The following is a 72089-nucleotide window of genomic DNA, read 5'->3' on the forward strand; positions in this document are numbered from 1 at the left end:
GTTTCGGAGCGAAAAAGGCTACCACGAATACAAATAAAATTTCTGAGTGTAGTCGCTTCCAAGAAATTCGATTCCAAGAGGGGTTGGATTAGATCGAAACAATGATGTTTACGGTCGATCGTTTTATCTCAACAAACTCTAAGTTTGGAGAACTCTACAAGCTCTAAGCTTGGAGTGAGCATGAACCCCCACAGTTCGGCTTAATTTGGTCTCCTCTATGATAAAGAAAGGGGGGGGTAGAAGAATGGAGGTTGTAAGTCTCCGAAAAAGAAGAGAAATTAAATGTAAAAACTCTAAAAAACGAGAACTTTTAGAAAAAAAATACCTCGAAATAGGTCGCCGGAAAGCTGGCCGGAAAAGTGGTCTGAAAAAATCGCCGGAAAATGGTCTGAAAAGACGCTAGAAATTGGCTGGAAAAATGGTTGACCGGCGTTGATCAGAGGGCTGACCGGCGTTGACCGGAGGCTGACGTGGCACTGGTGCTGACGTGGCAGGCTGATGCTGTGCTGACGTGGCAGTGGGATCCGGTTGCTGACGTGGTGATGGGGTCCTGCTGATGACGTGGCTGTGGGTCCAGATGCTGACGTGGCAGCTGCTGACTTGGCAAGCTGATGTCAGTGGCCTGGGCTTTGAGTTCTTCCTTTTGGGCTGGGCTGCTTCTTTCTTCTTCTTTTCTTTTTCTTTTCTTTTCTGCCGGTTTTTCTGCCGGACGATCAGGCGGTCGGTTCAGCAAGTTTTAGGTCCATTTTTTGACTTTTTATTCCGGTTCCTGAAACTTCAGATCAAGAGGCTTCTGTTACCAAAATTTGGTGGAAATTAGAGGTCAGGAAGATGGTGAACCGGGGGAATATTTGCTGCGAGTTGTATGGAGCTTCCGGTGGCCGGTTCGGTAGGTTTCCGGCTGGTTCTTGGGATGGGGCCGCCGGTTCTGGACTCTTGGGATCGAGTTCTTCAAGGTGTGAGGTGGAGGTAGAAAAGGCTTCAAGGTTTTGTATTCGGATTCAAGGTTTTTAGCTTCTTGAATCAGGGTTTGGCTATTTGTTTCAGGGTTAGGGCTTCGTGCTGATAACGTGTTTAAGGAAAACTGAATTTGGGAGAGGACTGAGTCGTACTTTCATTGATAATAGGGGTCTCTTTATATAGAGGATTACAAGCATAGAGATAGAGTTGTACATGGAAACATAATCGTACATTGATTGGATATCTCCTAAGATTCTCCGATAATATCTCTAATATAAACCCTATTTCAACTAGAGCAAGTAACCTCGAGTTTGGGCCAGACACATATTCTGGATTTACTTGAACAATTTTTTGTTAATTTTTGTGTATTTTTGGGACAATTTTGCCCTATCTCCCTTTGTCATTTAGAGAGAGAGACTTCACCGAACTCCGATCACTGGTAACTTGATTCCGATCACCGGTGGCCAGAATCCGGTCACCGGCAACCGGTGTCTGGTTTTATTGTCCCCTAATAAACTTTTTATTATCCCCCAATAATACCCAATAAACTTTTTATTGCCTCATAATAAACTTTTTGTTGCCCCTCAATAAACTTTATTGCCCCCTAATAAACTTTTTATTGCTCCCCCCAATAAAACTTTATTGGAAAGTCTCCGACGACCTCTTTGCGAACTTCGCGCAACCTCCGGACCGGTGACCGGAGTCCGGCGTCCTATTTATTGCCCCACAATAATACCCAATAAATATTTTATTGCCTCCCAATAAACTTTGTTGCCCCAAATAATACCCAATAAACATTTTATTACCTCCCAATAAACTTTGTTGCCCCAAATAATACCCAATAAACATTTTATTACCCCTCAATAAACTTTCATTTTATTGCCCCCCCCCCCCCCCCCTCCCCCCAAAAAAAAAATAACACCCAACTAGCATTTCTTCACACATGCTAGTTTTTTTTTTTTTTTTTTTTTCAGAAAATAAAAAAGAAAAGAGCTGGTTATTGCAGAGAAAAGAAAATGTGAGAGAGAGAAAAGTGGGTTGTGGCCTGTGGGTACTTTTTTTAATTTTTTTTTTAATAAAAGTACATTTTGTAAATGTCTTAATTATCCATGTGATTTAATTAATTCTTGAAGTTTATTAATCTTCTAGGGTCAATTCTGTCAAAATTTTAGATTTTGGCTAACAAAGCCTATTCTCTTAATAATAGTATAGATAAATATTTTATTGCCCCAAATTTATTGGGGGGGGGGGGGGGTAATAATAGTCTCCGGCGACCGGTGATCGGATTCCGGTGACCGGATTCCGACTGCCGTCACCAAATTCCAGCGGCCGGTGACCAGATTCCGGCAAAGTCTCCAATGACTTTTTAATTATTTAAAGGGCAAACTTGTCTTTTTACATTTAAATTGGGTAAGTGGGTACACAAGTCTTTTAGTGGAATAAGTGGGCATTTGTTGGGTCTAAATTAGGTAAATGGTCAAGAGCCCATAATAATAATCACAGTGCTAATTAAAGTTATAGTTGTACCAAGTACCGACAGACAGACTAAGGAACATCAAGCACTTCAATCACTACTTTATCACTATCTTCTTAAAGCATATCTACACGGATCAAGAAAGAACTCAAAAATGAGAGCTCTCTCACCTCTGCGGTGGCTAACCCTAGGGTTTGGCCGTCTGATTTCCTTGGTCTATGACAATGGCGTCTGCGGTCCATTGCTGGCGAGTCCTTTGGCTTCGCGAACCTGTCTTCTTCAACCATCCGGTTGCTGTACCCTAATCTCAGCGTCTTGGCGTTGGGATTCACCCCCGACGGGTTTTGGCCGTGTCGTTGCTACTCTCTATTTGAGTAATGGTGGGGGACACCGGCGTCATGGTTTGGTGGATCCAAATCAGACATGGGACCCCGGTCCTTTCATGGGAAGAGGTCCTGAGCTTGGGTTTGCTCCGAGGGCGGTGATTCGGTATCCTGGTGCTTGTGGGTTATTTCGGCGGTGGATGGTGACCCTATGGGTGGATCCTCTCCGACAGCGGATCCGGTTGCTGCGATCGGGTTTGGAGCCAGAGGGTTGGAGCGCTTGGGTCAACAGATTGCTATGGGATCCCATCCCAATGTCGGCCTAGCCTTGTCGGAGATGCAGCTGTGCGATTCGATGGGGCAGTGTGGCTGATCTAGAAGGTTGGCCGGACGTTGGGATGAGGCCAGGGTGCCCATATTAAGCTGGGCTTGGGCCTTTGTCAAGTTTGACCCGTCAGATTTGAGTTTGGATTCGGGCCGGATTTGGATCCGAATTTGGGACCCGGGTCGTATTTAAATATATCCGGATCATGGATTTGAGACAGCTGCTCATATTGATCTGGTATTTGTTCTGGTTCTTAGGAGTTCGTTTGCTAATTTTCGAGTTTCTGACACCCTCGGTTACTTTCGAACTCCCAGTGAGCGAATCACCTCTCCTAGGTGATCATATCACCGGTTACGGCTACGGCTACTGTTACGGTTACGGTTACGGTTATGGTTACTATTATATTTACACTGCTATCGTGACATATGCAGTGCAGTGATGTCGTCCGACATCAAGTCACATGGTTACCTTTCATTTTAGATGCTTCTGTGCATCTTGCTATCCTTTATTGTTTTCCTCCTTTATAGATGCGTTTGTGCATCTTGTTATGCTTTATTGTTTTTTCTTTCGATGCTTTTGCATCGCTCCCTGTACTTCTCAGTTTAATCTAATATAGTTTGTCGTCTTTCCCTTCAAAAAAAAAAAAAGTACTCACAGGCAGATAGTCCCTAGCTCGACCATTCATGCGCGACCGCATTATTTGAACTCCTTAACTATTGAAACTATCGAATTCATTGTACAGCAAGAAAGTGTACATTTGTTCCAATAATTGGTTTTCAGGAAAATGTATTGTCTAATTTATATGAAACTATTCTTTTTTAGTTATTTTTTGTAGCTTCGTTGATTTTGATTGTTTCAATTTTCAGCTTGGACCACGTACTGTGCTGTTTAAGAAGGAAAAGAACACTAAACTGTTTTGTGCATATGTTGGAGCCGAAAATAATGTTTTAGAACCAGTAGTGATTGCTCAACATTGGCTTTTAGGGCCTGATTGTACAAGGTCTGCATAGTGGGAGCGGTAGGGCTACTTTTTTTTTATACTTTGTACCATATTTGGCAACAAACTAGTAGTCCTATACATCTCAATGTAACTTCGAGAAAGGGAAAGGCACTTGACATTTAGTAACTCTGGACAATACAAGAAAAAGATGAGCAAAAGATCCTATTTCTTAATATAAACCACCGTACGTGGGTGGTAAGTTACCGTAAAAAATTGTCTTAAAAAAAAAATTTACCATAAAATTAAACTTCATCACTCAGTAGCTCCACAGACCACACCAAAGCTTTACAAGAACTCCAGTTAACACCCGAGCTAGATGAGGATGAGTCTTTCTTCTGCCACTGCTCATCACTTAATATCTTCTCAAGCTCGCTTGGCAGGCAAGGAATCGCTAGGGCACCCTCGTGATCAAAACCGTACTCCTCGGCCGCCTGCTCCAGCAGCTTCAAGAAAGTTGGGTGAGCCAGATAACTTAACGGCACCACGAATCTCTTCGGTTTGTCCCCGTCCACGGCAATCACCGCAAAGTGACCTTCCTTAACGTCTTCGGGCACTGAGGTAGAGTCGTCTTCAAAACTTGAATTGGATTTCCGGCTCAACAATAGACTCCGCTGCAGCTTTTCTACTACAACCTTGAGCTTCACTATGCTGTTCTTCTTCTTGCCACTGATACTTCTAGACTTGGCCATACTTTATAAATTCTTTTTCGCTCTGATGTTTGATGGTCTTGATCTTTCTGCATGTTAGTTCGTCTTTATATAGTGTTAGGTAGATGATCAGTGTTTTCGAGCCTGTCAGTGATGATAAGACTGAACATAAAGTTTCTGTTTACATGAGGACAATAAGGAAAGCGAGGCGAGGACAACGTATGGCCGACCCTGATCGAAGTTAAATTTGAGAGACCAGCCCATGTGATCAGCTTCCAAACTTACCATGAGAAGTCGCCTTTAATAAGTCATGTCAACCTCCATACACCAAAATCACTATAGAACCACACTGGTACAGTGGTACTGTACACGCATGCCGCGCTAAAGCGCCCACGTCATTGAAAAGGGTTCAGAGTTCTGAGTTTTGGGTTTGTGAAGAGCGAAATTATATGCAAATTATAATTAGCTAGCGGTTCATCCCACATGTCAATTTTTTCCCTTTCTGTAATGAATACTGATGCCATTCTCTGGTACATATCTGCAGGTGCCATTCTCTGCAAGTGCCTAGCTAGCTATGTCGACTAATACATTGTTTAAAACGTTGGCACCGATTTCAGCCTCTTATTCACTTAAAGGTCTTAGAACACAAGGTTTGATGATTGTGTAAATAGTATAATAACTGTTTCTGTTGTTCATGTTGAGACTTTTCAGAACATTATTCATGTACTCTTGCATACAATAAACAAGTTCATCATGCACATATATAGCTACTGATTTCATCGAATTTTAATAATGAAAAAGTATATTTCTATGGACAACATGCTTAAAAGTATATATTGTGGATGCAGTTTTTTCTTTTATCTTTTTGTCCTGGTGATTTTGTGTTCCTAGACTTTTGAGACATGGCGATAAACTTCGTAATAGATAAAACATCCAAGGGATGAGTCGAAAAGCCAACCTCCAACTGCATTTCTCCTCCTATAAATTTCAAAAGCTCCATAATTTCTTCGCTCTCACAACATCAAGTGACCCAGACCTGGATGCAGAACCCGTTCCCTTTCGTCCTCTCCCTCTCCCACTCTTTCTCAAAGAAGCAGCTGTCCTTCTCCAAAGCAAACACGCAGAGGTTAATCAACACCACTCGGCACCACAGGTTGCCAACAGTACTAACCTTCATTTTACTTTAACTAGATAGTACTCGCGCGAGATGCTGCGGGTTTTTCTTTTCTCAAATTTGTAGTAATGATCACAATCGTAAGCTAAAATCAATAACTGAAAAATTTGTCATTTGACACATTACAAAAGAATGTAACTCTTTGCAAGTAAGTATCGACTTATATTAAAAAAGAATGCTTGCATGTTTACTAACAGAAGAAGTCATGTAAAGTTATAGAGCACAAAGGAGGTACATTAATTCTCTGCCACCCCTGAAAGTTTAAGCTTGAAAACACAATAACATGCTTCTTTCCGCTGGGCGCTGGCAGTAACATAATCAATTGAATTCTTAGCAAATTCAATCACCATCCCCTGCTTAGAATTATCATTTTAATGATAGAACTAATGTGATCCCCTCAAAACATTCAAAAGTAGAGCACTACTACAGGAAAGCAAAACAGTTTTAATGTACAGTAAAACGCTCTAATGTACCTTAACAACAGGAGATCTTTGTTGGATTATAGTCATTGCATCAGAAGATGAGCCATAAGCTACAAACACCAAAGTTCACTTAATAAAAGAATAAATAATATCTAGGTTTGATTTGACTCTAACCTAATCCTATTGGACAATTGCTTTATTAGAAAACATATATATGTAGTACTAATTCCATGTTGCTGCTTTTCTAGAGGAGATCTATTTATGCAGAAGCAATGAGAATATGGAAATGATTAATATTCCTATGGTGTTGTCAAATCAGATTTACATTGGAGAAAAAGTTTATTTCTATTTATTTATTTTTCTAGTTAAAACTGAAAGTGAGTATCTATTGTTACTTTGATTCATAAACTGTCCGAAGTTCAAAAGGGTTGAGAACATAAAGGTTATACCAGTTCCAAGACAATATTTACATCTCTGATGCTCCTGCAGTGTTTTGCTTATTATTTCAACCATCATCAGTGCTGAGATCAGTCCAACTGCTCCTGCGGAGAAGGATGCTACTATGGGATCAACTTCACTACAACTTGACAGGAAAGCAAGTCAGTCAATTAAACTGGAAAAGACATTATTATTGACATCATTAGCTTAATATTTGTTATATTGCTTCACTTTTTACTTAATACTTTTGAAATTGTTCTTTTCATAATCAGTCCCGAACTTCAAAAAGCAATATAAGAACCATTGGTACAAAAGATCATCAGTTGCCAAATGAAGCATTATAGAAAAATCGTCGTTCTCTAATTACATATCATTGTATATAATCTTAAAGTTTTAAGCATCGAGTTAAATACTAATAACAGAGTGCGGGCATCATCAAAATAGAAACAGAATAGTTCAGAGAGGAAACTCACCAAGGGAGACATCAATGGAATGAATGGTGTAAAATTCGGAAGTTCATTTTCTTGCTCCTTGGTTAACATCCTGAGCTCTGCGCTTTTAATCCTCTGTTGTATCCTCAGCCTGCAAACATACAGATATTGAAGTTTAAGTGAAAAACCAAAAACAGGCCCTCTATAGTTTAGAATCTACACATTCATATTAGAAGCACCAAACTATAAGCCACAATTTTATCTCTCAAAATCATTGCTAAGGTGAATTTACACCAAGAAAATCAATTCATAAACTAAGCATTAAAAGAACAAAGATAATGAGAGAGCTCTCTATGCATTGAATTATGCTGGTGTAAGAAACAAACAGAACCATCACAATCACTGGAATCCACACCATTCTGATCTTGAGGGAGGCTTTACTACTCTATCAAACCAAATTGAAACAAAATGTAATAGATTTTCTATCTTAATGTTTTGTATATTAACTTCATATAAATATTAGAACACCAGTAGGATCTTATCAATTCATGATGAGATTGCAGCAAGATATAAGCTTTTGGCACATATTCAAACTGCAGCACTGCTTTCGGTGTAATTTTGGTTAAGCAAAGGATCTAAAACCCATGTGAACCTCAAGTTATAACAAAGGAAGGCTTGCGAGGGCAGTAATATGTTTCGGGGATGGCTCAATATATCTTGGTATTGCCTTTTCTCTATGCTTTGTCCTCAATAAGGTAATTGGTATGCAAAGCATTGTAAACTAAGAATTCAGTTTTCTCTCCATTCCTCCTCTACACTCTTCTCTCTCTGCGTCGAGCAAAAAAACCCAAAAAAGAGAGGATTCAAGAACGACTGAATCGCAGAGCCATAGTTAAGAAAAAAAAGTGAGGGCAAAACCCGGAGAAGAGAAGAGAGAGCAAAAAAGTCGGTCTAGGAAGCTTCTGGAGGAAGAGAGCAGAAGAAAAAAAAAGTCAGTGGCAGAGGCGTAAAAAAATATCCAAATGAGGGCAGAGTCGTCTTTTTGCCTATGAATGAACAGTAACGCTTAATGAACAGTGAACTCATCTTTTATATATGTATAATTTAGTATATATGTAATTAGTACTTACTACAATATGCGCCACCTGAATATGAATGGTTGAGCTTGGACTTGCTAGGTACCACGTACAAGCCTCTCATCTGGTAACTTCTCTTTAAGGTCAATTTCAAGTTTTGTTTTGGTTTTTCCTTTTTTGCATAAGGTTTGTCTCTATTTCATTTTCAACCCAGCTATCATTAAATTACTTGAGCAGTTGAAGGTATATATGATGAGCTAGTCTCTTGGCCTTCTGGTATCAGTCTTTAGGTTAGATTTTACTCGAGCAAATATGCCCTATCTAATACATATTATAAAGGTATATAACAACATTTTCAACTCTGAAATGAAGGTTGATATTTATCCTTCTCGTGATTTAAATGTTACTCTTTTTTTTTTCAGACATTTTAAATGTTACTTTTGAACTTTGGAATTTTGAAGTTTAACATTCAGAGGATCAGAGTGCTGTTTAAATTGTTTCAAGTTTGGTGATAACTGCTATAGATGACCTTTTTACGTACGTGCATGAGTGAAATCCACACTTGATTGGCTTAATTAAGAAGTTCGCTCGGAAGCCAAAAACAACGCCACTACCAAACTCAAAATCCTCGTTCACAGGTTGTACCAAACTCAGAAGCACCCTCCCTTTCCATTAGTTTCAACTCCAGTACGTCAATACTACTTAGACATTCAGTTCATTACTAAAAAACTATTAAATGATACAAAAGAAGGTTAGACAACTTGTACTATAGTTTCGCCGATTATATTGATGCGCCTTTTGTTATTAATTAAGCTGAAGGAAGCTGCTCATTTCGATTAAGTAAAGCCTAAACTCTAAAATTGTACAGAATCCAAAACTAATATAGTTTGGTTTTCACTAACTAATCCAAAATATTATTCATCACTGCACAAAAATGATTAAGATCATTTCAAGGAAAGGAAACTACAGAAAACAAAGTAGGCAAAAAGAGAAAGCAACTCCTCCCATAAATATAATATGCATGTATTTGAAAAAGACTGGTAGTATGGCCAAACTCCAATTCGCAATGTGATTCTCTCTCGCTCCCTGACCAGTCTTAATACCCCGTCCTCCCAAGGAAAGGTAAAAACAAAAGTTACAGAGGGAATTTCTCGTAGGCCAAATGAGTGAATTGCCCAATAATAATACCAACATAACAATTTGCAATAATTACAAATTAATTGCAGCTAGTTCTCCCAAAAAACACTTATTTAAATGTATGGTTTTTCATTTCAACTGACTAGAAACTTAAAGAGGGTCAATAACATATAGAACAGGTTAGTTATTATATTTTCCTAGCTGCACTTTATTTCACCCACTACCTATGTACGAAGTCATGGGTTCGAGTCACCATGGGGGCAGGAGTGAAACCCTTTGATCCTCTTTTTTAAAATTAAAAAAAAAAAAAAAATAGCTGCACTTTATTTCAAACTCAACTCATAACTAAAAATCCATAAGAGCATCTTTAACCATTTTTGAGTCAAATTTTAGCTAAAGTAGCTAAAAAGTTATTTTAGCTAAAGTAGCTAAAAAGTTATTTTAGCTAGCCACTTTAGAATTACGTCTGCATTAATGCTCTCTATTTTAGCTAGTTTTGAATTTATATTATTTTTTAAATGAAGATTAAATAGTTTAAATGTATTTATAAATTACATAAAATAACTTAAAAGGAATGTTTTAAATTATAGAGAGCCTCATCTCGCTCTCTATATTTAGGAGCGAGATAGCTAAAAGTTATAATAGAGAGTCACTTAAGAGTCTGGTGCAGCTGCTAAAATAGATAAAAAGCTAAACATGCTCTCCAAAATAGCTAAGGAGCCAAAATAGAGAGTTTGCTAAAGAGGTTCTAATAGACTCAAATTTGACAAATAATTACAGTTGACACTCAGTAACAAATAAGATTTTTTTTTTTTTTAAAGGGGTTTGGAACCCAGCCAAGCTGGGAGGCTCATCCCCATGCCTGACTTATTATATTAATATTAGGGTTGGGCATAGAGGGGGACATAATACCTTGACCTCTAGCACCAGTACATAAATCCTCATAGAGTACATCCTGGATAATCACAGGAGACTCATCTATCCAAATATCATCTATATAATTAAGACTAGCAAGATGCGCCAACGTATTGGCTACACCATTTGCTTCACGGAAGATATGCCTAATCTAAACAGAGTGTAAAGATGTCAAATAAGACTTACAGTCATCGATAATGCGCCCTAACTCAGATCGATCTTCCATAGTTTGTTGTAACGCAGCTACCACAAGTGAGCAATCACTCTCTAGGTCAATGGCACCCCAATATTGGTGAATAGCCAGAAGAAGTCCAGCCCTTCAAGCCTCTGCTTCCATGTGCGTAGCAGAAAGGACATGAGGGAAATAACGAGTCATCTAATGTTGCTACTAATGTTCAGTAGCAAATAAGATTTATATTGCTACTAATGTTCACTAGCATATAAGAGATTGCCACTAATAGTCAGTATTAAATTGGATGTTTCTTCAGCAAGACCAAAAGATAAATACTCTCAAAAGTATAACAAATAAGATATTTTTATTGACTGTCAGTAACAATAATAAACTTTACCTACTACCAAATATAAGCCTCCATTAATTAATATTTAACAAAGTAACCACAAAAATCAACAAGATAAACTGTAGAGCAAGCCTTAGAAGCTTATAAGAAATATTAATATTATTATTCACACTCGGCAACAATTACGCATTTGCTACTGAGTATCATTATATTTACCACATTACTACTAAGAGTCATTGTATTTATTGACATTTCTACTCAGAGTCAGTATACTTGCTGACATTGTTACTGACAGTTAATTAGGATCTATAAATTTTCTTGAGTAAATAATGTACTTACTAACATTGCTACTGACCATCAGTATACTTACAACATTTGCTACTAAACGTCAATACTTATTGAAAAGCAATCAGAAAGACTAAAAAGAATTCAAATTAGTATAATCAAAGCTCTAACTGTAAATAAAATTAAGCTTCTGCATAACTTACAATATTAAAGTTTCATTTATTAGAGGTAAGTAAACTACTAGAAGTTCGTTACAAATGAACTTTTTTTTTTTTAATAGATAAGAGATTAGGCGATATTAGCTCATCGGAGATGGACAATGTAGGGAACAAGTCCCGTCCTCAAACCCGAAGGTGAAGGGTCCACCACACTCTGGAAGCCCACCGCCCGTCCTCCTATTTAATTTTATTAAATAACAAGAAAAAATTACAAAGTCCGATGAGTAAAGTACAAGAAAAAAAAAAGAATCGGAGAACCAATGAAGCATCCCCCATCTCTTGTACAAAACCAAAAGGAAAACAATACAAAAGCAAGAAGAGAGTAACTCTTCATGACCTAAATGCAAGTAGACCAATTGGGAGCAGCAGCTATGTCTTCGTGAAAGCATCTGATGGACGGCAAATAGATACAAAACCAACTCCAACAACTACGTGACCTTCTCAAATCCACATAGTACTCCAACATGCAATTAAAAGTAGGTGCTAATAATGGACAAAACCCATAAGAAAGACTGCCAAATTAAGCTGCCCTAAGATATGGGAAACCCATGGCATCCATATATAACAATGGGAGGAGCTCAGATGGAGGAGTAGCATACCAAACAAGAGATGTAGATGTTAAACCCAAGCTCGTAATCTTATTAGCCACTGTGTTGCCCTCACGAAGAATATGAGAGCAAAAGAAATGCATGGCACTAATCCGATCTAGGCAATTTAACCACAGGATTCCCAGCGGCTATGGTGGGATAAAAGAAGAGGAAGAGAGACATGCCAGAATGCTTGTTGAATCACTTTCAAGCCAAATATGATGCCACCCCATTTGGTAAGTCAATTCAACCCCAATAATGACCCCCATTAATTCAAAGAAGAAAGCACTTTGTTGATCTAAGCCTTTACAAAAACCTCCAATGAATTGCCCAGAACAATCCCGAAAAACACCACCACAAGCAACCGTCTCCAATACTCCACCGTGAATGTTGATCAATCATAGGAAAAGAGACACGTAACCCGGGCCATATTGATGAACCAAAATATTTATTCTTCCTGTGTCGAGAAATTGAGAATCTACAACGAGCAAACACACCCCATGAAGTAGATGCTGTGAGTGCATTCCAACTCAAAGTAAGAAGAGTTGCTTTATTAAGAGCAGGAAGATGACAAAGACCTAGCCCAGATTCATTCCTTGGGCAACACACTTGTTGCCAAGAGACCATGACCAACTTCTTAACTGCCAAGTCCCTAGACCAAATAAAATTTCGAGCACACACAGCAAGGTGCTTCAATAAGGAGCTAGGCCATGAATAAATTGAAAAGCTATGAAGAAGCATGCTTTGAAAAATATCTTTAACAAGCTGAACCCATCCTACCATAGAAAGAAGTTTTCCTCTCCAACTTGTTAATCTAGTTTTGGCCTTATCAGCAATAGGTTGAAGATGATGGCACCGAGGCTTACCTTTAAAAATGGGAACCCCCAAGTATATAAAAGGAGCTACACCAGACTTATAACCCAACAAGCGCTTCACATGTTTACGACTATATAAATAAGACTCCCCCATATAAAAGTTACTCTTATCTTTGTTCACCATTTGACCTGAAGCCGCACTATAATTCTCAAGAAATAATCGCAGATTTTTTCAGGGAGAAATCATCACCTCTACAAAAAATAAACAAATCATCGGCATAGAGAACATGTGATAATAAGCAACCACGCGGCATAGAAATAGGTTTCACACACCAAGCTGAAAAAAGTTCTGTCAAACCCCGACTTAGAGCCTCCTCAGCAAGACAGAATAATAAAGGAGAAAGAGGATCTCCTTGCCTAAACCCACGAGAGCAAGAAAAAAAACCACAAGGTGACCCATTAAGTAGCACAGAGAGCCTAGTAGAGCCAAGAATGGTGTGAATAAAATCCAAGAGTTTTGATGAAAAACCAAAATGAGCAAGGACCTGATAGAGAATGACAGGACCCGCCCCGGATTTCACCCTGAAATCCGAGGTGGCCCTGCGGGGCCCACCTTAGAGATAACTCTACCGAGAATTAGCCGAATCACCCCTAAAGTGGACTACCCAAAACAATAACTCACAATAGATCAGAGCCAACAAAGAAGTGCGGAAGCCATTTAACAACTATGCCTCAAACCAAGTACGCCCGACCTCAACTAATAACGCCTGCAAACTGGGCATTAGAAACCGAAAGGCCCAGGGGAAAGTAGACGAAAAACGTTAGCGTGAGTGGACAAAAATAAACAATTTAAAAGAAAAAGGATTTCATACTTTCCCACATTTATTCTCTTTAAAAACCGATGCATGCAACAATTAGAAAACACATTTAGCTTTAAATCCAAGAATTTCGAAACGATAAACTGACTAGCCTCGCTAGTCACAACATTCGAAAAGATAGATCGTAAAACCCAAATCTCGTTTCTCAAAAAGATAAGACCAGCCCCGCTGGCTACAGTGAAAATCAGACTAGCCCCGCTAGTCAAGCAACGATAAGATATGGGGAAGAAGTTTCACCATACGAAAGAAGGGAGCCTCCCAGGCTCGGGTCGGAGTGTCCCACACTCTGGAGCATCCCATGTTCTGCTCTTACTCACCCACAAACACATAGTAAGCAGGGAGGAGTACTAATAGGCTAGCTAGCAATAAATATGACGACTGAGGTATGGTGGGTTAAAATCATACGAAAAATCGAAAATCAGTAAGGCTTCCCCAATATCTCAAGAGAAAGTACATAATCCAACGATGTGGCCCCGCACGCCAACATATTCTCGAAATCATAAACCATTAGGCGAGAAATAATCGATAAATATAATTCCATCGAAAATCCCATTTTTGAAAAATATTCCAAAATTCTCAATATCGACGAATAGAAATGTATTATAAATTTCCGGAAATCATCTCGGAAAATAATTCGTCGAAAATCATTAATAAATCACAAATCATACTTTATTTCAAAATTCGCAATATCCTTTTAAAACTTAGAGCCAAAATCATTATGAAATTATAACTGAGATAAATCAATTTATATTCTCAATAAATAAACGTAATAATTAATTATGAAACAATATTGCATGCATCACTTAAAAAGTGAAAATCAAAAGTCTACTCACAGTACTATTGGGCGACCACGCAAACGAGTTCCTTCATCTAGCCGTAGCTCGCAACATTGCCCTGTACACAATTATATTTCCATAAACGGCAATCCGATAAAATAAATACAAACCTAAACGAAACCCGAAAATCTCTATCTCCAATACTTCTCAAATTCCACCCAAATCTCTTCCACAACACCAATTCCTCAATTTACATAATCCACAATGATAACGAGGGAAATCCGACGGCCGGATTTCCCACAATTCAATCACAAAACTTCAAACTTCGGAAATTCACAATTAATTCCAAACTCCTCCATAATTCACCAAGCTTCACATACAAGCTCTACAACAAATATACAATTTAATGGGCTAAAAATTGAAATTAAAACACTGCCCCACACGCCCCCACGCGCCACCAACAGTGGCAGCGCGTGGGCCCCACGCGCCGGCGGCCACAACCTCCGATGGCCACCAAATTTGGACAGCACCACCTACTCATCAGACCTAACATTTTTCTCAACTACAACAAGTTCCAATTTTACCTGGAAGAGCTCCAATTCGGCCGGTGAAAAATTCCCAGAAAACTCCAAGAACCCTAGAAATTGCAAATCGTTAATTCGACCTCTACACTGCAAATTGAAATGAAAGACCTTAGGGGAAATGATCTATGTCAAAAATCGAACCTTCGATGCCAATTTCGTGGCCGGAAACGGTCGGAACCGCCGGAAATCGACGAAACTCTCGAAGTGCTACAGTGGACTTCACGGCTCAATTCCGAGCTCCACCGGTCGAGCCACCGCAAAACACCACCCCAGGCGTGACAAGGGAGAGAAGGCGAGCCTACCGGTGCCCGGGTTCAGTCGGGGGTCGGCCGGAAACGGAAGAAATCGAAGGAAGAAGAAACCGGACCGAAGAGGAAGAAAGGGTCGGGGGAGAGGAGAGAAAAAAGCCGGGTAAGTTTCCAAAAATGGAAACTTACCACAGTAACTCGGCTATTTATAGATAAATTACCATGAACAGTAACCGTAAACAGTAACTTTACTATTTCGCCTATAACTTTCGCGTACAGACTCCGATTTTTACGTACCACATATGCACGCGCTCGGTTTAACGTCCTCTACAACTTTCATGAAGAACTTTCTCAAATTTTGACTCGAACAAAAAGTCAACTTTTAGGGCCCCCTAAAAGTACCGAAACGACAATAAAAGTGAAAGTATTTGTCGTTTACCGTTCAAATGACTAGTAAACGGGTGAATTTGGGTTCGGGACGTAACAGAGAAAGCTCTAGTTCAAAGTATCAAAGGCTTTAGCAATATCCACCTTGATCCCAACATTACCACCCCTTATCTTCCTATTCAACAAATTAAAACCTCAGAAACAAGTCCAATGCAATCTGAAATGCGACGACCCTTTAAAAAAAGTTGTCTGTTGCAGAGAGATAATTCAAGAAGCTATAGGACCCAACCTGTTAGCTAGGATCTTTGGAATAATTTTAAATAAAAAATTAGCTAGAGCTATAGGACGAAGCTGGGAGATCGTATTAGCACCTCCAACCTTTGGAAGCAAGACAATAAAATTAGAATTGGCATTGGGATAAAGACAATTATGTTGGAAGAAATAATGCACAAAAGAGATAACATCAGAGCCCACAATATCCCAACATTTTTGATAGAAAGACCCTGGAAATCCATCAAGGCCAGGAGCACTCGAAGGATCCATAGAGAAGACAGTACTTTTGATCTCTTTCGGAGATGGAACTGCAGTAGTCAACATAAGATTTTCTTCACTTGAAACCAAACTAGGAATGACATTGCAAAAATCAACAAGATCTGCTGGAGGGGTACTTGGACCATATAAAGTTTGACAGAAATGTACAACATGATCTGCAATAGCTTGCCGATCATAGAGAAGAACACTCCCATCATAAAGACAACTAATCTGAGCCCGAGCATATTTCTGACGTGCATATGCATGAAAAAAGGAAGAACATTTATCACCCTCTGTAAGCCACTTAACCCGCGCTCTATCCCGCCAAAAAGCTTTATTACACCGCAATGCATCTAGCACCTCAGCTTTTGCAACCACTTCTGCCTCAAAAAGTTGATCAGATACCCCATCTGAAGCAAGTTGCCGCTGAATGTCTGCATGCCTCTTACGGGCAGCCTCTAAATTCCGATGCACATCTCCAAACACTATTACATTCCACTTCTTCAGACACATCTTTAAAGCCTTTAATTTTTGGAGAGTAAGATATATGGGACACCCAACTAGTAGAGTTGAATTCCAACAATTAGCCACTACATTCTTAAAAGTAGAGTGGAGAGACCACATAGATTGAAACCGAAAAGGTTTAGGCCCACTGAAAGTAGATTTACTAGCCGAAAAAAGAAGACTATTATGATCATAAACAACCCATGGAAGTGCTCGTATTCGGAAAAGAATCTAACCAACTATCATCACATAAAGATCGATCAAGTCTTCTTTCCAAATGATGTCGACCCCGACCCTTGGCCCAAGTAAAGAAAGTCCCTGAAGTGTCAAGATAGGAGAACTGACAACGCTCCATTGCATGGCGAAAATCCTCACAAGAAGAACGAACAGGAAGTCTGCCACCTGTACACTCATGTGCTCCTAATACCTCATTACAATCCCCAATAGCCATCTAGGAAACCACAGTGTTCTGTCGCAAGATGAAAAGCTCCTCCAAAGATGTCTACGCTTCACAACTGTTGTTGCTGCATAAATAAAAGTGTATTGGGCTAGAACTCCATCTGTAATGAACTGTGTAGTGATGTGTTGTTCTGAAGAGCAAATGAGAGAAGGAGCAGAACGCTGCAAGGAAGCAAGGAGCCATATATTTGGAATACTAGCACTGCGATTATTCATAGCAAGTAACTGCAAGTTAAGAGAAGCCCAGAATGTTGTAGGAATTGAATCATAAACAACCATAGGTTCAGAGATACATACCAAATCCGGACGATGTTGATGACAAATGTTTGACAATTCAGATTGGGAATCAAGATTACCAATTCCCCAAATGTTCTAATAGAGAACTTTCATTGGAGACATTTAGACTTCACTCGAACCCTTTCAGGGTACGGAGAAGCACAAATGTGGGAATGCCCAGTTTTCAGTAACTTCTTTTCACGAGCCAAAGCTTTTTTCTGTGAATTTGTGAGCACTGGGAGAAAATCTTCAATGTCTTCACCATTGGCAAATCTCGCAACCGCATCTATCTCCAGTGTTATCCAGGAGTCTTTGGGCCCAAATCCTGGAGGGTGATCAGGCACATCACCATGCTCTTCCTCAAAAATATCATTCCAAGACCGCAATGTAAAATTATTAATAGAAGAACCACTATCTGAATGTGGAGATTCATAAGAAACATGTTCAGAATCAGAAGGTTGTTTCTCTTCCTCATCCCCTTCATTAAAGACTCTATCAACTAAGCTTTCAATCAATTCCATCCCCGTTTCGACAAAAATATTATTCACAAATGAGGCAACCTCACTAGACGCCTCCCCATCATTATTTAGGGGAGAAGCATGCGCCACAACCTGTTCAAGGGAGGGAATGACTTGCACAAGTTCAACGCCAGGTGTAGAATCTCCAATCAAATGGGGTTTGGATTTATCAACCATTTGTTCACTAGTCTCCAAATTAACAGCATTATTGGCTTGTTTCCCTTCCTTAGATGAAACAATCTGAGTAGCATTCTATGAAGGAATAGCCATAGGACCTTTCACACGATACTCCTGTCTAACCACCTTGCGTTCCTTGATTTTCACAGGAACATCCTTCATCGAAGCTTCATGATTTTTGAGCTGCCTGCAGTTGCCTCTTTCATGGCCAATCACCCCACAATGATTATACTATGGAGGGAGATTTTCATACTCGATTCTCACTGGAAAACAATGCTGATCCCTTTCTACCATAACAGAGGTTGGGAGGGCCCCATGTAAATCAATATCCACCAAAATTCTAGCAAAGTAGCCAAATCACTGTTCTTTGGTGGCAACATCAAATTGAAGAGGAATTCCTACTCCATGAGCAATTTCCATGATGTGGTGATGGTGCCAATACTCTTGACTAAGACCCTAAATTTTAATCCAAACTTGGGCATGAGTTTGAGGCAAAACCTTACCAGGTTGGAAATCAGGCTACCATTGCGATAGGCGAAACAAACCAAAGGCAAGGGTGCAATTTACACCTCCCCAAACATTGAGCATATCAGCCTCTGAATTGAAATGTATGTCAAAATACCCTTTACCTATGGGAACTAGTCACCACAGACCCAAAGGCTGCCATAGAGAGGGGAGCGCTTGCTTCAAGACATCGGTCTTCAAGGGCGATGTTCCTTCGCGGAGGAGTAATCGCCTAATAAGATTGGTGCGACACTCTTTGATTTGTTCCTGATAAATCTCCTCATTGATTTTCACATAGACTGTATCTCCTTTGATTGTAGGTGTTGAAAGTTTACTGGGAACATGAGATTCCTCTTTTCCCGTTAGAACTGATGCAAAAGTTTTTGGTCGATGGAGTTTCAATGTCTCCGGCTTTTTGGGCGGTGGTGGTTGATCAGAAAGAGAACCTAGATAAGAAACCCCATGGGCAAATGGCCCTGGGCTTATCCATGTTAGAATTTGAAGCAGCCGTGGCCGCGTGAAACCCTAGTTTTCAGCCATCATCTGGTCATAATGTTAAACCCTAGGTGGCTTAAAATGACTAATTATAAGGTTTCCAACTATGTTGACCTAAAAGATCACATTAAACAACTTCATCCATTTTCAACAACCTTAATCTAGATAAATAAAAATTCCTTGACTTTAGAGCGAGAAAAACCCTAAGGTCGGCAGCGCGGCCGAATTAGACCGTGAGATCGCTTCTCGTCCGGTGGCGACCTGGGCCTCTAGGCTGGCCTTTGGCCTCGCCGACGCCGTGTGGTCTGCTGCCAGACGGGGATGAATGGATGGCTTTTGGGGCGCTTCTTTGAGGGGTATTGCTTGGGGCTTTGCAGGTTGGTCTTGGCTTCAGGTTCGGTGTGACATATCTACGATGCGGTGGCTATGACGGATCGGGACTCACTTTGATGCTTCCTGGATCGACGACCTTCGGGGAACGTTATCTTTCTGCGGCGGCGTTGATCACAGGTGCTGGACTGGGGCGAGATGTGGTGATGCTTGGTGTGGTGGCGCTGCTCCGGGGGTGATTGGGTCGTGGCGGTTGAATTTTGGCGGCGGATCATGGCGGTGCAGGAGCGGCATGGTCGGCGGAGCAAAGCTGGAACTGGTGACACTGGTCATCGTGTTTGGAGAGAAGGATGGGCCTGGACCCTGTCGGGCCTGTTGGGCTTTGGGTGGGCTTCTCTTTGGATTTGCCTTGCACTGATTATGGTGGGCTAGGGTTTTACCCAGGCCCATCTCTATGTTAATTTTGTCTAAGTACAATAATTTTCTACAGGCCTTTTCTGGGGCAGTCTAGTGGATTTTTTCCAATCTAGTTTAGTATTGGATCTTGGTCTTGTTGACTTAAGTCTCAGTGTCTCTAGTTGTACACCAATTGAGGTCTCTAGGCGACTAGATTCACTAATTTAGAGTTAGGTTGGGGAGGCCGGATCCTTCTAGTTTTTCTAGCGCCTACGGCGTAGTACCAAAGGGGGATCCCGCTATTGTCTACGATGTATTCAATGTCAAATGAGTGACCTAGTTTCTATATACCACTATGGGTGCTAACACATCTTCTTGTCTGTCTTAGATGGCAGCGGAAGGGTATGTAAGGGCTATTCTGGCTTTTGATCAATATATTGGCTTTGCCTTCTTTTCAAAAAAAAAAAAACAACCTTAATCTAGATATATAACGCAAGATTAACCATGAAGTGAGCATGTCAATAAGAACATATTCACAATTGTTATTGACCTTCAATAACAAACGCCCAGCTAAATACCAAAAAAAAAATTAAGCTTTTGTAAGTATATATCTTAAAACTCAATCACACACATAAAATAAAATGCATCAAACATAAGTGTAGAATATTCCACCATGCGATATATAATATTAATCAAGAATTCTAGAGCCCAGGATGTTGAATTGGAATGATTCAGGTTCCAAATTTCTCAGTGATTAAGAGATGTATCTATCTTATCTCACAGTTTGATATCAACATGCAAAAGAAATTGATTCTCATAGAATAGAAAAATACGAAATTACCCATTTCAAATATTACATTGCAGATTTATAGCTCTCTCTCTCTCTCTCTCTCTCTCTCTCTCTCTCTCTCTCTCTCTCTCTCTCTCTCTCTCTCTCTCTCTAAATAAACCGCTCAAATTGGTAGATCGCAGATCTATCAATGATATACGAAGAGTATTTTCGTCGATTCTAATATATCAGAAATAATAAAGTCGACAATGCGCATGGGAACAATTTAGTTGGGTTTGTAGTTATTGGTAATTTATTATTATTTTTTTTAAGTAGTTTATATGCAAACTACATGAGCAAGGAATTTTTGAGAAACTTAAGTGAGGTTTAGTTAGTAATTTCAGTATTTAAAAATCTCATAAGAACGGTGAGAAAATTTGAAGGTTCCAATAGAAACATTTTTTTTTAATTACAAAATAAGAATTTTTATTTTTATTTGTATGGGAAATAAGAGGTTCTAGTAGAAAATAAGAATTCAAAGTATTTTGGAATGCTTCAATGTTATTCACCTCCAAAGAATAGGGTTTATAAAGTGATACAAGACTATAGATGAGATATCATCAAATTTCGATCTCACACATTCATATATGCTTGCATTAGCTATAATAAACTTTGTTGATATCAAGTACTCATTCCTCTTTTAGGAATGTATTGTCTCTCTAGGACAAATTAATTAGAGAATGTGGATCTTTGTATAACCTCATGAAGAGCATTATAGGGCTTGTATAATCTTCCCTTATAGGGAGCTTGAAACATTGGACTTAGTGGATATATTCCACATAAATTCACGCTGTTATAATAGTGTTTCCTCCCCCTAACGGCGTGAGACTATTTAGTTTGACCATTCGCAAAATGTGCGATCAAAAACATTAGATCTATGATATCCATTGGGGGGTGGTGAGCCCAAACCAAATTTTAGGTCAAAAAGATAATGAGTTTAGATTTTTTTTCTCGAAATTAAATGAGACACGGTGGATAGATATCACACATCAATTCATGTTGTTTTTCATACACGATATTTCTCCCCCTAATGGCGGGAGATTGTCTTATTAAAGTGACAACTCGCAAATATGCGATAAATTATAATGTTAGGAAGGTTTGCAATCATTGTTGTATTATACAACAATGCAAAGTATGTAGATGAGTCTACATGACATAGTATATAAAATAATGACACATTGGTCACGCCATAATAATTTTATTTGGAAATTTTTAGTTCATGACACAATATACTTACAACATAAGTTAGGTGAAAATTTCATCACCAATACACGTAATGGTATTCCATATAGGTAACATAATACGAGCTCACTTGGAGCCATCAATCAAGATCTGCAGCTCTTGAGATGATTGTTACCTTAGCTTTCTGAAGCATCAATTGTGAAAAGTTATCAACAATTGTAATGGATCATCTCCATAGTTGCATTATATGCAAGACAAATATGTTTGTCATTATGTTTCTCATGAACATTCATAATTCAAATTGAATTTATTCATGAACACCTGGTTCATGTTATTGTTTGACAATGAAAACATATGCCAAAATGATATACTCGAATTTCGAGTCTGGGATAGTAGTCCATATGAGTATAAGCATATACTCCAATAATAATACAATGGAGGATCATAGCCTCATCAAATTTTATATTGTACTCAAAGCATAGGGTTGAAGTCTTCACAATTAGAAATTTGTTCTAAAAGTGGAGTGAATAGAGGTTCACATGTACTCATAAAGAGAATGGACAAAAGTCCTGTCATAATTGGAGATCAAGAAACAAGAGGTTCTGATCTATTTGATTGTATAATTGTCACGCCCCGAATTTAGAATAAAGAAATTCAAATCCGAAACACGAAAACAAACAATCACAAGAAGACACTTAGAAAATTTTTCATTTAAATTAAGTAACTAAACAACTGAGCTCACAATGTCCATACCGACTCGTTCTTTAGAGTCACATATTACATCACCAAGTGTTTACAAATTAAACCGAATAACAATTCAATAAGTAAACGCACCCTCCACACTAACACAGCGGAAGACTAGAACCAAAATACCATACTACATCCAAGCTACGACAGCACCAAAACCTCAGCTTCGATGATGATTACACTGACCTGCACAATAACCCCTACACCATGGAATAGTGCACCGGGATTGCAAACAACAAACCCGGTAAGCTTTTTAAGCTCGTATGAGTAAACTAAATTAAAATGACTCACGTCACTCATACTTATAATTTCTCAACTCGTGAGATAAATTAAAGCAACAACATTTAACTCCACAAAACACAACCAAACATACAATCACACTCGGTAAAAATTAGTAATCCCTGCATAGAGAATTAGTTCAGGAGATCACCTAAATCACACAATTCAAATCATAGCAATTCCTGCGTATAGTTTAGTTCAGGTAATCACATTAAAACAAACAATTCAAAAGGCAATAATCCTTGCATATAACTTAGTTCAGGAGATTGCATTAAAACAAATAATTCAAACGGCAGCAATCCCTACATATAACTTAGTTAAGGAGATTACATTAAAATCAAACCATTCAAATAAAACCGAAATCAACTCCACACTCTAGAAAGAACTCAAGTCCCTCAATGGACAATAAAAGAAAGAATCCACCCGAACTCTCTTTTAAAAACACGTGTACTCATGGGCCTCAAGTAACCCAACACGTCACCCCCTTGCAGTACAATGACAGACAGACTAGAGCTCAAACTGTATCGTAACCTGCCCCATTGACCAAGGTACAAGCATCCGATAACTGTATCGTAACCTGCCCCCTTGACCAAGGTGCAAGTATCCGATAACTGTATCGTAACCTGCCCCCTTGACCAAAGTGCAAGCATCCGATGACTTAACAACAGGTTACCACTGTAACCATCGGACTTCGGACCACCTGGCCCTCAAAACAAAACCCCCATAACAGGTTACCACTGTAACCGTCAGACTTCGGACCACTTGGCCCTCAAAACAAAACCTTTTAAAGAAATCTCACACGACTCACAATGTCACATCACAGTTTCAATTCACTCTTTCAACAGTATAATCATCAAACATATACATATCACAACGCCACACCATCCAGATATATATATTTCACGTAAATATATATGTTGGTATAGTTCATACGTATTAAAATCAAGAAATTCATTTATATAATAAAACTTCATTTTACTTACCTATGAACCGTTGACGATCAAGTTCATATAATTTTAAAACAAATATTTATTTATAAAAAACGATTTCACAATTTATCACACAATTCCGACTAATAAGTAAACCCGTTCATAAATGAACCACGTGAGATTTACTCACCTCCAAATCCTGCTGCGTCTTCTTTAACAGCCAAGATACGATTCACAATCGTCCGCCAACTCAAACTATCAATCACCTAACCAAATACGATAATTAACTTAGCGCACAATTCATAAAACGCACTTATACAAACATCCAGCGATCGGATCTTCACCCATGACCACACAACGTCATTGGGACAATCCTACGATCATATCAAAACTACAAGTCGATCGGATGGCCCGATCCTCACGAATCACAAACCGAACGATCGAAATCGTAAAATTCATAACTAAATCAATCGATCTCCAAAAATTATGCATTGTACATTAACATGATAGTACCAACATGTAGAACATAAAAATGGGCAGAAACTGCCCTAGAGGTCCCCGGAGGAGGCCGGAAAAAGCCGCCGGAGTTAGAGGCAGAGCCGCCGCCGACCACCGCAAATGGCGTCGGGGCCAGGCTGCTCCTCTTCGTCTCAACATGCTGAACACTTTTCATAACTAGCTCGAGGTCATAAAATAACGGGAAGAGGTCGAAAATTACCAAAAACAGTCACGGTTAGCCTGAAATTTTCCAGAAACCGGCGAAGCTCCAATCAAATGAAATAGATCACTCCAGGTGCGATCCTTCTAGCAGCATCATTAGCGTCCTCAGGCAATCCCAGGGTGTCCAACAACTCGAGCCATGGTAACCGGAGAAGAGAGAAAACCGCGTTGACCCAAAACTGAGGTCGGATCGGGTTTTCATTGTTGCGGCGGCTACAGGCCGAGATAGGTTGCAAGGTGGCCACGGGAAGGTGCGCAAGGTCGAGGCGAGGCTACCCCAAGAATTTCAAGTCCAAAGGAGGCCGGAGGAGGAAGAAATGGCCGAAAGAAGAGAGAGGGCGATTTCAGGCGTCGGGAGGAGAGAGAGTGTCTGAGTTTCCCAAAACGGAAAGTTGGAATTTCTGAAATAATTTCCGAAAAAATCTCATATATACCAAAATGGAAACTTTTTCCGACGGCCATAACTTCTTCATAAGAACTCCGATTTTCGCGTTCTGCATGTCCACGAACTCGTATCGACGCACTCTACGACTTTCGTGAAAGAAGTTTTCACAGAAGCTAAATGTATAAAAAGTCAACCCTAGAATCGAAGCATTCCAATGAATAATTGTTCGAAATACATTCCGCTCAACCCTCGAACCACGAAATAGCTCAAACGAACACTTTATTAATTCTCAGAAACCATTAGAAATTAATAACGAATTTCCGGGGTCTTACAATAACAATCAGTAGAGGAATTTTAAGTCCACATATAATTGGATCAAGAAACATGTAGTTTCGATCTCATTATAAATTGACAATTTATTATCAAATTATTAGATTAAATAATAAGAGGAAACCAAATTGAAGTCGTCAAACTAATAAAAATACGTACCTCGATTTTGTAGGAAATATAATTAATATTGTTGATATCAATTGGTGAGTACCATATGCCAAAATAGAGACAGATTCATTTAAAGTCAGTAATTGAAACATGCATTAAAATAACATTATAACAAAATAATCATAAATTTGTTGTAGTCTTGTTGTTTAGGATATTTGGCTCTCACCCGAAGGACCGGGGTTCAAGTCCTAGTAATGGAATACATTTTGTTATTTTTTCACAAAAGACAAAATCATATGAGGTAGATATGACAAAAATAATCATAAGATATTAAAATAAATAACTATGATAAGTATCAAATAATGATAATAAAATGAGCTATTTATAACAATAATTACCGGAGAAAAGTAATAAAATGAGTTATCAATAACAATAACTACCAGATAATGGTAATTGGAAACATTATTATGATAATTGCAACTCTTGCAACAAATACTCATAACAAATTCAGTTATGAAAGAATTGTAATAAAGGTAATTTAAACATAATAAATATGATTAAACAAATAAAGATAATGAAACGTAATTATGTTTAATCGGTGCCAAAACATAGGCTTAAAATGACTAAATAAAATAAATAGAGACAAAAAAGATGCCTAAAGATAGACTTAAAATTAATCGGTGTCAAGAGCACCACCGCTGATCATGTCATCAACATGTTTTGCATTGTCTAAAAAAAAAAAAACAGAGACGTTGAGCTTGTTATTTTCACTAACAGATTCTCCACATAATTTTAGTTGGGACTTGGGAGGTAATCTAATGCATAGCGGAATTGAAAATCAGTGACAGAGTGAAGGCGCAAAATGCGTCCATTCATATCGTGCTCTAGGTAGAACAATAGTTTTCTGGTGAGCAAATCGATCAGCTAATGCTTGCCAAATCTCAAGCGGGTTTTTCACCGTAAGGTCCTCATTTTTTAAGCTCTTGTCAATATAATGACGCAAGAAAATCATAGCCTTGGCGCGATTTTGCACTGATGACTTATTGTCAATTTTTGATGGCATTTCCAAGGTTGTTAGCCATAAGGTGAATTTCGGCATCAAATAGTTCTTGCCGGAAATTTCAAGAGGATCAAAGTCCAATTTTGTTAGATGTGTCATCTTTCTACAAAGAGAAAATATGAGATATATCAGGATCCATAAGTATTATAACTATATGTTCTATGAACAATGATAGAAAGTTCATATACGAAATAGAAATTTTGAAGTGTTCATAAATATGAACAATGGATCCCATAAGGAAACATGAGAAAAACATTCATGTGATGTTTATAGAGCCATAGGTCTAAGACTACTCAGTCAGCGGACTCGAGTCTTGACTATTGGAACAATAGTTCTCAGAGTCGAATATATATAAAACATAAATCTCAACAATTACATTATATAAAAAATACATACAAATATATGTAAATGATCACATGAAAAAATTGATGTTCATATGTAATAGGAACAAAGATGATAAAAATGAAACACATATATCTGTTATGCGATAATATAAGGTATCTATGTTATATATGAAGCAATTCGTTGAGAATGAGAGAAAAACTCATAGATCATTAGCCTTGGTCATAAGCAACTATACCATAAGGCTTGCGGATCATCATGGAGTTTAAGGAGAGAAAAAATAAGAGCAAAAGCGTGCTAATAACGTGTTATAAACTAGAGAATTAGAGAGAGATAGAATAGATGAGAAACAGAATATAGGAGGAGGTAGAAGTATATGTTTCATTCTCATTAGACCCCTTTATATAGGAATAGGGTTTACATCATAAAGATATAACTAATGAGTATTTACAGTGGACAGCCATATATATATAATATTTAGAACAAAAACAATTCTTTAGATGGAGATTCATTCCCTTCTACCTACTTATTTATTTTTTTTTATTTATTTACTTATACAATTTCATCTACCTATGTACTCATGCATTCATTCATGACTTTTTTCTTTTTTTTTTGCAAAATTATGTCTACATCTTGTTATTTTAGTAAGAAAAAGTAAGTGAATTTAGCACTTAATCAAATTGATAAACTACTCTTTTTTTTTTGGCACTTATAACAGACAATCTTTATAAACCAAAATAGAGAATTGTTTTTCATTTATTTTTATTATTCAAAGAAATAAATATAAAATTACAATAAAAATATAAAATGATCATATTAGCCCTCATATTTGGATGGAAAACATTGCTTATGGCAGAGGGGATGCAAATCGGCAATTTTCGCCAAGTTCGGGGGGTTAATTCTCTTAATTGCAAGTTGGGGTGTAAATTGACAATTATTACCATGTTTATGAGGTATTTTGACATTATGCCAAAATCAGAACATGGTAATAAGCAAAAAGCAAATAGTAGTGTAGTACTAGTTGTGTTCATGCATATGTAAGTACCATGCATATGTTCTTGGAGCTTGATCTCCTCTTAAATGTTCTTTTTTTTAAAGGGGTTTGGAACCCAGCCTAGCTGGGAGGCTCAGCTCCACGTCTAGTTCCCTTTAAATGTTCTTCAAGCTTTTAATTTTAATTTCTTCAGTGTAAATTGTTAGTAGGGGCAACGCCATAAGTTGTTAGTAGGGGCAACGCCACTTATGGCGTTGCTAGCTAGAAAGATAAGTGGCAAACAAAGTGAAAATTGAATTCATTTAGGTGTGAAGTGTTTTTTTTTTTTTTTGGGATCAATTTAGTTGTTGAGTGTTGAGTGCTGATATCGGTATAATAAAAATTAAGCACGAGAATAATTAAACACCAAAATATATATCCAAATGTTTCCCCTAAATTTAAGCCACTTTCACAGATCAAAATTCCAGAATCCAGATCATGGTGCAACGCAACAAGGCTCCATTATGCTTGGTTGACTCGGTTTGTATTGTAGCTCTCGGCTACTGAGTATTAATTGTAAGGTAGAGTTTTCCTATTTCTTTCCTATTTGTAGCACCAAAGAGACAAAAACATTATTTCGATTTTGATCAATGAGGCAAGAATTGCTACCATCAATATTTTTTAAACAAATTAATCTCCTATTGGATAGCGTGGCCATACCACTTAGTGTTGCCTCATTTGGTGGAGAATCTATCACCAAATTTATCAGAAAATGAAAGTCTAGCTAGGATACGTTCCTCTATATAAACGACATGAACTTTTCTTGCCTCCTTCAGAATATCATATAGTAGTTTTGGGTAAGCATATTTTATAGAGGTTTTTCGAAGCAAACAAATAGTGTCTTTTCTCGCTCTTTTGTTTATAAACTATAGTTTTGGAAATATTCTAAAAGCTCATAATGAGATTCCTGGCTGTTGCTCTAATTTTGTTGATGATGAGCTCTGCATTTGCTGGCCGGCAACTTGATGATGATCGACATGGCAGCCGACAGCTAGTTCAGGAGACCAAGACCGTCAATCATGCTGGGGATCCTGGAACCAGTACGGGTAAACACGGTAGCATCCATGGAGCCAGTGTGAGTAACCACCATTACATCCCTAGGCAGGACTTTAACAGCAAGGGTGGCAGTGATGGTGGGAATGGCAGTGACTAAATTGTTCTCATAAGTATAATTTCATAATCGCGGTTACTAGTGGGGTGTGTATGTAACCAATGGTCTGGCATATTAGTAGCTGCTTGGGTTTGAGGCATATGGATTGTATTATATATATATATATATATATATATATATATATATATATATATATATATATATATATATATATATATATATATATATATACGAAAATGTTCTGAAGAGGACGTCCGCAATCTAGAAAAAGTGCGGACGTCGCTCCTCCGGTCTCGATCGAGCGGCGACGGCACGGCGCGGCTTGTCGGAGGGACGCCGAGGGTCGTGCGGAGGGGTCTGCGGTCCGGTGGAGTCGCCGGCGACGGTTCTGCGGTGTTGCATAGAACCTGCAACTGCAGGTGAGGTGGCTGCCCAGAAACCGGCAAGCCCGACCTCCTCCGACCTCGAACGCCGCCCAGAAGAGGTCTGGGACGCCTCCGGCCTCACTCCGGCCATCCCCGCTCCGCCGTCGTCGCCTGGAACCGCCTGCTGCATCGACGTCCGCACTTTAGCGAAAGTGCGGACGTCCGCTTCAGATCCTTCGTCTATATATATATATATATATGGTAATGAACTTATGACTAAGGTTTATTGATCAAACTAATTAGTGATAGTTTTTTGGTATCAACAATTCTGTGTGATTACTGTAGTATTATAGAGTACTTAGCTTGTGTTCATGCCCTGCTTCTTTTGCTGGATACTTGGATTGCGCGGTTTGCTATCGTTTTGCTCGAAAGAGGAAATCAACTACTACTTAGCTTGTGTTCCTGCTCTGCTTCTTTTGCTAAATTGTTTGGCTTTCCTTTACAGTGGCTTGTTTCTTTTCCTTGTTCTTTAGTGTTTTTTCTTTATTGTCTCTAGACTCTAGGTTTGGTCATCCAGGGCTCTACCCTCCCCTCTTTGGTTAATTTACTCGTTTCTATACCCTAGAAAAATGATATGGTAACCGTAAAATAAACCAAATGCTTAACAAGATCAAACACCTTCACAGATAAAGGAATCGAGTTACAGTCCTTGCAAAGGGAAGCATTGATCAAGATAATTGCCCTCAATGCCTTCCTTCATCGCTGGTGCGATTTTGGATAGCATTGCTAGCAATCTGGCTGTAATACCCCGAAAAAAATCCAAATTAATTTCCGTGGATTTTTAGAAATGATTTCACGATAGTGGGAGCGAGTACGAGGCTCGGAGAAGTTGTGGAATTAGTTCGAACAAGTTTATTAAAAAACGAACGTAATTTAGGAGCTCGTGAAAAGTTGACTTTTTATGCTTACGGAATTTGGGAAAACTTCCTTCATGGAAGTTGTAGTGCTCGTCGATACGATCGCGTGCATATATGGAACGCATTATTTGGAGTTCGTACGATTATGTTACAAATTTTGGAAATATGAGATTTTTTTTATATAATCTCTTTTCCTCGGATTCTTTTTTTTCTTTTCTTTTTTCTTCCTTTTCCTTTTCCTTTCCTCCGGATCGCACTAAGGCTCTCCTTTTTCCTTTTCTTCTTTCTCTCTCTCGTTCTCCCTCGCATCCGAAACGAACAAAAACAGAGCGGCAGCTCTTCCATCAATAGCTCCTCCCTTAGGCCACCAAACGACGTCGAACCACTTCCATTTGCTTCGTCTCAGCCTTGCGCAGCTGCCAGAGGTAGCCTTGCACCGTGACACGGCCACCAGCGGCGGCGGGAAGCTCCGCCCGGTTTGAGCTCGTTTTGGAACCAAGCTTGATATCTCAAGCTACCGGTCACCAATCCTCACCAAATTTTATCCACGAACTCGCCTCAACCTCCTGAAGCCCTCAGAAGTGTCCTTGCACAGCGGCGCTACTCGTGGTGGCGGCTGGGAGCCAGACCCGATCAAAATCTAAACCGAAGTATTAATCTTGATATTTCTAGCTTTGGACCATCGTTTTGGGTGATTCTTGAACTGGTGAACTCATCTTGAAGTTCTGAACAACTCTTCAGAAGGAATCGAAGCCTTAAATTGAAGTTTTGACGTCGAAATCGAGCCTTGCCGGATTCTGCAAAATCCTGGAATTTTTCCGACCACCGAAGCTTTCGATCGGTATATCTCGAGCTACAGACCATATTTTTCTGTGATTCTTGAACCAGTGAGTTCTTCTTGAGTTTCTTAACAACTCTTCAGAAGGAATCGAATCCTTAAATTGAAGTTTTTACGTCTAATTGGAGCTCGCCGTTTTCTGCAGTTTGTCGCCGGATTCTGGAAATTTTCCGGCCACCTCGACTGTTCTAGGTAATTTCCGACCACTTCCTTTCGTTTTCAGACTTCATGCTAGTTATGAAAGTGGTTCAACTCGTCATTTTGAACAAGTTTGTAGTTGACGACTTTTGCATCGGAGGTGGTTGACCACCGCGTTGACCGCCGTTGACCTCCCACTGACCGCCGCTTGTGGCGGCGTATTCGACCATATTTTGAGTTTTTATTATCTAGGTGATGATCTACGCATCGATACGGTCGTCTGGATATATTATAATGTCATTTTGGAGAAAGTTGATGCATGCTAGGGTTTCGGTTTTTAAGCATTAATTTCGGTTTACGATCTGCGAAGATCTGACCGTCGGTTTTACTTCAAATTTGGATATGATGATCTTATGACTGTCCCAGTGGCTTTGTGTGGTCATGGGCGAAGATCCGACCGTTGGATCTTCGTATAAATGCAAAACAGTGTTTAGGGAGGCGATTCGTGAGAATCCTACCGTCGGATTTGCGTATAAATTTGTGAAGATGTTAGTAAGGACGATTCAGGAAGATCTGACCGTTGGATCTTCGTGATAATATTGGAGGATGATCCTAAGGGCGATCCGTGAGGATCCGACCGTTGGATCATCATTAAATTAAGATCCGACCGTTGGATCATCGTTTAATTTCGATCCGACCGTTGGATCCTCATTAAATTAGAATCCAACCGTTGGATTTCCGTATATGTGTGGTTTATGATTGATTTACTAAGTCAAGATAGTATCTGATTAGGTGATTGACGAATCGAGCTGGTGGACGATTCAGATTGATATTTGGCTTTTAGAAGACGCAGCGGGAATTTGAGGTGAGTAAACCTCACGTGGTTCATATTACGAACCAAGGACATTTAATTAATTCATTTTGTCAAAATTGTGTGAAAATATTTATGGAATAAATATTTGTTTTAAAAATCATATGGACTTGATCAACTACGGTTCATAGGTAAGTAAAATGATTTTAACTATACAAATGAATTTCACGATTTCTATGCTTACACTATAGTTGGTATTAATAGGCATTCCTGTGTGAATGTCTATGTATATATATTATTTACGTGAAATAATATGTATTGTTGATATTGTGAAATAATATGTATTGTTGATATTGTGAAATAATATGTACTGTTGGAGTTGTGTTGAGTTTATGGTTGAAAGGCAACATATTGAGTGAGGTATTGAATTTATTGTTGTGAAACAATATATAGAGTGAGGTATCGAATTTATTGTTGAGAAACAATATATGGAGAGAGGTGTTGAGTTTTATTGTTGAGGAACAATAAATTGTTGTGATCTGTGGAGATCACTAGGTCACGAGGTGACCATGGCATCTATCAGTGAACCACGCTCTTGTACCGGGCTGGTGGTTACTAATAGCATTAAATCGTGAACCACGCTCTCGCGCCGGGCTGGTGGTTGCGATCAGTTAGAGCTCGAGTCTGTCTGCCAAATGTTGAGTGACCTTATGAGGGAAATTGAGAGTAACTCATAAGTGTCTATATATATATTTATATATATGAGAGTGAGAAAGTGAAGTGGTTTTGTGGTAGTTGTTGTGATTGTTGGTTGTTTTGCTTGAGTTAAAAGAAATATGATTTAATAAATCAACTGTTCATTTCTTATTTACTCACGAGCTTTGCAAAAAGCTTACCGGGTTTTGTGTTGTTGCAATCCCGGTACACTATTCAAAACGGTGTAGCGGGTACTACTACAGGTCAGGAAAATCAGGAAGGTGATCGAGCTGCGTAGAGTAGCTGCAAGTGTGTTATTCTGATTTTCTATTGTGAGGTTTGTTATGCTCATTTAGAGCTTTACAATTTTACTTGTGAGAGTGAATTTGTAATAATAAACTCGAGGTCTTCGAGATTTTATATTTGAGTGGCGAGTGGTGTGTATGTTCTGAGAAAAAAATTCAGGATGTATATTTGATTATGTGGTTTAATTCATGTTTCGGATTTTGAATTTATTATTCAAAATTCGGGGCGTGACACTGGCACTACTAGAAGTTTGTAGCGTCTATATTTACTTAATTTTTTCTTTCTTTTGTTTGGGCCTTGGGCCCCCATTGTACTCAAAAAATAATATTTTCTAAGATGACCCCAACGGTCTTAAAATCAAAGTTGATACAAAACAAACAACAGGGCAAAAGTAGTCACTCTAATAAAACTGAACGCTGAATCAATAGGAAACTGTTAATGCTCAGGATTCCGGAGTGTCGGATCCCGTTAAAGCGGATAAGGGGTCTAGAGTCTCAGATAATGTGTTAGAGGTAAATAATGCTGCCACCTATCAAATGAAATACACCAGCGTCAAGAGAAGAGACCGCGGTTGGCATTCTTCGCTCCTCCGATGGTAAAATTAGTCAATGTATTTATGTTGACAGAGTAGCGGTAGATAAGTATTTAATACGTAATAAATTAAGAGATAGGAATTAACCTTTTATAGGTGAGGTGATGGTTGACCTCAGTCTTGTTTTTGATGTGGGACTGATGTGCTTCAATCTAACGTTTCCAAACCTCTCTGAGGTAGCGAGTCAGAGCATGTTTCGGCCTAAGGCTTGGCTCAAGCGAAAGTTGGGCTTGCAGCGTCTCCGTAAGTTACCTAATGCATTCCGACTCCCACAGTCGCTGTTGATTATGACCTACGGTGTCATGTATGTGCAAAAACAAATATCAGGGACAAGATCTTGTACTCAAATCCAGACCTGAATTCTCTATTCCGTATTCGACCTAAATCCCAAACATAGATCCAGATCTTACCCCGTGGGATTCCAAAATTTAGCAAAACAAGCAAAAACACCGAGCCAACCCACAATCATCAAAACAATATCGACAATCAATAGTTGGGGGCAACGACAGACCAAAGGAATTCCATTAACTTTTCCTGCCTTGCAACAACGTGCGGAGGATTCTTGGATCAATGAAAAAGTTTTCACACTTAGCTCGGTTTATCACCACCGATACCATTCATTCTAATCTCACCATTAAGAACCTCAGTACCAAGTTCAAACTATATTTCTGTCAATCACTGGATAAAATGACAACATCTCTATAATAACTTTGCGGAGACGAACAAATCAATCATTTGGATATTGAGACAAATTATTTCTGTCAAAACCACCACCATTCCCATACAACCATAAACCATTTATAGACCAACGAAATAGATAAGAAAATTCATATTATAGAATATGCTAAGAAAGTACAACATACCATTTCAGAGAATAGAACAAGCCTCAGAGACCTTGTATCTACCTAAAATATAAGTATTAACTTAATCGACCTGGTTAATAACCAGGTAAAATAGAAGAGCAAACAAAATATGCATAACGAAAAAAAAAATAACCCTGCACAAACTGGGCTAGGGCACAGAAACTGCCACGGCTCGAAACAATAACCAAGCCTTCTTCGCCCATTATGCTCTTGGTTCCCATCATAGTTCACTCTGAGATGACGTCGCTCAGAAAAGTAAATATACCCTCACTACATTGTCTCATACATGCGTAGTAAGCAAGGTCAACAAATTAACAACTACAAAAGCTTATGACAAACTTATCAGCCGCTGCCGCATCCTTAATCACCTAATCCAGCCTTTGACTTTAGGTGGTTTTTAAATTGCATAATATCACCCTCCCACCGGGTCACAGCTTGATTTTCACATACCCAAATCTCATGAGCTACCTGGTTTATGAGCCTGAAATCATGGCTAACAAGAACCAGACCCCCATCCCACTCATTCAACGCCTCAGCCAGTGAGTCAATTGTCTCAATATCCAAATGATTAGTTGGCTCATCCAACAGAAGCATCTGAGGCTGCCTAAACGCCAACCAAGCAAATATCACTCGGCTCCTCTGCCCATCTGATAAATTGCTCATTGCCATCACCTGTGCCTTGCCTGTAAGTCCAAATTTACCAATTGAAGCCCTCATCTTTTCTTCCTCATTTCCTGGGTACTCTTTGATCATAAACTGGAGGGCAGACAGCTCCATATCAAGCTTCTCAGTCAAGTGCTGATGGAATTGAGCGATTCTAAGGTGATTGTGCCTCCGGACCATGCCATCAAGAGGAGTCAAATCCCCCGTCATCAGCTTCAGGAGAGTACTCTTTCCAGCTCCATTGGGCCCAACCAGAGCTACACGCGAATCCAAATCAACACCAAAGTCAATGTTCTTGTAGATCAGATTATCAGGAGTGTAACCAAATGAGACTTCAACGAACTGAAGTACAGGTGGTGGCAGCTTTCCCACATCAACAAAACGAAAGACTAAAACCTTGTCTCTGGCCACCTTTTCCGTAAGCCCACCACGCTCCATTTTAGCTAGAGTCTTCTCTTTGCTTTGTGCCTGGCGAGCTAGTTTCGCTGACCCGTGACCAAAACGAGCAATATACTCTTTCATGTTAGCAATCTGTTCTTGCTCCCACTTGTACTGTTTCATCTGATTTTCTTCCAGTTCTGAACGTGTCTGGACATATTGATCATAGTTACCAGAGTAGATCTTCAGCTTCTTGCTCTGCATGTGAATGATATTTGTGCAAACACCATTTAGGAAATCCTGAGAATGTGAAACCACAACCAAGATGCGTTCAAATTTCTTCAGAGTCTCCTCCAACCACACACAAGCTTCAAGATCTGTCAACATACATGTAAAATTATTACTGTTTAAATCATCAAAATTTGTAGTCTTCACATAAACAACAGAACTATGATGCACAACATGGATATATGAAATTTGCAGTCTTACAACAATATATATTATGGTTGTGACTTATTTATTTAGAATTCTGAATCCACCCAACCAAAAAATGTTGTAGATATATATTAACTGACATTTTGAATCTTTTTTGTCATCTAGAAGATCACAGTTGCCAGGCACAAAAAAAAAGGTAGTATAAATGTTCTTGCATTCAATAGACAAAGTTTGTATAAAAGAAACGATCACCTAATAACTCCTGCAGAATTTTGGTAAGTCAGTCCAACAAGAATGAACAAGCTCACATATAAAAACACAATAAAATCTACAATGTAAGACCTATAAAATAGAGAAGTAAGCAGTAACCAACTATAACAGATCAAAAATTTTCACACCATACAAAAGGAAAAGCAATCTGAAATGCTGAAATATAAAGCCAGAAAAACTAACCAAGATGATTGGTAGGCTCATCAAGCAACAGGATGGTTGGGTTAATAAATAGAGCACGTGCAAGCGCAATCCTCATCCTCCAACCACCAGAAAAATCTCGAGTTTTCTTTGCTTGCATCTGTTTGTCAAAACCAAGACCATATAGAATTTCAGCAGCACGCTTCTCTGCAGTTGCTGCATCCAGAGCTTCAAGGCGCTCATAAATGCGTTCAAGCTGCTCTCCACCTCCATCATCCTGAAAATTGCAAAGTCAATAAACAAAAGAATAGACTCAAGTAGCAGGTGCATAACAAAAAGGTACTGTTTTTAATCACACTGAACAGCATTTTCTTATCATAATCATTCTACTTCAAGGACACCACTGTATTACAAAGTGAAAGGCTAGCTATTGTCTTGATAACAAATGCTGACACACTACTATTACAAAGTGAGATGCTAACTATTGACTTCAACTGCAAAAGCTTTCAAGTTTCCAACACAATTTGTCCGACTTCATGAATAGCTGTTTCATTCATTTTGGGAAAAAAATTTAGGACAAACAAAGAGCAATAAATGACTGAACATTTTTATAAATAGAACTTCATTGCAAAACATTTTTTTCTTTCTTCAAAAATCTCCAATACCCCATTGACGGTGAAGACACAATCAACAACTAGCTCACAGGTGACAAGGAGACCAATGCATATCACCCAATGAAAATGGCTTTCCTACCTCACATGTTCATGTGATAAAACACTAGTAATATATTCTGATGAAAGAAATGATATACTTCAACATCTAGGAATAAGTTGTATACTGAATTAGTAATGCAATCTAGTTACATTAGTTCAGAATGTCTGACCAAACACTGATTCACGACTCCATAAAAAAAAAAATAATAAAATAAAAAAATAAAAAAAAATTAATGTTACCTGAGCTGCCAATTCTTCAACTTCTTTCTCCAATCTAATCCTCTCCTCATCACAGCTAATGACAGCATCAAGTGAAGACATATCTGAAGCTTCAATTTCCCTGCTGAGATGATAGATATCCATGTGATCTGGAATAGGAAGCTCTCGGCACCCTATTGCAGTAAGGAGAGTAGATTTACCACACCCATTCAACCCAAGTAAACCATAGCGTCTGGAAAAATAACACAACAAATAAATTTTAATACAAAAATATATACATATGTATGAGAATATCATTCCTAGTGTGAATTGACAAAATAGCTGAAACTAACCTGCCATAATTAAGCTCCAGTTCAGAATCAACTATCAAATCGTGCCCATGAAAAGTAACTGATAGAGACTCAATCTGCAATGATCAGGTAAAAGTCGGTTCAATTTTATAAGGAATCTTAATTGAGGGCAACAAACTCAAAAGAGACTGACACAACTCCTAAAGGGTTTCTTGGAACAATAACAAACTACAAACCAAGTACGTAAAATCCAAATCAGAAGGTAGTTTCATTTAATAACAGTTTAGGGTTACATAGCTCACACATGCAATTAAGGTATTCAAAAACAATGAGCTGGTCTTAATTTCTTTGATCATGAAATACTAAACATCTCTGATTGAATTCCAAATATAAATTTCTTAACTGACACAATAAAATTGTCAATCGATCTAGATTTTCGACATTTCTTTCTTGCTCACTAGCACATAAATTACAAAATGATCACCTAAAACCATATTCAGCGATTCGCATAATGTTTCCAAACTTCACAAAACAAACAATACATTTCCTCCTCAGTATGACTATAACCCCCCATCCCCCCTCATCATCATCTTATGCTCCATGTTCAAAACAGGTCAATTCCCACAAAATTGGATGCATATAAGAATCAAAAAATCATTTTTACATCTACATAAACGCTTTACGAGTTTATATATATGCAATTTTTTCTCACAAAAGTAATCGAACAATCATTTTTACATCTACATAAATGCATAGGAAAAACTAGGGCAAACAAAACATGGCAAGGTATACATACCCGGATGTCCCTGGAGAGAGGATGAGAGCAAAGCACGCCGGTGCAAGTCCGATCCGATATGTGCATCGCATCAACACCATTAGCGAGCTTATCCACTCCATTCTGCGACTCCGACGCCGATTTCGAGGAAGCAGCCGCCGCTGCCTTTCCACCTCTCTTGGCCGCCGCCGCCGCCTTCTTCTGAGCCACCTTCTTCTTGCTTGCGTCGGACACCATCTTATCACAAATTCAACCTGCAAAAAAAATTTCCAAAATCCCAATCAAAAATCAAATCACATAACAAATTGATAAAGAGATAAACGATTGGGCCGGGGCGGACCTTGCGAAGAAGAGAAGGCGATCGGAGAAGAGAGAGCGAGGGCGGTGGGACTCAGATCTGGGATCGGGGGTGGTTCTCAGGTGGTGTGCGAGTCGGTTAAGCAAAAACCCGAGAGGTTAGGTCGGGTTGGGTTCGAGGTTTTTGGGAACGGGAGGTGGGGGATTTGAGGGATTTATAATGTGATTGGGTTAGGGTTGGGTCGTGGCCTGACACGTGTTCGGGATCTATCGGCAGTCCCAGACTATGGCTTTGGGTTACGTATTCAATTTGCTATTGATTTGTCTCCACGCGACACGGCACCGTTTTTGGTTCAGCCCAAAACGCAGCGTTTCGGTCTCTTTGGCAGCATAAACACACTGCTTCTTCGCTTCTGTGTCTCTCGCTTTTACAAACTCAGCAGTCTGGTTATGTTTTTGGGTAAGCAATTTCATTTCTGTGTTCTGGTTTAATTTGAGGCTTTTGGGTTCATTTTCATCCGTGAAAGTTTTGAACTTTGTTAAGAACATGGAGTAATCAAGTTTCTCAGAATATTATTGGGTTATGAATTTCAATTAGTTTTTTACATTTTGTCTCAACAACTTGTCTCTTATTCTATCAATGAATGAACTTGTCCCTTGTTCTTTGTTTCTTTTTTTTGATTGCTCATACTTGACTTGTCAATTTCTTGCTTCAAGTTTGGTAGGTTGGGTATGGTATTTCTGATTGGGTAGATGATTTCTGGGTCATTCAATTCTCACTATATTCGAAAATTGAATTAATTAGATAAAGAATTTATGACTTATGTTGGTTCTTGTCCAGCTAGTTTTAGTGCCAGTGTTAATGCTACTCCTACTGCAGCTGCTAATAAGAAATCAACCATTTTTGAAAACTTCATTTTCTTTCTGTCATTTCTCAAGCTGTGTTTGTGGAATAGTTTTCTCTTTGTTAAGGTATTCTTTTTTAACAGACATAAAAGCTTGAACTTGGTGTAAGGTACATGGTACTTATTAGCTGTTGAATATGATGAGCTGAAGCTGATGTTATTTGTCGACATGCAACTATTAATTTGAATTTTGGTAACCTAAAAGAAGTACATGTAAATAAACCAACCTGTAATGCACGATTGGAGTTGTATCAAATCATTAGTCTGAATTTTACTAACCTTTATGAAATCATTCAATGTAAGTGTAATTAGTATTTACCTTTAGATAACCTGAATTTAGATGACTCATACTACCTGACGAATGAGGATTCCATACTATCACCTTATTCATCTTCTCGTAAGTTGTTTTGTTTTTAGTCTTAAGATTAAGGTTCATCCTTTTCTTTTTCTTTGTTTTTTTTTTAGGTCCTGTGTGGTAACAATTTTTTCTCTTTTTCTTGGGCTTTTAATTTTCATCTTTTACTTAAAGATAGAGGGAGAAAGGAGAAAGCATGGTCAAAGGAGAGAGAAATGATGAATCTACCTCCCACCTCCCTCCCTCCTCTTATGTATTTTGCTTCTATCTCTAACTGAAAAACAGTATCTATTTTGTCACCAAAAAAGCCCTTAGCTATTGTTGGACTAGCAGTAAATGTGCAATTTTTTTTTTGGGGTGGGTTTTAGGTAGCTAAAACTGGAAGAAAATAAGAAAAAGATATGACAGGTAATACAGTCCAAAGGTCAAGTCTCCTTGCAATGTCAAATAGTTTATGTTTTTCCTCATATTAGGTACCTTTAGCCGATTGCTTAACATTGTGAAGTGTTGAGAAACATAACAGAAAATATGGGTCTGCACCTCTTTATTTATTGGCATCTGAACATATTTCTTACATTGGAAACAACCTCATCATGGTCGTACAGATCTATTCTATTCCTAATTTTTAGATGTGTCTTATTCCCTTTCTCCCTACTATTGCCAGATGGGGCATTCTTCACCTTTAATTACAATGGGAGATGCATCTGTTTTTCCCCCTTTTTTTACCCTCTCTGTGATATTGTCATAAGGTTTATTTGTACTGGTAGTTTCCACAGTTGTCATCTAGTCCTTGTAGTATTAATTTGGTCTCAATGATTGTGGTTATTGTAGGGAAGGAGGTACCTGCCCTTGGCTATCCAGAATTTGGAATATAATAGGTTATTGTGTCCAAACTTATTAAGTTTGTGAAGCTATAATAAAGGTGAATCCTCAGTTGGGACAGAAAGAGAGGAGTGTTTTGCTAGGATATGGACTGAATATACCAGTGTTCTCTGCTGTGCGGCCATGAGCTTATGATAAGTCTGTCTTATTGGCTGTGACTGTAGCATATAAAATGCAAGGGTAGAGGGGATTCTAATCTGCAGAAATAGTTGGGACATGCTGACATGATAAGATAGTGTCATACCTGTACCTTCGTCATGGATTAGGGAGCTTTAGCAGACATCATCTGTAGTAGTGACCAGGGGAATATTTTGAAGTGTTGAATAATCCAGTATGGAAGTGTTATTCCAATTTATAGGTAAGGTGTGATATCCAATTGTTAAAAACCTGACTTCTTAATTGCTGCATTCTGTAGAGCAAACTGTGAAAGCATGACACTGCTACTTTAGTCATGCCGAGTTTTGTCATGTCGTACTAGACAGTTTTCTCTTTTCGTACAAAATGAAACTAGTTTAGTCAAGGTTCTTTTGATTCAGGTTGGATGCCTGTTCAACCTGGCTTATGTATACTTGTAATCAAAATTCAAATATACATGTAAATACATACTGTACTTATTTTTATATTGATTTTGGAAGCCTTATCAAATCCAAACTAAGTTTAATATTTGGCATGTGCTGTATTCTTGAATCAAGTTCGTTTTATTGAATGGTATTATGTTGACCTTATAAAGCAGTAGTCATGGACACATTGAAGAGGATGTACCTGCATTTTGCAAAAATATATATGTAATTGTGTTCATTTTTCACACTGTCTTTGTCTTTTCTCTTTTAGATCACCCAAGATTTAAGAATGTTTAACTCTGTCTTTGATATAGTTCTACATGTTTGATAAAAAAGTATGTTGAAGTTGCCTCCAAGTTCATTGTGACTGGTCTCTTAACCACTTAAGCGAATGGGGTTAGACTTACCCTGTAGACAATGTTTAGTATAAGCTTACCACTAACCATGAGGAGAATCAAATGCCTGACTGTTGGTAGTTGCAATTTCTTTCATTTGGTTTCATATCTAATCGGCTTTTTTTTAAACACAAAACTCCAGGACTGTCCAAGAATGAGTCTTATGAAGCGGTATGTGCTGCGGTTGTTCATATCATTGAAGTACATCACAGCAAACGTCGTTGACAGAAATAATGGCCGGATTGTTGTAACAGCATCTACAATTGAACATTCAGTTAAGGGCTCGCTTGAGTGTGGCCGCTCTTGCAACGCAAAGGCAGCAGCAGTTGTTGGAGAGGTGCTCGCTATGCGACTTAAGGTGGAAGGTCTTGACCAGGGACAGGGACGAGGGATTCATGTCAATGTAAATAATGAAGTTGAGAAGAAGGGTTTTAAGAACCGTACCAAGGTATGGGCTATTGTCAATGCTCTTAAAAACAATGGAGTTAAACTCATTCTTGATGATAATGATGAAAATAGTTCTCAGCCAAGTTAATTATAAGAAATCTCTTGTTTACCTTGTTTATGTTTTAAGTGTTGAATCATTATATATGGTTTGTTAGTAGATAGCTTTATGCTGGTTATGAAATCCAGGAATTGATCAGTATATACCAGTTGAAACTTGTTTCTTTCACAGCTGTATCAATTGATCTTGAAAGATTTTCCTTTCAAATCACCGATTGGTCCTTCATTTTTCTGTTTTCTGCATTGATCTTTCCTATTTGCTCAAGATTGAAGTTGAGAAAAAGGATTTTGAGAATCCACACCAAGTTTGGACGGTAGTCAATGCAGTTGTGCATGCTCTTATGAACAATAGAATTAAACTACCTCATGTTGATTACGACAAAATAGCTCCCAGCCAAATTACTAAGTAGAATTCCCTTTTTTTTTCCTTCTTTTTGTCTATATGATTTAATATTTACACACTTTAGTTTGTAGAAGGATTTGAGCTGGTTATAGAATCCATGGATGGAGTGTATACCAGTTGGAAGTTTTTCTACCATAACAGCAGAACTTGATCTTGGAAGATTTTCCTTTCAAATCACAAACTGCTTAGCCATATTTCAGACGTGCTTCCTTCGTTCATTGATCTTTCCTACAAGTAATTGGTAATATCACAGTGTTACACTTTCAAGCTCTTTCACCCGCTCAGTCTAGTCTACCATAGCTTGAATTACCCAAATAATCAAAACATGGACAAGTTTAATTTGGAGGATGCATCTGAATGTCTGATTGATACGGTCTTGGGACGGAAATTTTTGGTTAGCAAAAGTGAACTGGAGATCGGAAAGTGTAGGAAACAGGGTGAGAGACTGGAAGTGGGGAAGTTTGAAATGGAGGTTTAGTTACTTTATTAACCTTAGTGTTAACATGTATAATCAAAATCTCCACATGTCAAAACAAGCATTCTTGACGTTTCTTCAGCTAGGGTCGATAGAACTTAGGGTGATCTCTTTAATATAGTAGATGACTTCCCTAAGAAACAGCCACCCTTTCGACCCATAACCAATTGCGGAGAGACTAGTGAAGTGGGAAGTGTTAATCTAAAGTAAAGAGGTGAAAGTACTCATAGTCTGATTACAGTTGGGTTAAAGTAAGTGCCTCTGTGGTGTTAAAGTTATCAGCAAACCCATTGGTATTTTGAAATTCACAAGAGGGTCATACTATTGAATCAGGATAAATTTTAATTGAAGTTAGTTTCTCCGCCAAATGTAGTCTTATGCAGTTCCATGAAGTTCCTTTATCATGAAGCTTTCTGTTGCTGGTGAGTTGGTTCTGGGAATATATTGATGCTCTTGCCATGCTCATTTGAACAAAATAGTTAAAACTAGTGAAAATATGTCTAAGTTCTCCTGGTTTCCTTCATTGTGGCTATATGTTGAATGTTTGTGATTTGTTAGTAGAAGCCTTATAAAAGGTTGAGAAACCAGATCAACCACGGTTTTAGAATCACATTCCACAATAAGATCTGACATTCTCACTGGAAGCCCCTACTAATCCATGAAATAATCCCCGGAACTCTGCCAGTCCGCCTCAGTGCTCGCGAATGTAAATATTCAAAACCGAGCTTTTATGCCAAACACTAACATGTCCCCTGATTATACCACCAGCTCCAGTAACACTTTTCTGAAGATCTGCGACTGTCATAAGTGTTCAGTTGAAAATAATGAACAAGATTACAAGAGGATTAATCCATTGGCAGAAGTATGAGTGTTAACCTTCAACCAATCATTAACACTACAACGGGGCCATAGGGGAAGAAAAAAGTCAGGGTCTTCCAGAAAAACGAAATGGCCTGGTAATAATAGAAAGAAGCACAAAGGAGCAGCTCCATTTGATTGTGAATTTTGTTCCCAGATTAGAGTATAACTGATCCTCAAATACCAAGGAAAAAGAGCTAGTAATGGAGAAGTCATTATTGAAGACGGAACCAGATTCTCACAAGTACCTCATATCTGCAGAAAAGATGATCATATCAATTCTAAATGCAGATGACATCTGGGACAGATTAGTTTAGAAGAAAGATTTCTTCGACGTCCCAGGACATTTGTGAGAATTTTACCACGAAACCAAGCCCCATCAAATTGTCCAACCAGAACGAATGGAAGAGCCAGATCCCTTGAGACTGTTAGGTAATATGAAATCAAAAACGTTCTGCATGCTGATCTTTTGGATTTGATATCAAAATGTACCGCAAGTGTATTTGATATTTAACTTTTGATATTAAATTCAACAATAAGTGACCATAAATTTCTCGATCATCGAATATACACCATAAATTTCTCTTCCTTGACTTGTATTCGATCATTAGTCATTACTGTTGTGATATTTAGCATTAATACCAGTTTAATCGGTTAGAGGTACATAACTTCCTTAAGAAGCAGTCAATAGCAATTTGAAACCTCCCAGTCCTCCCTAAGAAGCAGCCACCAGCTTGTACCCGTCTCCGATCTCAGAGGCCTTTGGTTGTTTTTGACCTATTTTTTATGAAAATGAGATTTGTTACTGTCGAGTAAATAGGTGAAAGTGTCAACAAATCAATAATTACAGTTGTGTTAACCTTGTGCCCGAAGTTCCTTTTCCTTGTTTTGTAAAGAGTTTCAATTTCCAGTGAGTGGGGTTTGGGGAGAGGACTTTGTACGAGTTTGACTGTCGGTTCCATGATTGATTATCATACTATGTTTGAATTTTGTGTCCTGAATTTTTGTGTCCATTCATATCTACGTATCACATTAACGTATATTCAGAAACAAAAAATCATCTCGTACAATCATTTGATTCAGTGCCATAAATTTTCGTTTTTGTAAACTTTTGTTCAGTGTTACAGACATAAGTGACTAGTAGTTGTCATATAACAGACATCAACCACGAACCTCACAGTGACAAGTTCTTTGGAATTTAGCTACAAACTTCCTCATGAAGTTTCACTCACAACCCCTAAAGCAAGTTGTTGGCTTGGAATATTCATTAAGACTGTTCTTCACTAAACTATAGTGATGAAGTTGGAACAATTGACCACGTTTAGTCTTCAAGCTTTGTCTCATTGCTCAAAAAAATTGCAATTTAGGACGAAAGTGTGGCAAAGGAATAGCCTTCTTTCTCTTGAAAGCTTTCTCCATTCACCCTCGAGACTTTTCCCCGACAGCTCATGACACTACACAAATTATTTTTTCTTTTTTTTCCAATCATAAAGACGACTTTATCAATCGTGATTTAACCGACTCCATTCCTTTCTTCATCTTACACCTTTTTGTTTTTCAACTTTTTCATGATTATTGACTCAAAATTCCAGGCTACAGATATACTTGGAAATTTCCTACCAACTAAAATCTCAAAATCAAACTATTGGAAGTTTGGAACTTCTCTTATTCCATTTCATGAACTGGAGGTTTGGCTCAACTAGTGTATCTCAATGGTGAAAAGCAGATCATTCTCGTTCTTTCGTGTGGCTAAATCTTAATCATTTCTCTTCACAAATAAGGCATGCAAGTTAATCGAATAATCTATATGCTTCTCTAATTATGATGAACGAACCCAACATAGGCTATGTGCATACATATAATCCAGCATAGATCACATATACACTCAATTACAAAACAAATTCAAAGTCCTAGATCATGCTCAATCTATCCACAATCATAACAAGTTAAGTCCATGTCTCGTCATTGGGGTTGGAAAAGGCATTAACCACTAAAATATAATTACATAAAGCTAATCTAATTTTTTTTTTTTTTGGCGCCCGAGCCCTCACCCCCACACTTAAAACCAACATTGTCCTCAATGTTGTAAAGTGAGCTCGAAAACTAAAATCCGTGTTAGATTTAGGCATGAGAGTGAAGTTCGGGCGAAGGCACAAAAATTAACTTATGAAAATGAAAATCTAAATGCGGAGAAAAGTTACGGAAACCCCCTTTGTTGACCCTCCATTGCTCACGACCTTCGGAGAAGACTAATATGAGACACCATCTTCAAGGCACAAGACCTTGACTTCCTTAGCGTATGCTCCATAATAACTCTAGGCGCTCATGTAAAGATCAACTCCATCGAGAAAGATATAATGTCCAAAGAGCAATGCGTCACAAATAGGCCACCAAAAAATAAGGACATGGTCCTCCATTAGGCTCATAGGCTTAGCCACCTCCAACACACCTCACGATTGCCCATAGATTATCCTCCAAAGATGAAATGAAGTGCAAAGAAGTCCAATCACCCCGAGTGAACAAAAACTAGTGAGTGCAGAAAACTTCCAGCAATGACCTTTCTGTCTTCAAATGCCCATATCTCATACTCAGAAAGAGACAAAGACGTGAGACCACTTGGAATGGAAAGTAGACTCAGAGAGATTTCTATCCATATAAAGGAAGCCACCTATCTCCCATTGAGATGAAAACTATAGCTGGTCAAAGTTGCTGATCTGTTATGAAATCTGCTGCTGACCCTCAGTCACCAAAACTGTAATATCTAAAGCTCCAGAGGTGAAAAGAGGGTGAGACCAACTGGAAATGAAAATAGACTCATGAAGATATCTTCGATTAAAAGTTCACTGGAAAATCAATTCTGAGTCAAAAATCGTGGCCTCCAAACTCACTGATCTGTTCTGCAGTTTCTGATGTACCCTGTTTCTGGCCCCTGTCACTTGGAACACTATATCTGAAGCTAGGAAGGTTCAAATCAAAAACTGTTTCTCCTGTATATAGAGGACATGTGAAGACACATCACTAAAAAATTTTAGCTCCAAATTGCTTGGGATATAGAAGGTGTAGCTTCCCAAAGTCACTCTACAGTAGCTGTCTCTGTTCTGACCTCCTTGCATTAACCATTAAGTAACTTGAGTTCCAGTGAGTCAACAAGGCTGAAAGTTTGATACTAGAGAGTAGACACATAGAGGAATAGCTCCAGAGAATTTAAGTTCAAAATAGCATGTATAATGGAGGCTATAGTCACCCAAAGTCAACTGAATATTCGGGACAGAAACTGCTCACTACCAAAATAATTCTCCTTCACATTTTCAACTCCGGACATCTCCCATCCTCCCAAAAAGATGGCTAAATAGCCTTATTGATGCAAAATAAACCAGGAAATTTCAAAACCACCTAGGGTTGCCTCCCTAGAAGCGCTTGTTTTTAAAGACCCCAAGCCGGTCTTCTTCACTTTTCTTCCTCAAGGTGGCTCAAAGGATGTCTTCTTACCACCCACAACAATTGTGCTAGCCTCACTATCATTTCCAAAACATCTAGCAATTGAAGAAGCGAGCTTGTAGCTTGGAGGTGGAGGCCAATCATACTTCTTAGATCTTTCCTTCTTCTTGACAACTCCACAAACCTCCCTTAATTTCTTGATGGACTCCTTTTGTGCCTCACTCAATGGTGGACTTTTCTTCTTGTGTTGCTCATAAGTCTCAAGAGTAAGGGTTGTTTGCTTTTCAAGCTCAATAGTAGGCTCCAAAGTAGAAGTAGGAACTACATCATCATGCTTCAATGGTGGCTCATGGTCATAGCCCCAAATAGGTGAGAAATGATCTTGTGCACGGATTGTAGGCTTGGAAGGATTCAAGGGTCCAAAGATCCGCTCACTCTTGGCTTCATTACCCTTCACCAAATCAATAGAGAATACCTCCTTCATAATGTCCGGCGGATAGAATGGATTGCACACTTTAATCTTCACTTTGTCACCCAACACCTTGAGTCTAATGGTACCCTTCAACACATTAATCTTCACACCCGCCGTTGCCATGAATGGTCGGCCTAGAATGATAGGTAACTCATTATCAAGGTAGGGGTCTTCACCCATATCCAACACTACAAAGTCGGCCGGTAGAATAAACTTATTTACTCTCACTAGCACATCCTCTACCGGACGCCTTGTGCTACGATCCGCTAATTGCAATCTAATCGATGTGGGCTTCAACTCACCAATTTGTAGCTTCCGATATATAGCTAAGGGCATCAAATTGACACTCGCCCCTAAGTCCATAAGAGCTCCTTCAAACACTTTTTCCCCAATAGTACACCCTATTGTAAAGCTCCCCGGATCTTGCATCTTTGGTGGTAGCCTTCGTTGGATAATTGCACTCACTTCCTCCTTCAACTCAAATGTCTCATCGGCTTTGAATTTCTTTTTATTCATGCACAAGCTCTTGAGAAATTGAGCATACACCGGCACTTGATGAATGAGTTCCATCAATGGGATATTGACATCCACTTTCTTAAATATTTCTTGTATCTCCCTCATAAAGCCACTCTTCTTCTTACCCCTCTTTGAATTATCTCTTCTTGCGGCATTGGGATAAGGAAGTGGTGGCTCCGGTGCATTCAAATCAAGAGGTGGATCAAAGGTGAGACTTTTGGTGGTGCCCTTAAGGGTAGTCACGGTCCCACTAGGGTTCTTAGCCCTCAAGGCCTCGCCTAGTGATGAGTAGACCGGACCACTTCTATCCCTAGAGCTACCGTGCATATGTAGCTCTTCTTCCTTATTCTTCCCCTCTTTTTCTCTAGAAGTAGATGGCTCAAACTCATGAGAGGTAGGTCTAATGTCATCAAGAACCTTCCTAGAGGTGTCATCGGCCTTAGTTGGGTCCCTAGCCTTCATGGCCTCACCATCTAATTTGGGGTCCGAGGCATCCTCATCCCTAGAAGTCTTCTTTCTCAACAAAGCTCTTTCCTTGCCACTATCAATCAACCCATATTTGCTTGCATTGTTCTCAAACGATAAGAAACCATAACCTTTACCAAGAATAGCTTCTTCGGAGGGTACATTTTCTTCCCATCCGACTACCTTATCCACCCCCTTATTTCTTCTTTTGGCATTCAAAGTCACATCACCCACTCCATATTTACCGGAAGGTACATTTTCTTCCCTTCCGGTCCCATCCTCCTTGTAATATAAAGAATCATGATGCAAATGCAAATTATCATCAACAACATGGCCAAGAGGTACATTTTCTTCCCTCTTTGCCCCATATGAATGCAAATCGACATCATCATCAAATAAAGGATTTGTATGGAAACTAGAAGATGTAGGCATGTAAACTTGATTATCATATACCTTCCCCGAACGTAGAGTGGTAATGGCATTGCATTCACTGATTTGGCCTCTTGGATTTGGCTCCGGTTGTGAAGGTAAGGCTCCTTTTGGTCTCTCACTCATGTTGGTGGCCATTTGGCCCACTTGTACCTCTAGTCTAGCCATGCCTTGTTGTAGAGTTTGATACCCTTGAATTAGTGAAGAGATGCTTTGCTTGGTCTCCGCATTAGTAGAAGTTTGAACCTTGAGAAACTCTCCCATTAAGTCTTCAAAATTAGGCTTCTTTGGTTCATTTGGAGCTTGAATAGGAATACCTTGAAGAATAGGAGGGGAATTGTAGTTCTCGCCTTGGTGGGGGCCTTGAAATGAGCTAGGATTGCGTTGAAACTTGCTACCACTATAGCCAACACCTTGTGTAAACCCGGGAGGGGTGTTTTGACCATGAAATCCATGACTTGAGGTTGATTGACCTTGATAATTAGCCCCATATGCTTGCTGTCCATGTCGACCATGTTGTGAAAAATGAGTACTTCCTTAGTGTGCATTGCCATAATTAGCAACATTTGATGAGTCTTGACCTTGGCCACCTCTAAAGCTTTGCTTTCCACCTTGAAACGCACTAGATGAACCTCCTTGGTCTCTCCAAGAGAAATTGGGATGATTTCGCCAACCGGGGTTATAAATATTAGAGTAAGGATCATTTCTTTGGTTCCTTGGCACAAAATTACCCACTTGGTTCACTTGTTCTTCAATATAGTCCGGAAACTTGGATGATAAGTGACACTCTTGAGTGGAATGTGCTAGACTCTCACAAAGCAAACATGATGTAGAAGTTGCCATCTTGACTTGGGCTTGAGGAGGATTCCGGTTCACTTGGTTTAGAAATTGGTCAATCTTGCTTTCTAGCCTCTTGAACTCATGCATAGAAGGCCCGGATGATGTTCCTTGAACCTCATAGATACCACCTCGGCTAGGTGTACTGTCCTTGTTATGCACTTGACGTCTTCTCATATCAAGATCATCCCATTGAAGTGAGTTGAGAGAAAGCTCTTCATATGTGTCCCAAGCGGCATCGGGAAGCTTGCTTGCAATAGTTCCACCACTAAAAGTGTCAACCCTTTGTCTTTGGTCCGCCATCAATCCTCTATAGAACTTGTCCACAAGAAACCACTTCTCTAACCCATGGTGAGGACATGACATCTCAAGATTCTTAAAGCGCTCCCAACACTCATGGAAACTCTCTTGAGGGTGTTGTCGAAATGCAACAAGCTCATCTCTAACATTGGAAGTTCTTGAAGGAGGAAAATATTTTCCCAAGAAAGTCTCTTGCATCTCAACCCAAGTGCGTATGGATCTAGGAGGCAACTTGCTCAACCACTTCCTTGCGTGGTCTTTGAGTGTGAAAGGGAACAATCTAAGCTTCAAGCCATCGGGATTGAGACCATGTAGTTGAACGGTGGTACACACTTCTTCAAACTCCGCAATATGATCATATGGATTATTTGAGGGCATGCCATGGAATGTGGGGAGAATGCTCAAGGTAGTGGGCTTGATCTCAAAATGATGCTCACATGGAGGGAGTACAATGCAAGAAGGGTGATCAACAATCGCGGGACTAGTGTACTCCCTCATGGTCTTGCCTTGGGGAGGATTTTGTGCGTCTCCCATGTTGACTTCTCCTTGTGAATGTCTTAAAGGTACTCTCTCTTGATCAAGAACTCGAGGTGGAGCACTCTCGGTCACTAATGGCCTTCGAATCCTCCTTGATCTCCCTCTAGTGTCCTCACTCAATACCCTTCCGCTTCTAAGAGTGATCGGTTGATATGAAGAACATGCTTCGTTCATACACCTTGGAACAAAAATGAGACCACGTAATGAGTACTCAAAAATTCACAAAATAGGCAATGATAATCAAATTTCACTTTTTTTTTTTTTTTTTTTCAATGAATGAGAGGGGTTAAGAAGAGAAAGTAAGACAACAATTAAACAAGAAAATAAAATAACAAAAGCAAAGAAATGATGAAAACCAACAACTCAAAAAATTAACAACTAAGTAGGAAACCTAATAAAAAGCTAGCAAACAAGTCAAGGCAAGTGACGATCGCTATCGATGCTCATGTCTTACATGTACTACAAAGTAATACAAGGCCCGTCACTTCGATAGAAATAACCACAAGTCTCAACAAACAAACACACAACTAGGAAATAATCAAAATAAATTAAAACACATAATTACAAATATTTTTTTTTTTTTTTTAAGCTAAACACACCAAGAAAAATTAACTAAAACTAAGAAAATAATGCAAGTGACCTAACAACCGAAAACCAAGGGATTAAAGCTATTACACTTTAATCCCCGGCAACAGCGCCATTTGATTTGTGTGCTTGAATGCAACTTACGCGCAATAAGGGCACGATCATCAAAGAAGTGAGAAATATTTAAACCCGAAATTATCGTACCACGGGGATTGAAAAGCTAACTCCAATCCTTGGTTATGCCGATCACTAAGTCACCAACAATTTAACAAACAAAACCTAAAAATAGCACCAAGTTATTTACATGCCCGGCTCGGAAAAACCAAGCCTAAAATTGGTCAAGAGAACCACAAGTGAATGCGGAAACTCACAACCGAGTGGTGAAAGAACGAGAAATGATTGAGGTCATATTGCTTCCTTTTGCATGCATGTGGCTTATCTTGGAGAGTTTAATCTCTACAAAGCGTCATTATGTTCCTACTTAGTGTTATTTGACACACCAAGGAGCTTGTTCTTTGCCCTCTAACTTTCATCATGAGCAATGCACGCTTGGATTCCATGACTAAATTAAGAAGATACTTATAGTGGATAACTTTGCTAATTGCTCAAACAATTGATAAATAAATTTTGACCAATAAAAGTAGAATATGCTTTCCGTAGAAAAAAATTGATAATAAAATCATTTGATCAGCCTTAAATATGAAAAATTAAAACAAAAAAAAAAAGGTATTTAGCACGAAATAAGAGAGGTAATTATATATATAGAATCTACGTTACTACTGGATGCAAGTTTCTATCAGATGATGGAAAACTATATGTAGTCATTGCGTGAATTAGACGAAAACTCTAGTTTTAAGGTGTTCGAATTCAAAAAACTTTGAAGAGCAGTCTGGTAAGTTTGAGCTTGCCCCAAGTAAAAAGAGATAGTTGAAGCACACCCTTATTATAAAGTTCAACTTCCACTTTTAATTTCTCATCACGCTATCATTGCTAGTGAGAATTTCTAGTTCCATAAATACTTCAGTTGAAAACCCATATATAGTACTATTATGGTTAACAAGACCAGTAAACTTGATGCTAACAAAACATCTTGTAAAATATAAACCCTTTTGCATTATTTTGTATTTTTGTATTAAGCTCTTGATAAAGATATCTCCAAAGACAAATGAAAAGACTTTCTCGTCACAAAAATAAAACCCCTTTCACCTTTCGTGCTTCCGTCTTTAATTAACCTTTTCCCAGACCCTACCAAATGCTCACATGGAATTGAGCTCATGCAATGATCACTTCTAAAAATAAAGATTCCGAGCAAAACTCTTTGAACTTTGGTCACATGCATATGGAAGTTGGAATCTTGAAGGTAAGAGTTTTGAGTAATACAAAAGGTAGTGGCAGGTCCATTTCTTAAACAGTAGGAAACGATATATATATGCAATATTATTATATTATCTAGATGAGGTTAATTGACTACTTGTGAGGTACGTTGTTGAGTTCTTAAGTCGGTAGAATGATTTAAATTCTCATTCCTTTCCTCTTGATTGTTGAGCTTTCCATATTGATAAAGAAGAGTGAAAACTTATCTTTAATGGAGTATGAAAGAAAAGAAACTAGAATACAAAATATAATGTTACAATTTGATTTTGATTGATGAAAATTTTGAGTCAAGAAAATATGTAAACGGATAGCATGATTTTACATATTCTTAGACTATCAGCATGTTCAAGGTTGGCAAAGCATCAGTTACGAAATCGGCTTCATAGAGCATAGAGGTGAAGCAAATACTTTCAAAATTTGTTGCCAAGAAACAAAACATTTTTTGCTCTTATACTTATCCTCCGAATAACATCATTATTACTCTTGAAGCAATCATTTTCTTGCTCCCAAAAAAAAAAAAAAAAAAAAAAGGTTATTTGGTTTGTGGAATGAGCGTTTCTTTTGGGCATGTAAAGAAGCGTTTCCTTTTCCTCGTTTTCCTTTTGGCTTTTAACCCACGTAGTCTTTATGGGAAGCTTCATGTTTCTTTCTCAGAGGCACAGACAAATCAAAGGCATGGCTGTCATGGTATGGCCATCATGCTTATGGGATGATGATGACAAGTACACACATACATACATACATAAGGCCATAAAGCCATAGCGTAACATGTGCTCGTCAAAATTTTAAAAAGACATATTCGGTATTGCTTGCAACACGCACCCTACACGCCCTGGCTAATGGCAGCTCGTGACCCGCAATGGAATGTTATAAAATACCAAAAATTCCTTAAATACTGAAGCAAAATATATTTTAACTGTGGCTCATGTAAGCTGGTAGTAAAAACTAACATTTACCAGACTCTTTCAATTTCATTAATCAACTTTCTCATTCCCTGAATAATCTTGATGAAGACCCTGAACCTATATTTACCATTCTGATCGAGAAATAGTGTAATTAACTGACTAGCTCTACTTTTGCTAATAATGAAGGCAGCAAGCTAAGAGGGACAACCCAAAAAAAAACAAAGGTTATTGGTAAATGACAAATATGATTATTGACCTAGCGTGTTGGACGTACACATGTCAAGAATTGCGCGTACCGCAAGAGAACATAGAGGGCGAAGGTTCCAAGTATTCCATCAAAAGGAAAATGACCATGGACCACCGACCTCACCATAGTATGCGATTAACAAGTGTTCTGAAACCAAATGATCACATTGAAAACTATAAAAATGTCATTATCTGACTCGTAGAAGAGATACACTTCATATCTTATGGCTATGATCCCAGAAGTAAAATCATAGTAATTGTTCATTGTATTACAAATGTAACTCCTCTCATGAATAAAGTCATATGCGGGCTTTTTTTAGAGCAAGTTCATCCGTTGAGGTCACTGAGTCAATACTATTCACTGTTTTTTGTCTTTCATTTCCACCATCTAGGTCACTGGGTCAATACTATTCACTGCTTTTTGTCACTATGGGTCACTTTCTGGGTCAATTTCATGACCTGAAAATTAACATTCGGTGACCTTTTGTGAACAGTATCTGACCCAGTGATTTAGATGGTGGAAATGAAAGACAAAAAACAGTTAATAGTATTAACCCAATAACCTCAACAATTGAACTTGCTCTTAGCAGTTTTCTTTTCAACTTTTTTGGTAAAAAGTGAAAAAATGTAGAGAGAGAGGGAGAGAGAGAGAGAGAGCGCAAAAGAAAACGAGGGCTGGTTTTGTTTGGTAAATAAGTTAGGTGCGTTTTTGTGGGCAGATCGATAGGCGTACTATAGAGGCGTGTCTGTTGTGTTCCAATGGCCACTAATATGTACCTTCCCTTCCCCACGACGCCCATCACTATATTGCGTCTATTAATTTTATACATATATATAGGACTACAGAAAGAGGGAGAGAGGCTATGGCATTGCCTGGCTGGTCCTATCCAATACTATATATATTAATTTAGGGACAGACATGCCTTCAGGTCGATCAGGACAAGGAGCCTTTAATCCCCTTCACTGACTTTCTGTACCATACACAGTACCCCAGCACCTCGACCTCCACCTCCACTCCCAACTTTGCAACAGACTCTGCTGCCTCCTTCAGGAACAGTATCTCAGTCCGTCGTAGCTAAAGCAAAGGACAGCCATAATAGGACAATGCCGAGCTAGCTTGCTTACCTGTCGAAATCTTAGTGGTGTGTTTTGACTGCCTTCCTTTCCCCAGATTCGTTTATGGACCCGACCCGACTCGACTGGACCGTCCTAGCTGTCAAAGAACAGGGGGAGAGTTATTGGGATGGTGATGGGCGTCGTGGTGGTAAAATGGAGGAGGAGAGTCACTGTGTACTGGAATGTTTTGTGGTCTGTCAACCCCTCCTGTGCGGACCCTGAAATTTGTGCACGATTTGTGCCCGTGGAATCACTTCGGTGAATAATAGAGTAGTTTTCCAAGAGAGTCACCACTACTTTACCAGTGAGTAATTTCTTCAAAAACATTTTTTTGTTTTTTTTTTTTGTGACAAAGACCAAATAAAAAAAGTTGGAAAACATAAACTCATTGGGACCCCAATCTTTTCGTAATCAATTTTTTCTTTTAATTACTGTAGAAACAAGAAGGGCAAGATATAACTTTTTGAGAATGCGAAAAATAATAATTTAAGAAATTAATTAGTACTCAGAGCAAGTTTACCCGTTGGGTTACCGGGTCACTTACTATTCACTGCTTTTTAATGTATATTTTCATTCTCTGGATCACGAAATACACTGTGCCCGTAACCCAGGGCATGAAATACACTGTACAGGTCACCATGGTGACTCAGAACACTATAAAGGGTGACCCAGGACACGAAATACACTGTGCTCGTGACCCAGAGGGTGAAATTAACATTAAAAAGTAGTGAATAGTTAGTGACCTGGTGACCCAACGAGTGAACTTGCTCTTATGTAAATCAGAAGGCTTCATGTCAATCTTGAAGCGCTTTTCAGGCAAAAAAAGACTAATTTTGAATGGAATGTGATTTTAAATCTTGTGTCCAATCTGATTGAAAAGAAAAGGTGATTAGACCACATAAATTGTGTATATATATTTAATTCTCATAAATTTGAACTTTTGAGATGATCTTTCTGGTGTAGATATGTGTAGTTGAGTGGAAGCAACTCCAAGCAACCTTTCAACCAATTTAGAGTCATTAAGCTGTCTCTTCAACTTGGAAGTCAAGACGAAATGAATTTGCTTGATCAATTGCATCGAGGCAATCGACCTTTTCTTTTTCCTTATGAGAGAAATTTGAGGATGACAAATATTACATAGCTGCTCTAGTACATTGTGACTTGGACACAAGACTTTAAGACCCTACAAAATCCAAATTTTGAAATTAAAAGATATGCTACACGAGCATTGCGAATACATATATAATAATTGAAATAATTAGGAATCTTGGATACAAGTCAATTGGTGAGATTTGAAAATGGTACTCCTCACCTAAGTTGTGTCATATAGTACCTAAATGCTTTGTTATGAAAATTGGAATCATATGCCTTAGAAAACTAATAAATCAAACCAAACCAATATGCTAACACAATTGACCACAACCCATATACTAAACTAATCCTATTCTCTTTTGGTCCAACGAACAACTCCATGTATAACAATATTGTCTTAAACTAGTTTCTGTTAAGAATCTTTCCAGATCATTCATTTCTTTATCTATTTTTTGACCCCATGACCATGAGTTGAAATGTTGAGTGAATGATGAGATGAGGTATGACATGTCCCTGTTCAAGTATTTGCACATCAAAACCTCACACTACCAACATTTTCCCCCATTTTTGGTGCCTTCACCAGATGTTGAGTGGTTAACTACTTAGCTTCATCTTCCAACCAGCACATTATAATTAGGGTAGAAACCAAAAACAGACAATAATGGCTAGAAAGAAACAAACCGGTCACATTTTGCTAAGCTTTCAGATATAAATCCCCACATGGGTCTATGCCCAAATTGACCTCTAACCATCATCATAATATCTCATTACATTAACTTAGATCAAAAGCATTGATAATAACAGAACAAAATAGTAGCTTAATTAACCCACAGGACAAAACTAACCCCATCAAAGCATTACCCAAAACCCATTTCCATGACTAATCTCTCTGCCTAACCTCTTATTTACAGTTCTCTTCTGATTCTGTAGCTGATTGATTCCTCATCACATTCACATAATTGAACAAGCATTTGGGTTCTCATCACTGAAAATCTGAGGAGCATGTGGATTCCCCATGTAGATCATTGGTGGTGGTGGATAATCATACCCATAAACAACCCCATATGGAGGAACCTGCCCAAACCCGGGTTGACCAACCGGAAAATCCATCTTGTCCAATTTTTCACCTCCGCCGCCGCCAGCATTACCACCCTCTCGTCCTTCCTCCTTGTTCTTCTTCTTGCCACCTCCGCCATTGTCGCCGCCGCCGCCTTCACCTTTCTCCTTGTCTTTCTTGTTGTCCTTCTTGGGTGGCACAATCTCCACATTCCTCTTCAGCCTCGCTTTGAGACTCTCAGCCACCGCCTTCATGTCCATTGCCCCCTTCACAGTCACCAGCTCCTTCTCCTTGTCAATGCTCATGTCATGGAACCCTGCCACGTACACCATAACAAAACCCAAAACGTTAACCACCACCACCCAAACGCCGCCGTTTGAAGTAAACAAAAACACAGCTGAGAGAAATGATAACCTCACCTCTGGTCTTGGTGACGGTCTTGTGAATCTTCTGAATGCAACCCTCGCAGTGCAGATTGAGCTTGAGAACCGCCGTCGTCACCGGAGGCTACGCAAACAGAGGAATAAATTAATCCAAACAAAATTAAGTGAGGTAGGTACGTTGCGCACAAGCGCATGTTAGCCGGGACCAGTCTCTCACCTCTTTGGGTTTTTTGTCGTCGCTTGCTGCTTTCTCAGGCTGCTTCTTGTTGCTGTTGTCGTCTTTCTCTTTCTTGGGCTGCGGCGAGATGAGGTCCACCTTCTTCTTCAGCTTTCCGGCGAGCTGTTCCCGGAGCTTTGAAGGGTCCACTTTTCCGACCACCGTCAGCTTGTGGGCTCCGACCTCTGGCTTCACTGTGTCGACCCCTGCAAAAGAAAGGAAACCAAAGTTGGAATCGAATCTGGGTTTGGATGAGATTCAACCCATAAAGCAGAAACAGAGAGCGTTTCTTCTGGAATATACTCTTTTTTTTCATGCAAAAATAACCACAAAAATTGGAAAATACAAAAAGCCAATAACCCAGAAACAGTTTTAGGGGAAAATCTAAATAGACCAAATGAGTTTAACGAATTGAACCAGAAACCCAGATATGAAGAGCATTGATTATGAACATTATGAAAACAGAGAAAATGGGTTTTGAGTAAAACGGTGAAACCCAGAAATGGAAAGCACTAAATGAACAGGCTTCACGAAATTGGGAGGTATATGAGGCTGAAAATAACGAGAAATTTAGACTAGTGAAGGACTGAAGGAAATCTGACAGTTAAAGTGGGTTTTAGACTAGGAAAGGGAGCATTACCTTGAAAGCCTTTGAGGGTTTTGACGATTTTGGAAGTGCAGCCGTCACAGTGCATGTCAATCTTCAAGACCACAGTGATGGGGTTGTCCTCCTTCTTCTTCTCGGCCCCGTCGCCGCCCTTCTTGTTGTCTCCACCGTCGCTCTTCTTCTGCATTCACCCAACAAATAAAAGCCCCATTAGTATTAGTATTGATACATCACAAATTCACAGAGAGATTAAAAACGAGAGAGAGGTGAGGACTCACAGCGCCCATGGTGAGTTTTTGGGTTGGTTTTTTGTTTTTGGTTCTGGGAGTGGAAATCGGAGAGTTGTGAGAGAAAATGGCGAGACTGGAGAGGACGTGGTTATTTAAAGGCGGTGAGGGTGAGGGAGTGAGTTCAGTTTTAGGACGATGCAGGTGGGTGGGTTATTTTAGTCTTTTTATTAGTGATGACGATCGATGATGAATGATGGGATGTATCATGTATCATGATGATGATGGGATGTGATGGTGAGGTGGGGTTTCTATGTGCGTGTGAGGGGGGTTTCTATGTGCGTGAGAAGCGTGTGAAGCGGCAATTGAATGACTTGGGATGGAATTGGGGAGGGTATGGTAAAAGGATTAAAATCATTAAATTACCATCTTCATACTCGACTTCATTCCCCATCTCCTTACCTGTCACAATCCTCGTAATAAGATAATGGGGATTCTCCGTTCCTGTCCTTATTGGGGATTAGTTCCATGTACCCGCCCCAATCCCCGTTAAAAATATTACTAATATTTTAGAGAAACGGGAATTGAGAGAAAATTGTTGTGTATTCTCATTGATAATACGAGCCTCTTTATATAAAGGATTACAATACATAGAATCTGAATTATACAAGGAAAGATAATCATACAATGAATGGATATCTCTAAGATATTCTCCGAGATTATCTCTAATTAAAACCCTATTACCACTAGCTAGGTCAAGTAACTTAGAGTTTGGGCCAGACACAATTTGGATTTACTTAAACACTCCCCCTTGTGTCGCCCAAACGTGGTGCTTCTCTCGTTGCCTCGTTAAAAACCTTGCTGAGTAACAAAAACCCTGTGGGATAAAAATAACCTCGATCGAAGGAGAAAAAGAGCACAACACACCCTTTACGTTTCGAGACCATACATGTAAACATTTTCCCCTAATGTCTGCATCTCCTCGTGATGACTATGGTCATGGGAGTTCGGATAACTTTCAAAAACGATGCTACCAACATGTTCCTCGAAAGTGGAATTTAGGCAATGACTTAGTGAGCATGCCTGCCACACTGTCCTGAGATTGAATATAGTTCACTTTGATCTTGAGGAGAGTTTGTTGTTGCTGATTATCCTTGGTGTTGTCGGTTTTGATGTAGCCTTGCTTCAGTTGTTCAAAACAAGCAACATTATCCTAAATGCTCGCAGGCTCATCTGTGGTAGACTTCAAACCATAATTTTTCGAACATGCGTTATTATGGATCCAATCCATATACATTCACGAACCACTTCGTGAAGAACAATTATCTCTGTATTGTTCGAAGATATAGCGACTAGGGTCTGTTCTGTAGACCTCCAAGATATCATGGTCTTTACCATGGTGAACACTTAACCAGTTTGGGAATGACCTTTGTGTGAGTCAGAGAGATACCCAACATTAGCAAAACCTTCCAAAACGCTTATCGCTTTGGGATGGGGATAGTGGACGCAGGCCAGTGTTAGCGGTGTTCCTAGTGTGTGATGGGTCTGAATCCATCATCTCTCTGTAGGGATAAAGCATGCCCCTATCAGTCGTACATCTCTAGTATCGAAAGATATCTTTTTCCACCAATCCAATGGTGTCGCGTTGGCGCACAGCTATACCTAGCTAACAAGTTCACAACATATGAGATGTCCGGTCTTGTGCATTGAGCGAAGTACAATAATGCACCTATTGTACTTAAGTAGGGCACTTCTACCTCTAGCACATCCTCGTCATCATCCTTCGGATGAAGAGGATCCTTTTCAGGATCAAGACTACAGACAATCATGGGGGTGCTTGAAGTTTTGACCTTGTCAAAATGCCTAAACACCTATCAACACGATGCTCAAGTTCCAAACCGAGACATAATCGTGTTCTCCCAAAATCCTTCATCTCAAAATTGGATTTCAAGTGTTCAACAGTTTCCCTTAACTCTTTAAGGGCTTCCAATGAAGATCATGTCCAACATGAACCGCTATAGAACCGAAACTTGTTATGGAAACGCGTGGGCATATCCCTTCCCAATCAAGTAGTCACTTTAGTAAGCGTTTCAATATTATTGCAAACGCTCTCCGTGGTCTAGAGCTACTTGACTTGGATAAATGAAGTACACCATGAACCTTCATGTATATTCCGTATCTAGATCCCCATAGAGATACGTGGTGACCACATTCGTAAGCCGCATAATCAGTTATTTAGAAACTACCAAACTGACAGGGTAGTAGAGTGCAATGACATCCATTACGAGAGAATATGTCTCATCGTAGTCGATTCCATGGCGTTTTGTGAGAAGCCTTGCGCCATAAGGCGAGATTCCATCTCTTTTTCTCATCACGCTTTCTAACAAAGACTCATTAGTCAACAGGTTTTATGTCAGGAGGTGTTGGCATCACTGGCTCAAAAACCTTCATCTTCGTTAGAGAATCCAACTCAACCTGGATCGCATCTTTCCATTTAGGCCAAATTTCTCTACGTTGGCATTCATTTATCAACGGAGCGTGGTTCGATATCATCAAACTCAACAAACTCATGCGTAACAAAATGCGTGACTACATCATCAATTATGATGGAGTTTCTATCCCACGTCTCATGTACACTAGTGTAATTTTCATAGAGCTCTATATTCTCAGGAATAGGTTCTGACGTTGAGGCGTCCCCTAACGATAACCATAATCCGGAAGATTCTCATGAGACGGATTATGAGTTTAGATGATCAAAGGATTGGAATGTGCCAAAGTATTCTTCGAACCTACGGGCCTCCCATGCATCCTAGCTGGGGCCATGGCCTATAACGCCAGAGTGCCACTCTCTTCGGCGTTAGCGCCATGCCTACCTCCGTGTAAGGTGGCGCTACGTCCTCTCGTAGGGACGTCCATCCTTACAGGCATGTTTGCAGCATATTTGTGTGATCTCGTCACTTTAATGGGGATCAGATGAGACATAGTGGGGACAGACCATGACAATTCCTGTCGTTCCTGCGGAACATCCATGTTCTTATCTCCCCTAATGACAGGAAGACAGTCTCATCAAAGTGACAACCCGCAAATCTAGCGGTAAGGAGATCGCCTTGCAAGACATTAAGTGGCGGACGATTGTTGGAGTCTCAAATCCAACGTAGTTGCCCATTCGTCTGTAAGGACCCATCATAAAGCACTGTGGCGGCGCAATTGGCACATAAATGGCACACTCAAAGATGCGTAAGTACAGTACATGTACCCAGTCACTAGCTGTAACGCAGAGGTAGATTGAGTGGCGGTGTGTCATAGACGAATTAGCATAGGTGCATACGATATTGCATCACCCCAAGCGGATATATTGATCTTGTGCATTTTGAGTTTCTGGAACACTAATGGCTACTTGTGTATCATGAACTATAGGCAATATACTTTCAGTATGCTCATTTTCCACAACTTCTTCAAACTCTGAAGATAAATCTTCAAAACTTGTATTGTGAATTTTCTCATCCAAGAATTTTACTTGATGTGTTTCAAAAATTCTTGGTGAGTGTTGAGCTGCATAAACTTTATAGCCTTTAGATTTTTCAGGATAACCTATAAAATAACAACTTATAGTTTTAGGATCAAGCTTGTTAATGTTTGGATTGTAAATTCTAGCTTCTGCAGGGCATCCCCACACATGACAATGGTGGAGGCTAGGCTTTCTGCCACACCATAACTCAAAAGCAGTTTTCTCTATAGCTTTACTAGGTGTTCTATTGCAAACATAATTTGCAGTCCTTAAAGCTTCACCCCATAAAAACCTAGGTAGGCCTGTTGTGCACATCATGCTCCTGATCATATTCAAAAGTGTCCTATTCTTTCTCTCAGCCACACCATTTTGCTGAGGATTATATGGTGTGGTATATTGAGCCTTAATGCCTTGTTCTTGCAGAAACAAGGCAAAGGGACCCTTTTGTTGTCCACTCTCTGTGTATTTTCCATAAAATTCACCACCTCTATCTAACCTAACAGTTTTGATTTTCTTTTCTAGTTGTTTTTCTACTTCAGCCTTAAATATTTGAAAGGCTTTAAGTGCTTGAGATTTTTCTGAAAGTAGATAAACATAACAATATCTAGAAAAGTCATCAATGAAGGTTATGAAATACACATTTCCACAGATTGTTTGAGTTCTAAATGGACCACAAATGTCAGTATGTATGAGCTCTAAAAGTGCTTAGCTTCTGTATGCAGTCTTTTTCCTTAAGTTAGTTATCTTTCCCTTAAAACATTCAACACAATCTTGTAAATCAGAAAAGACAAGTTCATTCAAGATATTGTTTTTAACCAAAATTTTCAATCTCTCTTTTGATATATGGCCAAGTCTTCTATGCCACAAATATGTAGACTTTTCATTGCATTTAGTTAACACCAGTTAAAGTGTTACTCGATGTGTTATTATTTTCAACAAGAGAAATTTCTTGTTGACTGTGTGAACAATTTAACTGTAGGTAATCATTCAATATAACACCAGAACCAATTTGAACTGAATCTTTAGAAATAATAATTCCATTATTGTCAATAAGAAGTCTACATCCAGATTTAACCAAAAGAGAAACTGAAACTAAATTCCTTCTCATGGAAGATACATAATAAACATTATCCAAAACTAACAACTTTCCTAAACCAAGATCTAATTTTAAGGTTCCAATAGCTTTGACTGCCACTCTCATGTCATTGCCTACACACAGGTTCACTTCATCACTTCTTGGGACTCTCTTCCTTATGAATCCCTGCAGAGAATTAGTAATATGTAAGGGACTTCCTGAATCAATCCACCAAGTTTTTGGTTCAACATTGACTAAATTAATTTCTAAAGAAAACAGTGAATTAGAAAAATTACCCTTTTTGATCAACCAATTCTTAAAGCCTGTGCAGTCTTTCTTCATGTGCCCTACTTTCTTACAGAAATAGCACTTGAACCTAAATGGTTTGTTGGCTTTAGCTGCTCCCAAGGTAGATCCTTTGGAGATGGTAATTTTGATAGGCTTGAGCTTAGACTGGTTCTGGTATTTCTTCTTAGGCTTCTCAACAAGGTTTACTGAGGTGCTCGGCTCTTTCTCCTTCCTAATCCTGTCCTTCTCATCTATACAAATGACAATCAGCTCCTTGAGGCTCCATTTTTCCTTCTGAGCATTGTAGCTGGTCCTTAGTTGGCTAAAGCTATTAGGCAAGGAATGCAGTGCAGTGTGCACTACATAATCATTAGTGACCCCCATGTTGAGGTCCCTTAACTGAGCATTAATCTCAATAAGCTTCATGATATGCTCTCTCACTTTTCCTATTCTAGTGTACTTAAGGTCGTTAAACTCCTTTGCCAGCCTAGCTGCCTCACCTTTATCACTTTCCCGGTACATATCATGAATGGCATACAAAAAATCCATGGCTAGATCAGGTTCTTCTATACTACCTCTAACTGTGTCTGACATGGTAGTCCTAATAACATTCTTTGCCATCTTATTAGCCTTATGCCACTCCTTAAAATATTTCTTCTCTTCATCTGAACTTTCACTAGTAAGCTTCTCAGGTTCATCCTCAGTTAAGCAAAGGTCCATGTTCTGGTTCATGGCTAGGTAAAATTCTACTTGGTTTCTCCACTTCTTGTAGTTATAGCCAGTTAGGAGCTGAATGGTGTTCAAGGTCACAGTAGGGATTCCTAAAGAGCAAAACAAAATAAAGCTTTGTAAGTTTTCAATCCAAAGGTTCTTATTTATCTTAAGTTTGATGCCTTCTGTGACTTAAGCAATTTTAGGACAAAATAAACTACAACACAGAAAACAAAACACAAGCAATGCCATATTTCAAACAATAGCCCTTTTATCCAAAATTAATATCATGCAACACTTTTAAGCAGAAGACATAATATTCTGAAGGTTCCAAATCAATATGCCACATTTATTCAATTCAAGTTATCCAAAGAACACAAATTACATCTTTAGATAGAAATTTGAATTCTAAGTATCCATATTTGAAAAGAACATATATGCATATTGCTATTTGCATTCTAAAATCACACTGTACTACTTCTTTGGAAGCAAAATTATATGAATAATTTTAAAACACAAGATACAATTTTTCTAGTTTGTTAACTTAAGGTTGTCTGTAAGAATTAGTGAAGAGTGCTTTGTGCGATATGTTCACTCAAACCTACAGAAAACACAAACCACATTTAGCTTGAAAACTTGATTTTCTATCCGGATTAATAATCCTTACAAGAAACTAAGCTCTTTGTACCTGTCAAATTTTAACAATGCCTAAAATTTTGGGAGTTTTCTGCATGCATTGTCATATCATGATTTACGGATACAAAACCTCAAGAATTCACTTTAAACATGCATATCAAATTACAAACACAAACAACACAGATATGCAAACACAATATCGATTTCACAAGAACACCAAAACATCCAAGAATTTAAATTTCATCCGGTCACCATCTACTCTAGCCTATGCGCACGCCGGGAATGCTACTAGGGTTCTTGTGCTCATTAATCAACAAAACAAGATTGAATCGAAAATTGAGTTTTCTGTAAAAACCTGATCTTTGCAATTTTCTCAATTTTGCTGCAAAAACTTTCGCGGAAGCATGAATTCAAAAACCAGAGTGCAGCAAAAAATATCCTTCTTGGCATCTTGAATCGACAACATAAGGGTTTTGAATTCCCAGAAGGATGAATCATCCTTTGTGCATCCGATTCCAAAACCCAGAAAACCCACTTAACTCAGATGACCGTTGTAAAATAACGATCACCTTCTTTAGTTTCTGAAGGAACAGTTTTCGAGCTGGGTATGGGCTTGGATCAGCACATGCTGCGACTTGAGCCTTGAAGGATTTTCTGAAGATGGCCAAAACGTGGCCGTTTTATTGCAAAGCAAAATTATTTTTATTTTTATTTTTATTTTTATTTTAAAATCTTAAAATGATTTTTTATTGAAATAAACTGAAGAACAATTTTTGTGAGCCTAAGCTCTGATACCAATTGTAAAACTAAATTACAAACAAGCTCACACAATTACATGTTCAACTTCACTATCAGAGGATCAAAACGTACCATTGACATCCAAAGTCGAAGCCATTGTTGCAGCTGCAGAAACAAGGATGAAGGCGAGGTTGAAGTCTTCTACTATTCACCAACTGAAGCTTCTGAATGGGCAGAACACAATGCTTGCAAAACCGGTGGTGATAACAGGGACCCTAACCTCTTATTTATACAAGTTCAAGTCCTAGGAATCCTCCCATAAAGATTTTCCTTGAAGAACAAGACTTGTATCTTAGATTCCTAATGCATCACAGTTTAGGACTTTCTTGTAGTCCAATTAATGGATTCCTAATCCAATGCTAAATACACTATCACATTAGATATCTAGGTTGATTCTTTTCCAGATCCATGTTGTACTCAAATTGATGCGTTTAATGGTTTCCTAGTTACTCTAGGATAACTCGTGATATATAAGTCCACTTTTGTTCTAACAGAGGATATATATCCAAGCTTTTCATAAAAATAAAAAGTATATATCGATCTGGATCTAGTCATTTGGGATTGAACTCTTTTATTCAGAGTCAGAGTTCTCTTGATCATGTAATACACAAATATAATTATGAAGTCAAAACAAACTTTTTAACTGTGTTCGAACTTGTAGGAAATAAATAGCTTGGGCCACGGATATTGGCCCGGTTTTCTTCGAGTCCCCCTTGTCGGGAAAAAATGTTAATTTTGGGTTTAAACAAACTGATAATGTGGCCTATGATAAGTTATACGTAAGACACATAATGTGCAGAAAAGTGATAACAACCGATATAATGTGTAATGAAAACAGAAATAATAGACTTCGATATATTCTTTCTCATTGGATACCTGATGCCAGAAATTACCTTTATTTTTGCAAGTCTATCTGTCTCACAAAAAGTCGACTGTTTGTAATTCTCTTGAACAATTTAATTAAGTTCTTGTATATACAAGTACGTACAACACAAATGGTAATTATTTTCAACAATAGTGAAACTTTTATTATGTAGTACATACTTAACAGCAACTCAACATCCCGCACAAGAGAACCACTGCCCTTACCAAACCGCAGAGAACTACGGCGCCAACACCGCAACCCTGCCTGCGGTGTGCGATTTTGATCCCTGCATCCCTTGATTCAACCTCTGTTTATACAAATACCCGGTTATTGAATAAGGTTATAGTTAAATAAAATTTTGTTTTTGAAAGAAAAAAAATATTAATGAAGAAGCTTACGTGAGTTACTTGGATTTTTTTATTTCTTTGGACGCGGAGTTACTTGAGACGTTGAGCAGTTACTTGCAGAGGAAGTTTGGTAGCTGCCATAACTTGATGTCCTCACACTTAGGTTTGAATATGTTCGATCGTCGACTAACAACTGCAGAACATCGATAGAAAGAGAATTATATTTATAATTAAGTACCCTATAAGTTGCAACAAGTTGAGGGTTCAAGGCCTAGCTACCCTGTGAATTTGGAGGGTCTTGAATCGTTGAATACGTCTGCTGAGAACTTCTTGATTCGCTATAGCTTCGAGCAGAGCTTGTTCTTCCATGGTCTGCAAAAGAAATATAGGTCAATGTTGAATTTTTTATTTTGTTGAAATTTTCCTATGACGAGACTTTTAATCTTAGGTACAGTATCAATGTTACTTATACGTGTTTCTGGATTTTTACATAATTTTTTCTCCATATATAGGCAATTCATGGCTTATGAAAGTGATAACTAACAACAAGTGGTCATCACGAGGATAAAGTTATAAGGTCCGATCAATATTGGTGTAGCATCAGTTTTTCTTCGAGTAATCGAGTCCCCAAACTAATAATTGCAAACTAACATTCTGTTAGATATATAGTTATAGATACTTTAGAACTTCTACCTAAATTATAAGAGCGCGCAAGAAGTTTTGACATGCATGTTGATTTGCACTAGAGTTCTGCTTAAGAAACACGACTTATGCCTTGTAGCATGAAAGATAATGTAAGTATATCATGCATGTAGGGAAAAAAAACAAAAAACAAAACAAAAAAAAACAAAATTTGAATGAAAAAATGGGGGTCGTCTTGGGTACCTTGATGTATGCTATACCCTTATTTTTTTATTTTTAATAAATTAATGTAGTGGAAACCTACTGAACCGGTTAACCGGTTATCTACTTAAATATTGACATGTGTCATTTTAAAAAATAAAATTTACTATATTAACAACACATTCTATCTTGATATGTAATACTGTTCAGAAACATGTAACATATATTGTCAAAATAATAAATTACACCTAGTAGAACTAAAATTACGACTTATGACCACACTTATTGTGGTTATTGTAATTGAGTGGTCAAAGATGTAAATATCATAATTGAACAACTTTTATCAAATGGAGAACATTAATTATCAAATAGAGAACCTTTTTACAATATAAAGTACTTACATATCTTCTAGTCTAATATTAAATTTACCATGTTCACAACACAATTGTTGTCAGAATTGTAAAATGGTTGATTATCTTGTAAAATGATGCAGTTTTTGAAGTAATTACTACAAATAGAACAAAAGTGAGCACTTTTACAACAATTGTTGGGGGTCATGGTAAAAATGTGTAGTCATTGTAGTAATCATTTCATTAATGATAAAAACATAAATATTGACCATTGTGACAACAAATTTGTTATCACACATGTTAAATTATCCATAAACTAGTACATTAGTTTAGGTGAAGTAATTACTACAAATAGAACAAAAATTACCGCTTTTACATCAATTGACATGGATTATGGTAAAATGCATGATCATTGAAGTAATAATTTCATTAATGATAAAAACATGAAGATTTACCACTGACAATAAATTTGTTGTCACACTTATTAAATTGTCCATAAACTAGTACATAGGTTGTAGGTGGAGTAATTACTACAATTAGAACAAAAAGTATCTTTTTTATATCAATTGTTGTAGTTTGTGGTAAATTTCGTGGACTGAAAGTAATTATAATTTCAACGACGGAAATTACACAATATATTACTTTAATTACGCAGGAGAGAACTTCATTACACCAATGAGGACATACGTGATTTTAGTCAAAATATAATGGTTTACCTATATGATAACACATTGTGGTAACATTTGTAATTTAGTTCAAAAAACAGTAATAACAAGTTGTACGTGAAGTAGTTACTACATCTATAACAAAGATTATCTATTTTTACATTAATGGTTGTGGTTGTCATAAAATGCAATATTTGGTTAAGAAAACTACTTATGATATAATTAATTAGTAATAAAGACTATTTAACTAATACTAATTTCGTGATCCTAGGTTAGAAGGTTTTTGTTTTTAATAAGGAAAAAAATGTAATTGTCAATTGATAATCTAGTATTAATCAAACATTAATTGGCTAATGATAAAATTAATTAGTAATAAATACTATTTAACTAATTGTAATTTGGTGAGCCTAAGTTAGAAGGTTTTTAAAAATTTTTTTTTAAAGGAAAAAACGTAATTATCAATTGGTAATCAATTGGCTAAGGGCTAAACAGGTTACCAAACTTTAAATATTTTAGACCATTGGATATATTACTAATCTAATGGTCCAAAATATTTAACAAAATAGGTGTATGGTAAACACACGGGTACCTAAGAAAATTCCGAAAAAATGTGAATAAATTGAAATTAAACCAACTTACGTTCGAAGTTCCAACGGCTACAATTATAGAGCTGATCGAATTACTGTTTGATACAGAAACCAGTTGTCTTGCAAACTGTCTCTTTTGAGCGTGTGATTGCGCGGGAGTGCCAGCACCATGGGGTGCAGTCGTCGGGGGAGTCCCTTGACCTGACTTCTTCTTCAAGCGTTGTGGACGAGGAGAGGACCAACCTCGTCACAAGGCTCTTTTCTCTGCCTTCAGAGAAATGACTTCTTGCCTTACGGATAAGGGCTTTGGTTGTGATCTCTTCGCGACACCGAATCGATACTTAGTGTTGTAGACTAAGCAGAGCAATCACTGGGAAGTTTGGAGAAAGCACAGGGTTTGCTAAAGCGTGACTTTAGCTTCGCTGGGTTGCGAGGGCGTTACCCTTGCTTCGCTGGTAGTATCGGTGGCAGTAGCACTTAACAGTCGGTTCTTGGAGAGACTAGGACTGGAAGCAAGGTCGCCGGGTTTGAACGAGGTTGAAGGTTTGCTCCGGGGAGGCTTGATAATCTATGCGATTAGTTGATTGAGAGAGTTGTCTTTGATTTGTCCTTGAAACCTGGTATTTATACCTAGGGTTTCGACTGCTCCTTGTCATAGAAGGATTATTGATTGAAGTTTCCTATTCAATCTCCGCTACCTGACTCCAATAAGGGCTTGTTTTCCTTATGGACTTCGGAATGGGTGAAGCTGTAACCCAATCCCAAGTAGACTTATTTTTGGACCGTAGATATCAGCCTGCTAAGCTAAATCCACTAATGGATCTTGCCAAAATTACTTTTTGGCTCAAACAATTACCTCAAAGCCTTTGATCGAAAAATTTGCATATCTTGCAAACGAAATACTACAAAAGCAGACCTATTTATATGTGCGTACAACAAAATGTTCAAGGCTTACCTTGTGACTTGGTGGGAACTCGTATCCTTGATCCTCTGCTGGAGCTTGTTGTAGTTCTTTGGTCTGCAAAGTTCAACCAAAACTGGAAGGGAAAAAAAAAAAAAAAAGATTTCTAATCATGAATTCCGTTGACTTTTTTTTTTTTTTTTGGTTAATTACATATAAGTGTATATTTGATTGTTTTTTTTAGCCATAAGGCTACCAACTATTTTTTTTTCCCTTATCAGGCCACTAGATTAAAAAGAGTGTTAAATTTTGGATATAAAAACCAACATATTTACATAAATGCCAGTACAGTAAAAAATTAACATTCTCTTTCTCTCTCTCTCCCCCCTCTTCGGCGAGGTCTTCGGCCAACTCCGGCGAGGTCTCCGGCCGACCTCCGGCCAACTTCCGGAGAACTCCGGCGACCACAAAAGCTACTATTACTAACAAAAGTTACTGTCACTAGCAACAAAAGTTACTCTTATGAGATTTCCGGCAACCTCTAGCGAGGTCAAAAAAAACTACTCTCTCCAGCAACAAAATCTACGCTCCTCAAAACCAAAAGCTATTATTCCCACCAACAAAAATTACTATCACCAAAAGCCACTGTCACTAACACTAAAAGCTATTATCGCTAGCAACAAAAGCTATTTTGATGGGATTTTCGCGACCTCCGGCGCAGTCACTAAAGCTACTGTCACTAGTAACAAAAGCTACTGTTACCAGTAACAAAATGTATTGTCACCAACAAAAGCTACGCTCCCCAAAACCAAAAGCTACCATTCCCACCAACAAAAGCTATTATCCCCACAAGTTACTGTCACTAATATCAAAAGTTACTCCGATGAGATCTCCGGTGAGGTAACAAAAGCTACGGTCACCAACATCAAAAGCTACTATCACCAACAACAAAAACTACTCTGATGAGGTAACAAAAGCTATTGTCACTAATACTAAAAGTTACTCAATCTAACAACAAAATTTACTCCGGTGAGGTCTTCGACGAAGTTACAAAAACTACTAACACCAACAACAAAAGCTATTCTTAACAACACCAAAAGTTACTGTCATCAACACCAAAAGCTACTATAATCAACAAGAAAAACTACGGTTACCAACACCAGATTGCTGATGTCATCAACAACAAAAGCTACTATAATCGACGCCAAAAACTACCTTCACCAACACCAAAAGCTACTATCAAATAGAGCAAAAATTGCTCCCAAAGACTGAAAAAACTATTACCATAGACTAACAAAGTTACTCCCAATGTCTGAAAAACTATTACCTTCCAATACCAAAGCTACTCCAAAACATCAAAACAATTTACAATGTCAAGTGCTTGAATCACAACGGTCCGACTTCAACCAAACATAACTCCAATTAGGCACAAATTTTGCCAAATCGTCCGAGACCAAGAACAACTAGTCAATAGATACACATGCCACACTCCACAACACCTACTAATTAAGAAAATAACAACATCATTGGTTCAAGGTGTATTCTTTGATTACGCCATGTCTTGGGCTCAAAATTTGAATCCAAATATCAAACTGACAAATTAACACAAACACAAATACCATAGCATCAAAATTGAACAATGAGGCATAAAATTAAGATCCAATTTCATTCACAACATTTAAGAAGTCTGACAAAATTCTAAATTAAGTTTAGAGTAGCATCATATTACAAACTCTCGATTGCTCAACATGATTTGAAATGGTACTGTACTTGCGGATTAATCAAGTAGCATCATATTACAAACT

The 72089-nt window shown here is 38.5% G+C and overlaps 4 protein-coding genes, 2 long non-coding RNA genes and 1 other non-coding gene across 11 annotated transcripts; 3 read left to right on the forward strand and 4 right to left on the reverse strand.

Annotated features, from left to right (window-relative positions):
- Positions 1–4324: 4324 nt before the first annotated feature.
- Positions 4325–5323, reverse strand: LOC133730539 (protein SMALL AUXIN UP-REGULATED RNA 51-like). Its single transcript, XM_062158113.1, has one exon. The coding sequence runs from the start codon at positions 4769–4771 to the stop codon at positions 4325–4327; it is 447 nt and encodes a 148-aa protein (XP_062014097.1). The 5' UTR covers positions 4772–5323.
- A 649-nt stretch (positions 5324–5972) lies between these two features.
- LOC133733105 (uncharacterized) lies at positions 5973–8144 on the reverse strand. Of its 3 annotated transcripts, none has more exons than XR_009857499.1 (4): positions 7847–8144; positions 7237–7345; positions 6775–6908; positions 5973–6435 (listed from the first exon to the last, which is right to left on the reverse strand). It is a non-coding gene; the product is annotated as an uncharacterized LOC133733105 (long non-coding RNA). The 3 variants fall into 3 exon arrangements; XR_009857500.1 differs by lacking the exon at positions 7847–8144 and having other exon boundaries at positions 5973–6256; positions 6377–6435; positions 7237–7774; XR_009857498.1 differs by lacking the exon at positions 7847–8144 and having other exon boundaries at positions 7237–7774.
- Positions 8145–30403: 22259 nt separating this feature from the next.
- Positions 30404–32011, forward strand: LOC133728799 (uncharacterized). Its single transcript, XR_009856016.1, has 3 exons — positions 30404–30986; positions 31068–31175; positions 31914–32011. It is a non-coding gene; the product is annotated as an uncharacterized LOC133728799 (long non-coding RNA).
- Positions 32012–34340: 2329 nt separating this feature from the next.
- Positions 34341–38770, reverse strand: LOC133728599 (ABC transporter F family member 1). Its single transcript, XM_062156020.1, has 6 exons — positions 38614–38770; positions 38295–38527; positions 37541–37614; positions 37230–37440; positions 36319–36553; positions 34341–35807 (listed from the first exon to the last, which is right to left on the reverse strand). Exons 2-6 carry the CDS (start codon positions 38508–38510, stop codon positions 34750–34752), a joined length of 1794 nt encoding a protein of 597 aa, XP_062012004.1. The 5' UTR covers positions 38511–38527; positions 38614–38770; the 3' UTR covers positions 34341–34749.
- A 146-nt stretch (positions 38771–38916) lies between these two features.
- On the forward strand, positions 38917–42405 carry LOC133734578 (uncharacterized). Of its 3 annotated transcripts, none has more exons than XM_062162197.1 (3): positions 38923–39030; positions 40662–41075; positions 41810–42405. In XM_062162197.1, the coding sequence occupies exons 2-3, from the start codon at positions 41046–41048 to the stop codon at positions 42200–42202; spliced, it is 423 nt and encodes a 140-aa protein (XP_062018181.1). In that variant the 5' UTR covers positions 38923–39030; positions 40662–41045; the 3' UTR covers positions 42203–42405. The 3 variants fall into 3 exon arrangements, with proteins under 3 accessions (XP_062018183.1, XP_062018181.1, XP_062018182.1); XM_062162198.1 differs by having other exon boundaries at positions 40662–41070; XM_062162199.1 differs by lacking the exon at positions 40662–41075 and having other exon boundaries at positions 38917–39030.
- Positions 42406–50407: 8002 nt separating this feature from the next.
- LOC133734904 (small nucleolar RNA R71) lies at positions 50408–50514 on the forward strand. Its single transcript, XR_009858649.1, has one exon. It is a non-coding gene; the product is annotated as a small nucleolar RNA R71 (small nucleolar RNA).
- A 6377-nt stretch (positions 50515–56891) lies between these two features.
- On the reverse strand, positions 56892–58888 carry LOC133733074 (heavy metal-associated isoprenylated plant protein 3). Its single transcript, XM_062160683.1, has 5 exons — positions 58762–58888; positions 58517–58664; positions 57877–58082; positions 57696–57783; positions 56892–57592 (listed from the first exon to the last, which is right to left on the reverse strand). The coding sequence occupies exons 1-5, from the start codon at positions 58768–58770 to the stop codon at positions 57171–57173; spliced, it is 873 nt and encodes a 290-aa protein (XP_062016667.1). The 5' UTR covers positions 58771–58888; the 3' UTR covers positions 56892–57170.
- Positions 58889–72089: the final 13201 nt, after the last annotated feature.

Source organism: Rosa rugosa, chromosome 2 (genome assembly GCF_958449725.1).
Source record: "Rosa rugosa chromosome 2, drRosRugo1.1, whole genome shotgun sequence".
Taxonomy (NCBI): Eukaryota; Viridiplantae; Streptophyta; class Magnoliopsida; order Rosales; family Rosaceae; genus Rosa; species Rosa rugosa.

Coding starts and splice junctions, on each gene's coding strand:
- LOC133730539 (XM_062158113.1), bottom strand. CDS start 4,771: ATGGCCAAGTCTAGAAGTATCAGTGGCAAGAAGAAGAACAGCATAGTG.
- LOC133728599 (XM_062156020.1), bottom strand. CDS start 38,510: ATGGTGTCCGACGCAAGCAAGAAGAAGGTGGCTCAGAAGAAGGCGGCG. Junction 37,441..37,540: donor CTGGAGCTTAATTATGGCAG/GTTAGTTTCAGC, acceptor TTATTTTTCCAG/ACGCTATGGTTTACTTGGGT. Junction 36,554..37,229: donor TTGAAGAATTGGCAGCTCAG/GTAACATTAATT, acceptor TGCAATTTTCAG/GATGATGGAGGTGGAGAGCA.
- LOC133734578 (XM_062162197.1), top strand. CDS start 41,046: ATGGAAGTGTTATTCCAATTTATAGGTAAG. Junction 41,076..41,809: donor TATTCCAATTTATAGGTAAG/GTGTGATATCCA, acceptor ACAAAACTCCAG/GACTGTCCAAGAATGAGTCT.
- LOC133733074 (XM_062160683.1), bottom strand. Junction 58,083..58,516: donor AACCCTCAAAGGCTTTCAAG/GTAATGCTCCCT, acceptor TTTCTTTTGCAG/GGGTCGACACAGTGAAGCCA. Junction 57,784..57,876: donor ACGACAAAAAACCCAAAGAG/GTGAGAGACTGG, acceptor CTGTTTGCGTAG/CCTCCGGTGACGACGGCGGT.